Source organism: Ambystoma mexicanum (genome assembly GCF_040938575.1).
Source record: "Ambystoma mexicanum isolate Mex_15411 chromosome 12 unlocalized genomic scaffold, UKY_AmexF1_1 Mex_chr12_unloc.2, whole genome shotgun sequence".
Classification (NCBI taxonomy): domain Eukaryota; kingdom Metazoa; phylum Chordata; class Amphibia; order Caudata; family Ambystomatidae; genus Ambystoma; species Ambystoma mexicanum.
In genome coordinates this window covers 6,662,023-6,734,111 of record NW_027182323.1, presented here as the reverse complement: position 1 = coordinate 6,734,111, position 72,089 = coordinate 6,662,023, and positions in this window count along the sequence as shown.

Sequence of the window (72,089 nt, the reverse complement as noted above, 5' to 3'; positions counted from 1 at the left end):
AAGAAGTACCTATGAAGTGATTAGAAATAAGCATCTCAAGAACCATTGGGAATTTGTATAGTGAAGACGTTCTAACGCCCTGGTGAAGACCAGTGAGTAAGAGGTTGAAACACTCATTGACGATATTTTCCGGCTGAATGGACATTAAAGAATATCTATATGCATGACATAAAACTATTGTTGTTCGAATTCAACTTTTTTTTAGTGTTATAATTGTTCATGTAAAATAGATGAATAGGTACATGGCGCATAGGCCAGATACTGTGAACTTTAGTATTATGTCAGATGAAGCTTCAAAACTGCTAAATAATCTTAAACTGATCGCTACAAATGGATGCAAGTTGTCCCGACCCCTTACAGCTACCATATTCCGAAGGAACAGATAAATACAATTTTAAGGGAGCATTGGTAAAGTTCATAGAAATGTCCCTCTATTTGGACTAACAGTATACCACAAAAGAAAGGGACAAGACTTGATATGATTTATCAAGTGCAACAAGTCACCAGTGTGATCCCTCTAGAAGAAGTACGCTATGCCTATTTAAGCTTCACAAAGGTGGTTTAAAAAAGGCCAGCCCAGTGTGGGTCACATTGGTGCAGGCCTGTTTTGTAATTTTGTGTTTATTTTTTTTTGGTCAATTCACATAATTATCTATGGACTGTATGTAACTTTACTGTTTCTACCCCTTTTAGGTAGGTGGCACACCACCGCTATCTATGGACATGAGCCTTTATTAGGGATCGTGTAGTTCTTCCAGGGGTATACATAGGTCGTGAACATGATGCAGCAACTCTATATAGCAATCTACGTTTAAGGGTAGCCCAAACTCTGATATCTGGATCCTCCCAATCTATCTATGAGTGCAGCCACTCTGGTACTTAATGCATATTTCCAGTTTTGATTTGATCATCCCTTTTGCTGTATATTGTATAGGCGTTCATAAAACTGTCCCATACTTTGGTCTATAAAGTCTGGTACACCCCTAATTTCTATATGTGGCAGTGCAGAGTATGCACATGGCTAGTCAGAATGTGAGATTCCTTGCACAGCACTAACCATATGTTGCCGCTACCGACTTTTTTAGCATGTCATCCACAAATGTTTGCACGTATGTGCAGTTTTTAATTAACAGAGTTCTAATTCGGTATATGCCAGGAAAAAAACAAAAGTGTTTTCGATCTCGAACCGGAAACCTTTAGCGTGTTATGCGAACATGATAACCACTACACTACGGAAACTGCCATGTTGGCACCGAACAGTTTGACTTACTCTTCACACTCCTCCTTCTGTGATGTATGTTTTGGCCTGTTTTCAGCACTCAAAGCCTCCTTGTATTTGAGTTTCTCTTACTGTTGTTGGATAATTGTGTTGTAGCTTCACCAAAATCCTACCCCCATCAGGATAGTTTCTAAGAAGTTTGTGAAATATGGTGCCAAAGGAAAACTGTTACATGCACCCCTGCCCCAAATGTGTGCACGGCTCCCTTCCATGCCCCAAACTTCTCCCTATGCATAACCACCACATGGCACCACCCAATATCAATGGCCCCTCTTGCTTCAGGCACAAACATGACAGCATGTGCAGCTTCCACATCCACAGGCCCAAAGACGTAGGGTTTGCAAAATCCCCACCCAGATAAATACCTTGTCCCAGCCACATTTGCGTTTACCCACCATACCCTGCAGTATATTATCAACCTGACCCATACATCTCAACCTCTTCGAGTTGCCCTGGCAAATGAAATCAGATTTAGCCAGAGAGAGTCCACTGAAATCAATGGGCTGGTGGGCGGGCTAGCCATATTTATGAACTGACTCCATAGTAAGTGACACCCCACAAAATGTGTTAATTGAGTGGTAGGCCTCACTTTTCTGTTAGGAAAGGATGATGGCCCTCACGTTGATAGTTGGGTTCCCGGGGCACGGAGCGGGATAGGGTGGGGGGCGGCGGGAAAAGGGGAAGTGACGAGGCTAAGCACGGGCAAGGCAGTTGCAGGTAGGAGGTGTATGAATAACAACATGTTGCGTGTGACACCTGCCTCCTGTGTCTTTGTACTGCCCAGTGCTGGCCCCGGGGTAGAAGGTCCCTCACCCCGGGTCCACCACAGTGGCAACGAAGGAGAGACATCCTATGCTTGGGAGGCTACAGCGCCGGGAAGGCGAAGCGCATGGCAACGGAGGCCCAGGAGAGGGAGAACTACTGGTGGCCGCGGCAGTGAGGGCGTTGCCCTGCCCATGTATCGGAAGATGCAGGAGGATGGATTGTTCCCGGGGGTCCGCAGCAGTGATTGCCAGTAGCAGTGGTGAGTGAGGGAAGGGAGCAGGGAACCAACGGTGCTTGTGCCTCGCTGCGGCTGTTAGAAGAAGCCCCTCCCTCCCACATCTCATAACCCCACGGTGCTGGTACCTCACATAGCTTCCAACGGTGAAAGTGAGTGTGAGTTCTGTCCCGTCATCCGAGAAGCGAAGACCGACCGGAACCTTCTGTAGTGGATCACTACTTGTGATATCTAATTCAAGAAGCCATGCCCAAGGGCATCGACCCTGCTACCCTCGCACAGGAAACAAGAGATGGATCCAGCATGCCTCATCGTCAGTGAAGGACTCAGATCAGGGCGGTGGAGATGGGCCAAAGAAAGAGGGTGCTTTGAATCGGAAGACGTCCGTAGAGAAATAGACAGGCTTTTACTGGTGAAGGAGGAACTGGCCTCGTCTGAGGACAACCTACTACTAAAAGGACACAATATGGTGATCCCAGCTTCACTCCGGAGGAAAGTAGTGGAACTAGCACATGAGGCGCACCGAGGAATAGTGTCTACGAAACGCATGTTGAGACAGAAGGTCTGGTTCCCCCAACTAGTTGCGCTTTTGGGGGAGTTCTTGAAAGAGTGTCCGACCTGTTGCCTCATTACACCCAACAGACATTCAGAGCGTTATCGGATGTCTGCGTTACCGGAGGGGGTGTGGAAAGCAGTGGCGGCTGACTTCTTTGGTCTCATTGAAGGGAGAAAATACATCCTAGCCATAATGGACAAGTACCCCAGCTATTTAGAGGCGCAGAGAGTCTCCATGGCAGCTCACTATGTCATCCGAGTCCTGGACCACATTTTCACAGCATATGGCATTCCCCAAAAAGTGAAGACAGATAATGTATCTCCATACGCTGGCCAAGACTTTGAGCGCTTCAGTGAGTACATGGGGTTTCATCACCAGAAGATCATGCTGTTATGGCCTCAAGCAAACGGCATGATTGAGCGTTTCATGGCAAACCTCAAACAAGTGCTACAGGTGGCCCAGTAAACTGGACAACCCTACGAGCATGTCCTCCATCAACTGCTCAGGGACTATTGGAGCACTGCACACAGCTCCACAGGAAAAGCCCAGCAGAGGTCCTGTTTGGGAGAAATGTTCGGTCCCGGCTGCCACAGCATGGCCCCCAAAGACACCATGCGACCTGAGGATAGTGAAATGAGAGTTCACGACCAGAACGCCAAGCAGAGAATAAAGGACTATGCAGACATTCGCAGGAAAGCCAAGGACTGCATGCTAGAAGTTGAAGAGGTAGTGACGATGAAGCAGAAACAAACCCACAAACACATGGCAATGTTCAAGGATGATCTCCTAGTGATTACTGCACGAAAGGGTTCAATGGTTACGGCCCAGGGCGACCGTGGGTCCACCACCTGCAACTCCTCACATTTCAAACGGTTTCCACTAGCCACCCCACGGCGGGCAAGGGGAAGAGGGGACATGTCTGATGAACACCATGAGGACGATTCATATCATGGAGACCGAGAAGACTCTGACACCTCTGGTGTGGAATACACTGGGGAGCCGGCAGGAAGAATGGTGCGAGAGACAGAGAACTCGAGACCCCAAAGAGCAAGAAACAAACTGCAATGTCTCATTGAAGAAATGGGCTGAGGCGCACCATCCCAGGCACATGTTGCACCCCCGTTGGGGTAATTGTTTAATTTGCGGGGATGTCCCATTGACAGTTGGGTTCTGGGGCATGGGGCGGGGGTAACAGGGGAACTGATGAAGGCTAAGAATGGGCAAGGCAGTGGCATGTAGGAGGTGTATGAATAAAGATGTGTTGCGTTTGACACCTGCCTCCCGTGTCTTTGTACTGTGCAGTGCCGGCACCAGGGCAGGAGGTCCCTCACCCCGGGCCCAACACAATGGCCTGCATGTGATGATGCCATGAGCGAGGCAATGGACAAGTCAGCCTGCGCTGCACGACACACACCTGATCAGCATTATGTATGGAAAATGGTGCAGACCATAACAACGTGTAAGAACGGGTTATTTTGTATAGTGCAGAATTATGTATTGTCAGCTGGAAAATGTCCCGACAGTTTTCAGATATAAGCCAGCCACATGGTGGTTGGTATATGTGAATTTAGTATGTAATATGTTTTCAGGAACTGCTAAGAACCAGCCTAAATACCAATACCAGTAATTGTCACATAGAACAGACTTCAGACACTTACGTGGGCAACTACCACCAAGTAGGTAAGATACCACCTGTCCAGTGACAGATCCACCCTGGTGGATCCACACTGGTGCACAAGGCATCCAAGTCCGAGAGAAGTGTGAGAGAATTCCTAGACTTCACTGTGAATGATCCTATGGTTAAGAGACCAAAGTAACTACATTGAAAAATGTAATCTCCATAAAAGAAGCAGTTGACTTCTGTAGTGAATTAATTTTCAAAATCAATGACTCAGGCCATGTTCTTTCACTTTAAGTATGTACTTCCCTTATCTGCTCAAGGCTCACCCCCTTCACTCACCTGGTCTCTATCTCTTTCCCCTCCACCTGTCTTTCTAGTCTCTACTCATTGGCTCTCATTTCCTCACTACCGTAAATGCCTCTTTTTTGGAACTTTTCCAATACACCTCTAGCAACTCTGTCCTTGTCTCACCTCTAGCCCTTCCAATCTGCTGATTATCCCCTATTCCGCCCTATTGCATCTTTCCCTTTGAATTATCCCATTCACTCTCATTTTCATGGCTGTCCTACTCTCACTTTTATCTATCTCTATCTATGGTTCCACGCCACTCATAGCTCAGGGTCTTTCTCCCACTGCAACCTCCATCCTTGTTTTGTTATCAACTTTATCTTTACCAATTCCACTCTGGCACCAATGCCAGACTCGCTTCTATGTCCTTTCATCTAAATACGTTTCCCCATGTTAATTTTCATCAATAAAATTACATTGTGGCCTTTCATCGTTTTGTTAATATGTATTGGGGGTGTCACCCCATAGTCCACAATACCCCCAGCCCTATACTTCCCTTCTTAATACATATGCATGCCTTGTCATCACCACCATGTAATGATGTCAAAGTCAATTTCCACAAGATAATTTATTTTGATGAAAGATGGCATATGTCAGACTATCACCTACATTCCTCCCAGTATCACACCTCCAACTCTCCTTGTTTCATACCTTCTTCTATTCTCTCATTCTCTCATGATATTCTCTTAGTATCCCTATAACCTCCATCAGTTTGGTTTCCTCTCAACTACATCAAGTCTTCTTCCTCTTTTTTCTTCTACTATTTTCTCTCATCTGTCAACCCATCACTGCCTCCAACTCGTCTCTTGTTTTCCTTCAGAACCACCATGTGCTTTCCTTGCTGCACACATGTCCCTCGCTCCATCTTTCTCTGCTTTTCTGTGTCTACTGCTCATTCTTTCCTGATCTCATTCTTTTGTTTTTCCTTATTTTCAGCCAGCATTCTCTCTCTCTTACTCGCATCATATCCAGGGACGTCAATTGGGGTCTCCAGGGTCCGCAACTGAATCCCCTGGCAACTCCTGTGCAACACCTGGGTCTGCCTCTACAAGTCCTGGTTAGGGGTTGCCGAGGGAGAGACAAACCGAAACTAAAGAGGGTTCTCAAATGAGAGCCCTCTTTAAATTCATTTCTTTTTGAAGTTAGTCTGACTTCAAAAAGAACAATTTAAGAATGACTTCAAAAAGAACCCTGCTTCCCCACAGGACATGGAATGTTTGGTCTCCTCTGTTCTGCGCATGACAGGAACCAGAGCTGGTTCTTACATGCGAGGAGGATGGGAGACACAGAGGCCTGCCTGCAGAGGAGTTCCTCGGAGCAGCAATGGATTTGGAAAAAGGAAAGAAGGTGTCTTTTTTTGTAAGAGAGAGAGAGAAAGAGAGAGAGAGAGAGAGAGAGAGAGAGAGAGAGAGAGAGAGAGAGAGAGAGAGAGAGAGAGAGAGAGAGAGAGAGAGTGTGTGTGTGTGTGTGTGTGTGTGTGTGTGTGTGTGTGTGTGTGTGTGTGTGTGTGTGTGTGTGTGTGTGTGTGTGTGTGTGTGTGTGTGTGTGTGTGTGTGTGTGTGTGTGTGTGTGTGTGTGTGTGTGTGTGTGTGTGTGTGTGTGTGTGTGTGTGTGTGTGTGTGTGTGTGTGTGTGTGTGTGTGTGTGTGTGTGTGTGTGTGTGTGTGTGTGTGTGTGTGTGTGTGAGAATATTATGTAGTGTGTTTGGGTGAGTGCATGATGTATGGGTGGCTGGGTGTGTGAGTGAATGGTGGATCGGTGCAGTGTAAATGAGCATGTAAATGGTGTGATTGTTCTCAATACCTTGATTACTTACCGGTAATCTTCATTACTCCTAGTTCTACTCTTCTTCATCCTAGTATTTGCCTATGAAGCACCTTGCCTCATACGTAAGTGCGGGAACAAGGTGGAGGGATGTGGAGATAATGCTGGGCCGAAGGGCTGATCTTGTGGTTGGGAGAGTGGACGTGTCAGGAGGGTGGTGCGCTATCACGTATTTGACATCCATGATAAAGCAGGCATGGCATGTGTTATTAGTGGCTAGACTTGCATTTCGGTACAGCAAGTATAGTCATTTTTTTAATGTGCATGACATTTTTACAGGGTATCTAATAAAGTAAGCATGATACGTTTTATTACCTGTTTAGACTGGCATTTGGCTGCAGCCAGTCTAGTCATTTTTTAAGGCATCATGACATATTTATCTTGGCATCTATAATGAAGTAAGCATCGTAAGTGTAATTACATGTCCAGACTAGCATTTTACTGCACCTTCACTGGCCATTTCTTACTGTGCCTTGACCTGTGTATTGGGCATCTCTGATAATGCAATCATGATAGGTGTAATTACCTGGCTAGACTGGCATTTGGGTGCATCCAGTCCTTATTGTGGCATTGTATATTTTTCTGGGCAGCTATGATAAACTAATCATAATAAGTGTTATTACGTGGCTAGATTCGCCTTTTGGTGCTGCCAGTCCCATACTCCCATTTCACACTTTCGTTTGTGCACCCTAAGCCATCTACGGTTTTAATTTTTCATCTTTTTAATACATTCAGTGGTTTCACTTACAGAAAGCACATTTAGAGCAGGATAGATCACACTAGCTATATTTGACCTTAATTGTTTTTTATCCTTCTATCATAGTTCTTTCCTTTCTTATACACACCATTCCAGCGTTCATGGGGGCTTAAGTACTCTCGTCTTTGTTGTACCCCACTCCAATATCCTTAGTGATATTCATGAAATCTTGAACCAAAAGAGATCTATCGCTGCTACTCCCATGAGTGTATCACTGTATAAAGGTAGGTAAGTGTGCCTCTGTAACTTGCTTGGCTTTGTCCAGGTTAGCCACATTCCACAGTATGCAGTTAGATCCTTTGTTTACAAAGATGTCACCGTTTTGATCATAGATTTCAGAAGTGTCACTATTAAAAGCAGATTTAAGTAAGACACACAAAGGCATGTGGTCGTTCTCCTCACGAACTACCATTGCCATGTATGTCACCATGGCCAAAGCCCCCTATTCACAAACACATAATCGATAGTGGAGGCACTGTTTCCACACACTCTCGTAAAGTCACTATGTGCATCACCAGGACAGTATCCATTTAACTTTATTATTATGATCATTTTTTTGTTTTATTAAATGATATAGTTTAATTAATAAACTTTTCATTACATTTTTACACATTAGATTCTTTACAGTGTTCTCGACTATAATTCATTAATCTGTCTTGCATTTTTTAAAAGAAAGTTATTTCATTTTCTTTGTTCATCAACTTCTTTCATTATATGGAGCCAGATCTGAATTATGGTGAATATGAGTTTTTTGTCCTTTCCTAAGAGGATCTGATTCCATCTCTCTTGGGCATTCATTTGCTTAGTTGCAATCTTAAAATAGCCTCCAAAGAGTGAGCGTTTGTTATCCAATGCTTTTAACTTTATCATTTTACAGGAGTTCAAGAGAAGAGTCCATGCCTTTCCTTGTTTGTTAAATGCCAATGGATTAATGGGTGCGGATACTTCAAGATTCATCTGGTCTACACTTTCTAAGCATATCTTTGCATTGAAGTCTCCCATTATCCACACGGGGAAGTGAGGATCTATGGCAGCTAATGTTTTTCTCACCATAGCACATTTTTAATTTAGTGGCAAAGTTATTTGGAGGATCGTAAATGTTAAGTACTATCATTTCTGTCTTCTTAAATACAGTTTTTACCACTTGAACCATGGTAGTCGACTCAGTCATAGGACACAGACTCTGTGGATGGTGCACAGAGATCATAAGACCGCCCTTAGGTCGGCCAATAGGACCTTTGGTGGACAGTATTTGTTTTGTACTTCTACCATCAAATTCACATGTTTCGGTCATCCAAGTTTCCTGCAACGCAATAATGCTCTACAGGTCAATATATGTCAATAGACCATCCTCAGCTGACAGCCAAACCCTCTAGTGTTCCACGAACATATAATACTTTCATCATCGACTAATTGCTGAAAAGTGGGCCTTAAAGACCGTGGGCAACCACTGCCATTGACCATCGCCAGTCACACCTTCTACTCTGGAAGTCTCCTGAAGACTCATGTGACCAGCCATTTGCTGGTTATTCACTGAAATCTTATTGCCATCGTTCCCTATATTGGCACCCACGCCAATTATGGCTACACTTGTTTTCTGCTTGCTTGCTCCCTTGACCTCCACATCACGCTGCATTTTCTCAGTTGTTTTCCCAATAATTATATCAGCCGTGTTGTCTGATGGCTGCACATCCCGAATTCTCTGCAGAGACATTTTTACCACAAGTCAGTTAAATATGCATCCCCAAATGGGCAGTGTAAAAGGAGGAAAAATACCTTAGTATACTCCAAACTATAAAACTATATAGTGACCTTGTATGAAAAGTTTGAATACGTTTTATTCAAAAATTAGTCACTAAACATTTATTTTTAATTTTACAATTAAAAAAAAACATGTACACATACCAGATACCAAAAATACATTTGTTCATTCTTGTTATGAATTATCTTGAACCTTATATTGTCGCCCCACATGTTTCAATCCCTCCTTGTAGATGTGGGAATTTTCTTCAGGTGCCAGGGTCTTTTGGGTGGTGAAAGGGACCTTGCAAATTACCGATATACAAGGTTATGGGGATGTCATTAGATAAGTGCTTCACCTACAGTCGGTGTAGGGGTGCCTGCACTCTGTGGAGAGTACCTCAGGGCACCATCACAGGAGATACCAGGACCTCCCCCGCACTCTTTTGAGTTACAGAGTGCAGATGCTCGTACTCTGAAGAAAACCCTGAAGGAGGGTTTCAGTCTGATCCAGAGGAGGTTGGACTATGGGTGGTGTGTGGCCTAAAAAGCAGGAAAGGCTCCGAGGGAGACAGACAAGACCTGGAGGCAGGACCATCAAATAAGGGTCGCTCCGCTTGTGAAGGGGCAAAGGGGAAGAAAGAAAAGATCTGTGAGAGGTGTGCCTTTCAGACCCCCAATGATCATCAATACCATAGGAAGGTTTGCCTTCCAGAGGCTGAAGGATCGCTTAAACTATTAAATAACACTCACACTGGCAAAGCGCAAGGTGACTGGCTTCATGACCCCTGACCCAGGGGAGATGAATATTGGTTCAGAGGGCCAGCCAGCTCCATCTAAGAGAGCAGTGGATCTCGACTCCTCAACGTCAGAGAGCCGCACTTCCTCAGAAGAGGAATAACGAGATCCCAGGCACCAAAAGAAGGAGAAAAGGGCCTCATTACGAGTATGGAGGTAGCCATGGTGCTATTAGCGCCATGGCTACCCCCATACCGCATACCGGGTCTGGGTTCCCTGAATGGGAACTTACTGGGTCGTTCCAACCTTGGAGGACCCGGTATTTCCCCATTCAGGGAACCCATCCCCATTCCCATTCGAGCCCCCATAGGGCTCAATGGGAATGGGGAGGGAGCTAACAACGGGTCCGTTAATAACAGGCCCGTTGTTAGTTCCCTGGTCCTTCAGCGGCTCCCGCTAAGGGACCTCGTAATGCGGCGATAACGGGTTAACGGCACGGGCATCCTTACCGGCGCCATTAACCCCTTACCGCCGACCTCGTAATGAGGCCCACAGATGCAGATGTCTGAAGCTGATCGTATGTACGACCCGGATAGGATTACCCATCCGAGGGCAACAACATTGACATCTTCTCCAAGGGTAGCACCCTACATAAACGCTTGCATGAGAAGCTGCTGGACAAGGACGTGAGGCAGCAGTAGTTGCGCGTTGAATGCCCTAGACCGCTGTTGTCAGGGAAGGTTGCAGAAACTGCAGAATTAGAACGGAAACGTCTGGCTTTCGTGGTCATGAGACACAAAGATCTCAAGAAATTGATCAATCGGGCATGGAAAGTATGGCAGGACAAATTGCTAGATGTGGAGGGGCCTCTGACCAAAATGATGTACCTTGCAGAGAGGGCAAGCGATACAGGGAAGCCAGTGGATCCCACAGTACTGGCGAACTTGGTGCAAATAGCTGTGTGCCTGCTAGTAAACACAAATTGCATTATAGCAGGGGAAAGGAGGAAAGGCCTTCTGATTAAGATCGACCAGAAATTGGGAGACGTAGCTTCTTTTGAAGCGGGTGATGCCTCCCAGGGACTGTTATTCAGAGACTTCTTTTCCAAGTAGCTGAGTCGTTTATTCAACATATTTTCTGAATTGGATAAAACGCCCAGATTTCAATCATGAAGATCTTCCCCAGTTGGGTATTTGGAGAGACCGGTCGTGGTAGGAGACCTCAGGGTCAAGGAGCAGCCCAATACTGGGAGTCCACCAGACCAGATACTTTCTTCCTATCCAGGGAAAGAAGGGGCAAAGGCAGAAGGAGCAGACCGCACAGCTGCCGACCAGCGATCACTTCAGGTAAGGGCCTTGTGAGAGTATCCTCCCGTGGAAGGCAGGACAGCCTTGTTTCTAGAGAACTGACTAAAATTGTCAGGGGATGCATGGGTACTGCAAACAGTGCAGGAGTACCTCGAAGAGTTCTTGGAGCCCACACAGGTAAGGAGACCAAATCCAATATTTCTATTGGAACCAGACAGGCGACTATTAGCAGCGGAAGTCATAGACCTCCTGGGGAAGGACCCAAGCAACCTCTTTCTGGTCCACAGAAAAGGCAAAGTGAGACCGGTCATCTACCTCAGAGGACTGAACGAAAGGATCCTGTACCAGCATTTCAAGGTCGAGTGGATCCTCTGCTTAGGGCCATTCTCAGAGAGGGGCACTGGCTCGCAAGTCTAGACTTAAAGGATGCTTACCTGACCATTCCCGTGGAGCAGGGTTACAGAATATACATGCATTTCGTCTGGGAAGGAGAAGTATGGGAGTTTACCCATCCATCGTTCAGACTTTCATCAGCTACCTGGTGTTACACCAAGTTAATGAAGCCGGTAGTCATAGTCCTGCGAGATCAGGACCTGAGGATAATTGTATATCTAGACAACATGATCCTGATGTTCCAAGACATGGAGAGGTTCCCAGAGCAGACAGAGACAGCCACACAGCTGCTAGAATCTGTAGGGTTCCTGATCAACTGGGAAAAGCCCCGCCTGACTTTGACCTGCAGTTCCTGGGAATCATAGTGGACACTCAGAAGAGCATGCTCGATCTAGCAACAGCAAAAGTAAAAGGGATCAAAAAGGAGCTAAGGAACGCTTTGAGCAGGACACACATATCGCTAAGAGAGCTCGCAAGAATCGTAGGACTCCTGGTGGCCTCGATCTAGGCAATTTTCCCAGGACCACTACATTACAGAGCTCTGCAGAGGATGAAAGCATGGATCCTTCGGAGAGCACAGATGTATCGCCAACTAGTGGAGATAGATGAGAAATCCAAGATGGAGCTGCAGTGGTGGTTGGAACATATGGAGGCATGGACTGGCAGGGCCATCTTCAGTAGGAAACTGAATGCCATCCTGGAATCCGACGCCATCAGACTAGGCTGGGGGGCCAGATATGGCGAAGCAGAGAAGGGCGGTCGGTGGACCAAGCAAGAACCAAGCCTTCACATCAACTGCCTGGAGTTGCACACAGGTTCGTTCGCAACCCGCTCCCTGTTAAAAAGGGAGAATAGGATTCTGCTTACTTCTACGGATGGACAACATCTTGTTGGCGCATTACATAAATCACCCGGGGGACGCCAGATCAAGGATGCTGGCATAGAGGAAGATCTCAGTGGTAATGACATCTCCCAGGGCCAGACAACGAGGTAGCCAACTCAGTTCCTGATCGATTACAGCAACTGGAAGTTGGAGAAAACAATCTTCAGGGAGATCGAGAAGAAGTGGGGTCCACTTCAGCTAGACATGTTTGCGTCCAGGGTGAACAATCAATGTATGCAGTACTTCAGCTGGAAGCCAGATCCAGGGGCAGAAGCTACAGATGCTTTCCTGTGGACGTGGGACACGACGAGGGATATGCATTCCCTTCATTCGCAATGATAGGGAGAGTTCTAGCCAAGGCGAAGAGGGACAGGGTTTTACTTGATAGTGACACCATGGTGGAGTTCGCAGGCCTGGTTCCCGGTCCTGATGAAGTTCCTGGTGGATGCAACCATGATATTACCTTTGTTTCCAGGGTTGCTGAGAGCACTGAATGGTGCGGTACACCCGCTGGTGTCAGAGGGGACCCTGAAGTTACTGGCATGCAAGATTTCAAGTCGAGATGGAGACTCACAGGTCTTTCACAACAAGCTTCATAGCTCATTGAGGAATCCTGGGAGCCCACTACAGCGAATAGTTATAGAGCGGTATGGAACACATGGAGTAAATGGTATGGGAACTTTGTCCCGTTTCAGCAACTATAGTAGACATCCCGAATTTTATAGCAAGTTTGTGTGAGGAAGGTGAGCCGCTCCGGGCCGTAGCGGTCTATAGATCAGCGATTTCCACAGGGCATAACTTGTGCGATGGTAGCCCAGTGGGGGAGCACCGAGCGGTATGCAAATTGCTGAAGGGGGCGAAACAGAATAGGCCCCTGTAACCAATGTATTCATTTATGCGGGATGTTAATCTAGTTTTCACGAAATTGGAGGAATGCCAGAGAACGGGGATTAGAGATGAAACGCATTCAGCTAAACCGGCCATCCTACTGTGTCTAGTGTCATGCAAGAGGGTATCGGACGTGAGAGCGTTGGACTTGGCGAGGAAGACTTTCTCACCAGAGTGTATCACCTTCACAGTGAACAGGCACACTAAGACAAACTGTTGGACCAGTTCTTGCCCCTATCTCCCAGACAGGATGTTATGAATTTCATCTAAGAGGAGCTTGCTGTAAGGTCGAGAGTGAAGGTCAGCATGGATCGCAAAGAAAGAGGAAGGACTCCATAAGGAAGAGGCTTATGAGGCTTGGAGGAGCAGGTCTACAATTGCCTCAGAAGGACATTTTTCAGTTGGAACTAAAGAACTCAGTTAATGTTGGCACCATTGTTCTTTTCTTGTAGGTCTCAAAGTTTTACATTTGTTTGCTGCTGTGAGAGCAAGTAAAGGAAGTTGAAGCATAATGCTCGCCTCCAGGTCTTTAATAGAATCAAGACTCCCAGCGCTATTCTAGGCTGTGTAATCTTCATTCGCACCCGGAGAAGGGCGCTCAGCCAATCAGGTGGCTGGAACATCAGGCGAGAATGCATAATCCCCACCCGATGTGCCAGCCACCTGAGGTCCTTCCCCAGGTGGGTCCTTTTTTTTTTCTTTCAATGTGGGGAGGCAACAGGAAGCCTCTACCTGTGGCTCCCCACCCCCAAAATTACCTGATGATCCCCCCCCCCCAACCCCTTCACTTACCTGCGGGACCAGAGCATTGCACTTAGTCCCTTTTCCATATGGCGGCCATCTTTTTTTTTTCTTCATTTTTCATCGTGAGATTGGCTGCGCTGGCAGCGCGGATCTCTCAAAGAAAAACTGTGGAATGTTCCCAGATGTTCCCTGTGGTGCAAATGGCTTTCATGCCCTGCCAGGAGGGTGGACATGGCCTTTAACGGCCCACAGCCCATGCTGAGGCCCTCGTTTCACCTGGGCCTGCCTTAGAAGGGGCTGGTGGGCTGTTAAAGGCCATGTGCACCCCAAACGCAGGGCATGAAAGCCATATTGTTGCCTGAGAATTTTCAAGGAGATGGATTGTTCTCACTGTTACAAAATTCGAGTGGCTATGGCTACAATGAAAGTAATACATGTATAAAATACATATATATCGACACTCGTATGAAAGTGTAGAGCAATTATTAAACAGATACTTACTAAAGAAGTAAATACCTTCTAGATGCATGTCTTAAAACAGCTATTACATATAAATGACTGTTTGCCCTTTGCTATGATTTTGTTAATACAGGCACGTCTGTCAAGACAGGAAACCAAGAACATGACAAAGGAACAATAATGAAAAACACAAGTTGGACTAATAGCAAACCGGAATCGTTTGTATACATATTTTGTAAATTGCCTATGTGTACACAATCTCTTCATTGAACTCTATAACATGAGATTTAGTCAAATTGATCCGTCTCTGTTCCATACTAAAAAGGCGTTGTTCTACATTTTTGCCTTTGAGACTGGACACGGGAACTGTCCATTTAAAGTCAGTTTCAGAGGAACTGATGCCATCCGGGTCAAAGGTCAAGTGACATCACTTCCTGTGATGTCTCTTCCACTAGCTCTAACATTTTGGTGAATCAACGTCCCTGATCATTTCTGCAGAGTCTCCCTAAGGTTATATAGCATATTGGCCAATCTGGGGCACAGACTTTAGTACAACATTTAGCTCCAATCCACAAAGGGAAAGCGGTTAGGATGAACACCTATAGCGTCTGGCTGTTATACCTCAACCTGAAAAGGGACAACTATACCAAAAAAGTGTCAATGTGGTGGTGTCAGAGGGATCACGAGACAGAGTTTCACCTGGGTCTTGGTCAGTGTCAGCAGCAGAGATGGCGGTAGAGCATTGCTTCTTCTTCTTGGACTTTTTTCTGGTAGTGGAACGTGGAACTCTCATTGACGAGATATGGGCGATTCATTTCCAAAGCCACCGTGTCAGCCTAATGGAACAAGCTGATATGAGCAATCGCGGAAAGGACAGTCCAGATAGTTGGGGAAAAAGCGTCAGCTAAAACAAAAACAGATGTAGTAGTCCTTATCGTAGATGCGCTGGAATGCTGGAATATCAGGTAAGTAGTAGCGGAATCCTTGCAGGATCCGTCTCAGGCAGCAGATGGAGAAATCAGGGACAAAACCAACAGAGAGCAAGCAGAAAGTCGGTAGAATAAGGCAGGAGACAGGCTGAAACGGAATGGGTAAGCGGGATAGCAACGGCAAAGGCGGGGGTAACATAGAAAAGCAAAGCACTATCGTTGGTACCCGAAGCAGGAACCCTACTGTGTTGCAACGTGAAGAGCGCTGCTTCACAGGAAGTGAAATGCGGCAACCCGCCATCTTGAAGAAAGACTAGAACGTTGTTGGCAGTCGTGACCCATGCATGCCGGCACTGCTATGTGTAGCCATTTTCACTGCCTTCATAACGACCTGTGTGGCCCCATAACAGTATGACCCCTCCTCTGGGGTTCTGGACCTGGTTTCCCTGGAAACCACAGATGAAACTGTCAAAGTAAAAGAGGTGCAGATACATGAAAAGAAAGCTCCCAAGAAAGTTCTTCAACAGAGTATCCCTTCCAATGGATGAGGTACTGCAGCCTTCCCCAATAATAACGGGAGTCACATATCTTAGAGAAATCATACTCATCTGGTTCTTTTGGAGCTGCCTGGGTCTGATAGTGTAGCTGTCTAGAGAACGATCAAGACGGTAAGGTCGAAGAAGGGACAAATGGAATACAGGATGAATCCGGCCCTATGTCTTAGGTAATTGGAGTTTGTAAGCCACATGGTTTATCCTCTTTTAAATCTTAAATGGCCCCAAAAGGCGTAGCATCAACTTAGAGGGTCGGATCCGGGGGGGGGGGTATCCCTTGTGGCAAGCCAGACCTTGTCTTCCTGCGCCCATGTACAATCCTTGCTACGAAGTTGTCAGCGTACTCCTTATTCTCCTTCTTACACTTTTTCAGATTGAGGTAGGCCACGCAGTGATTGGCAACTATGCAGTCCAGATGGTGATTCAAAGAAGGGATATTGCACAAACGTAAACTGGTCTTTGGAAGAGTGTGGGAAGGAACTCCAGTAGAGGCATAAAAAGGACTAATTCCAGTGGCCGAGTGTACAGTGTTATTATATCCGAATTCGGCTGTTGGCAGTACGTCTGCCCAGTTATCTTGATTAGAGGGGGCAAAACAGCAGAGATATTGCTTTAGGGTGTAATTTACCCTCTCTGCCTGGCCATTTGTTTGGGGTTGGTAGCCTGAGGAGAGGGCTCGGTCAATCTCCAACTTTTTACACAAGGCGCTCCAAAAACGTGAGATGTATTGGGAACCCATGTCTGTGTTTATAGTCTGCGGTACCCCATGAAGCCTAAAGATCTCTTAGAGAAATACCCGTGCCATCTGTGAGGCCAAAGGTAATTTCCGCAAAGGAGTAAAACGTGCCATCTTGGTGAAGTTGTCTATGGTCACCATGATAGTGGTACAGAGGTTTGAGGAAGGTAAATCCACAAGGAAATCCATTGAAATATGGGTCCAAGGACTGGTAGGAGTTGGGCTTTGATGAAGAGTGCCCAAGGGTTTTGAGGTAGTATATGTTCCTCTTATGCATACAGGGCAGGAAGTCACGAAACTCCCAACATTCCTCTTCAGGGTAGACCACCAAAAGGAACGGGCAATTAGTTCAATGGAGGCCCTGATACCCTTATGACCGGCTGTCTAGACCTCATGACACCAAGTGAGTATCTTTCTCTGTAAGGAATCATTTTGCATGAGTAAACGAGAATCAACAAAAAGAAGGCCTTCTTGCATGCCACATGTTCCCCTCGCTAAGGGCCTGCATCAAAGAGAATCCTGCTGAAGCCTGACAGACCTCTTGGAGGAAGGTGTCAACCATAAGAAGAAACTTTTTTCAAGTGAGCATCCTTTCTCTTTCTGGGGATTCATCCTTCTCTTTCTGATGACACCTGGATAGTCCATCAGCAAGGGTGTTTTTCTCACCTGGCAGATACATGAGGCAGAAGTTGTATTGTAGGAAGAAATTAGCCCAGCGGGCCTGATGGCTGTTATTACATTCCATTTTCTGTAACACCCTCAAGTTCTTGCACACTTCAAAGGGGGAGGTAGGCCTTAACAACAGGTGTCTCCATTCGACATACGCCTGTCAAATAGCAAGCAGCTCCTTTTCCAAAACTGAATAGTTGCATTCACTAGGAGTTAACGTTCTAGAATAGTAGGCCACAGGATCTTCCAACCCATCAGAACCGACTTGTTTAAGAACCGCTCCGAAAGCAGAAAAAGAGGCGTCTGTTTCTACGATGAATTGTAGACTCTGGTCGGGCTGGCAGAGAATTGGAGCGGAACAGAACTTAGACTTTAGAAAGAGAGAGACCTGCTTCTTAGCATCATCCCATTGGAAACAAACGTTCTTCTTCAGTAGGGAGGTAATCAGAAGTACGTTCTTTGAAAATTCGGGAATGAAGAGTCGATAAAAATGTGCCATGCCCAGAAGTCGTTGAATCTCTTTTACGGATCTGGGAGAAGGCCACTCCATGATAGCCTTTACCTTGCGTGGATCCATTTCTATCCCAACCTTTCACGGGATAAAACCTAGATACGATACTGAGGGTGACTTGAAGGAACACTTCTCAGGTTTTACCAACAGGCTGTTCACCCTTAATATTTCCAGTACTACCGATAGGTAGAATGGATGGTCTTCCTTCTTCTTGGAATATACCAAAATGTCATCTAGATATACGATGACTGTGTGGAACAGGAGTCTTAGAACACACGGTCAATGAACCAGTTAAAGGCAGCTGGTGCGTACACGAGTCCAAAGGGCAGGATGCAGTGTTCAAAGTGGCCAAAAGGTGTTCTGAAGGCTGTCTTCCACTTGTCTCCCTTCCGGACTCTCAGCAGATGATAAGCCCCCTGAAAGTCTAGTTTGGAAAACACATGCGTCTCCTGCACAGCGAATAGGATATCCTTTATCAAAGGCATGGGATACTGGTCCCAAATTGTTATTCTGTTGAGTCCCCTATGGTCTATGCAGGGTCGGAGCTCCTTAGTATCCTTCTTGGGTATAAAAAACAAAGAAGCTCCGGAAGGAGACCAGGATTTTTGGATAAGTCCCTTGACCAAACTAGTGTACAGATTGGTCCGTAAGGCTTCCTTTTCCAGTAAGGAAAGAGTGTGCTTGTGCCAAAAAGGGAGGAATGAACCAGGAAGAAGGTCAATCACACAGTCCTCGCGGCAGTGTGGCGGTAGTTCTCCTGGGATCTTGCCCCTTAAAACATCAGAGTAATCCTGGTAAGAATATGGAATAAGAAGTATCCCATTAGAAGTGGCTGAGTGACCCCTGGTGGCAGCCTGATCTTCCTTCCGGGGTATTCATTGAAAACAGCTCCAAACAAAACGTAGAAGAGAACCAAACCGTATTGGATGATCAATCGATAGCCAGATTGTGTCGGCGAAGCCAAGGGATACCCAAGATCACAGAGAAATGGGCTGCTCGTATGAAATCAAATGCTAGGCTCTCAGAATGATCACAAATCTTCATCAGTAACCGTATGGAGCTTCGGTTGATGGGTACCGAACTCAAAGACCTGACATCCACTCCTTCAACAAGCAGGGAATCGAGTGTGGCTGTGTATGGTATCTTATGTTTGTCTGCCCATAAGGTGTCCATGAAATTTCCCACTACCCCACAATCCAACACTGCCAGCACTTCTAGGGGAGCCTTCTGGGGAACGTGGAGATGCACCAAAAGCACCATGAGGCGATTATCCATATTGTCAGCTGGCATCAATGATACTATAGCAGGACTATGCACATACCCAGAATCCTTGTCCCCTCTAGGCGCAGGGTTTGTAGTTTCCCTGCCTCTGAGGAGGCACCTCGGGCAGTCCTTTAACAGGTGACTCTTGGACCCGCAATAAAGGCACAAACCTTGGTCTCTTCACCTCTTTCATTCTGCCAGCGTTAAAGGCCCTCTGGTCATACCGATATTCATGGGATTGTCCTGAGAGCGTACCTCTGGTGTGGGAGCAGAGGGAGCAGAACGAGGTACAAAGGAAGATCCCTTAGATCTCTTCCTCACCTCCTTTCATTCTGTCCTCCTATAATCAATCTGGAGCACCATGGAGACTAATTCGGAGAAGGACATTGGACGAGGCCCCCTGGCCAATTCGTCCTTTTCTTCTCGGTAAATCCCCTAAAAAAAATTGTGTATTGCGCTGTCTCTGACCCACCAGCTTGAACAACCATCTTATTAAAGGTGTACACATAGTCCAGGATATTGGAGGAACCTTGGCGTAGGTCTTGGAGGGTTTCATAAGCAGAGTATACCGTTTCAGGTATTTCAAACATGTCTTTGAAGGCCTGAATGAAATTCCCATAATCGAACAAAAGAGGACTCGTCATAGTAACCAAAGGCCTATCATCATTGTAAATATCTGTAATGTAATCCCTGTACAAATGTATAATTGTATTGTTAATTAACTTGTATATATGTCTCATCCGTATTACTTTTTGCGTGTATGTAACCTTTGAACGCGCCCAGGTACCTACGGGTTTGGTGCGCGATATAAATAAATAAACAAACAAACACACACTGAAAAAACATTCCAGTTGGCTCAATTGCTGCCTTATGTGGTTGAGGTTCAAGTGCAAGAAGAGGTCACCATCCCAGGGCAGGTGCGCCAATTTACTCTCCCCCTCAAAATTAAACGAGGACAGAACCTCGAACATCAGGATGTCTATATAAATCTAAATTCCCATCTCCAACAACAAGGTTTGTAATTAAATCTGACACCTCTAGTAGACTGAAAACACGACACCATTCGAATATTGGTGGATAACAGTGATCCTCAAAGTATCTCTTTGGGCGCAGACACCTTTATTGGAATGGCAGTTGATGACCAACATTATTCTATTGATTTAGGTAATGAAATCATAGGACCAATCCCAAACAACTGTTTCCACCTCAGCAACGGTATTCATCCAGAAAAGATTTTTACAGGCATGGGGGAATTTCATGGTGTACTCTTCCTGCCCCTATGGTGTGTACGAGGTGACCTGTGACATTAGGAGGGAGGAGATGGTGTTCAGAGTCAAAGGACCACTACCTCGAATCCCCTGTCCGGGTCAACACCATTAAAAGAGATCTCTCCAAACAACTGCAGGATACCGCTCAAATTGCCAAGCCTGAGGTCTTTCCAGGTTTCAAGCAGATGGTTGAGGAAAGGATCAATCTTGCTGATTCCTGTGAGACCAAGGAGCAAAGACCAAAGCTAAAACAGGTCTTTCTGGAATTCCAAGATATCTTTTCAGTGGACTCATACGACTGTGGGTGCACATCCATTCATTCAACTGCCATTCCCATGTATCCCAAGATGGCTCCAGTATTTGTGAAACAATAGCGGTTACCTCTCTTGTCCATGGAGTCACTCGCAGAGATTAAGAATTTAGAATCCTGTGGTATAATTTGTCCAATCTACAGTACCTTCAACAACCCATTACTGGGGATTCTCAAGCCGAACAGCCAATGGAGACTATGTGCAGACCTGAGGGAGTTGAACAAACTAGTCAACATGTCAAGATGGCCCCTTCCCTACATTGATCAGGGACTGGTCCAGATCCAAGGGTCAAAGGGGTACACTGCCATTGACCTTGCAAACGGTTACTGGACAGTACCGTGAGTAGGGAAGACCAGTACAAGCTTGCCTTTCCCTTCGGGGGGCAGCAGTACACATGTACCCGAACCCCCTTTGGATACATAAACTCCGGCAATGAGTTAAACATCTTCTTACATAACGCAATGCCCGATTTGAGTGAAAGGGGAAACCTGGCCTATGTGGATGGTATTTCGATCAAGAACTCAACTGTGGAGGAACATATAGCCGAAATCCGCTACGTTGTAAACCTTTTGCAGAAAGCCGGAACAAAACTGTCCTTTCATAAGACACTCTGGTGTAAGACCCGAGTAAACTTCTTAGTGCAAGAGTTCACCCGTGAGGGTCTCAATCCCCAGACGAAGAAGGTGGAAGCCTTATTGAAATTAAAAGATCCTACCATTCTGCGAGAATTAGAAAGCCTTCTTGGACTCACTAATTATAGTCGTAAGTTCATTGAAGACTATGCAGCGGTCACTCGACCCCATGTCCATTTATTAAAGGCCGGAGTGAAATGGAAGTGAGGTCCAGAACAATCTGAGGCAGTTAAACAACTGAAAACAAGCCTTTTCGAGGCTCTTTGTTTGGCTTACCCCATAAAGATCAAGGAGTTCTTCTTGGAGACAGGTTCTCAGATACTTGCCTAACAGCGGTATTGTACCAAAAGCATGACAAAGTCAACAAAGTCATCTCATACGTGAGCAAGACTTTGTCCTCTGTGGAGGAGAAATTCAATTACTCTGAGAAGGTACTCCTGGCAACGGTGTGGGCGTTGGAAAAATTTCTGCCCATTCAAACAGCGGGAGCACATCATTGTCGAGACTCCTCACCAACCCTTGCAATATCTACAAGGTGACATAATCCGGGTGTGGAAAGTCAGTAATTCCAGACTTACTTACTGGATTCTGTCCATGCAAGGCTTTCCTGTGGAGGTCAGATATGGCCAAAACAAGAAGAGTGCTCTTAAGCAAGAGTTGGCGGACTTGCATGATTGTGCTCAAGACAACTGTCTCGAGAATGAAAGTCTAATGACCAACAACAACATGGAGGTGTACTGAACTTCCCCACACAAGGTGTATGAAGAAGACACGTGTCAGGGGATACCCACAGTTTATGTGGATGGATGCTCCTCCCATGTTGATAGCAACATGGAAAAGAACTGGTGGCTGGCATTGGGAATGCCTGGGTGAATGATACCCCGTAACCTTCTACTGGTTATACAATAGGGCCCTGAAGTAGTCAGGTTGCAGAGTTGATGGCTGTTTATCAAGCCATCCTCACTGCAGTGCACCACCAACTCAATGACCTAGTCATAATCACTGACTCTGATTATGTAAGGAAGGGGATTGTGGAACACCTGATTAACTGGAAGAATCAAGGCATGCTTTGTGCCAACAACAAACCCCTAAAGCATGCCAAACAGATCCAGTCAATTGACGATCTGGTGACCTTACATGAGATGACCATCTATTGGAAGAAAATAAGGGGTCATTCCAAAATAGAGGTGTCAGATAAGACTGGGAATTACTTGGCTGACTAGCTGGCTAAGACTGGAGGTCTGCAGGGGGATTTTATAGAAACAGAATCCCTGCTGGGTGAAATACAAGTTGCTGCTGTCACCAGGTCACAACCTCATGCAAACAGCAAACTCTCAACTGCCCAGTGGAGTAAAGATACCCCAGATGCATATTTGATCACTACACAGAAAGAGGACCCAATCATATGGAAATGTTATCGACACATCGAAGACCCCATGAGCTTTCATTTAACAGAGTCAGATTATACCGGTAAAGACGATCTCTGGGAGTTGATGAAGTTTTCCAAGATGTTCCAGATCCAAGACGATTTGTTTGTAAGGAGTGCTGTATCTGGCTGTGGCCAGTGGGTGGTATCTATCTAATTCTGAAACCTGATGTTGAATTACGCCCAGGACTCGGCCACTGTCGATCATAGGGAGTTCACACATTAGAAATCTTGCGCGAGGTTGCCTACTGGCCACACATGGGCCAGGACCTTGACGCTTACCTAAAGGGGTGTCTTGTGTGTGCTCAATTTCAACCCAGTTCACTCACACACAAAGCTCCCCTACAAAAAAGGTGAATGATACTGCCTTGGTGAGATTTGCAAGTCGATTTCATCGGGCCAGTGATTCGCTCCTCTAGAGGAAACAAGTACATGTTGACTGTGACATGCTTGTTCACAAAGTGGGTAGAATGTCTTCCAGCCCCGAATTGTAAGATGGAGACAGCTGCTGCACTAATGATCACCCACATCTTCTCTTGTTTTGGCCTCCCACAAAGGATAGAGCGAGACTGAGGAAGCCATTTTACCAGTGAGATGATGGCAAAGATGTGGGAGATTCTAGGGGTAAAACTCCACATTGCCTACCACCTGGCATCAAGCAGGGGCTAGAGCGAAACAACAAAACAATTGTGAGTATCTTAAAGAAGTTTGTTGCAGACTCTGGACCCAGTTGGGACATCTGATTACCACTTGTCCTGATGGCTATTAGGTCTATACCATTTTCTGCAACAAAGATGTCTCAATTTGAGCTCATGACCGGATGGAGAATGGTGTTACAGAAACATCTGCTCTATAGGACACAGGAGCAGACAATGATAAATGCGTCCACTACTCATGAGTACATTGAAAATTTAAGGAAGCACCTCCAGCATGCTTTTGCTTATGCTCAGCGCAATTTAGAAAGGTCAGCTGAAGGAATGAAGACCTATTATGACCTAAAGACCAGCAAGAAAGAATACGAGGTAGGGGACAAGGTTTACCTCTACAATTTTCAAAAAGGAATCAGGCCAAGGAGCGAAATTCTTGGCGTGGTGCCTTTGAAACTGTAGATAAAATATCACCTGTTGCCTACAATATCCGCATCCCAAAAGGAGAACAGACAAAAGAGAAATGGGTCCACATAAATCAGTTGAAAATCTTGTAGAGCCAAATGAAAGCTGAGCAGAGGAAATATATGAAGAATATTGGAAGAATAAGATGTTAACTCAGACGAACATATATAAATATATAAAGAAAACGCACAAGCCCCTGCACGGTTGTAACACTCCACAAAACCACCCAGCAGGCATATGCAAAAAGTATTCCAACACAAAAGACTTTAGCTATTCTAAAATGTCATTTTATTTAGGCATAATACAGCTCATTACAAAAACAGGGGTTAAATAGTTCACCCCTGTGACAGACGTAAGCTGTCACAAAGCACTCACCCCACAGGTGGATGAAAAGTCACGCGTTCCGCCTGAATGCTCAGGCTTCCTCAGACCTTTTAAAATCCAAATGCGGCTTGCACATCATGGAGTATAAAACCAAAAAGCAGTTACAGAGCGTCTCCGTGCGTTTCACATCACGTGCGTGTTGCGGTCATGTGACTGCTGCAAGTGCAAGAGATGAAATCTCTCCAACTCCATGACCTCCATATTGGAATGGTCAGGTATCTGTAAAATAGATATATGTAATAGCTCAATCGCAAAGACATAGCGTGTTGGAAAATCACTAAGACTATTTAGTGGTCACCGCAATGAAAACTGCACGGAGGAAAAGCTTGAAACTGCTTATTTTTAAAAAAAAATGTCATAATTATTTAATGTGTAACATCTGCACACAAGTGTGCTCATATATCATCAGAATGACTAACAGTGGCTCAAATGGCCACTACTAGGCATCTGCCACCCCACATGGGGTAAGTGCTCCTAAGCCAAAAGACTACAAGCTGAACAACAGCAAGCTAATTATAAGAGGGCAAAAGCCCTATTGTTCCAACTTAAATACATAAGAGAAGTGGATATCCACTCATATGGGCATGTAGAAAATAATCATAATCTTCCAGGCAAGTGCCCTTACTCAAATCAATGTAGGAACTAGAAAGCAGAGTATAAAAAGAAGAACAGCTACAAATTAATTAATCATATAATAGCTTCTTTCAATGTGCAAATAGCAAATAACATTTCCTATGTTAGTACCTCAGTGCAAATCAATAGCAGCTCAATCCTACATCCGTTCGATAAAGTGCAGTGCAAAGATGTTTAACCATTACTCTTCACAATGTGCCGATAGCAAATCCTGTGTTAGTGACACAATAATTCAGCAACAACACTGGACCCAACATGTTAAAATCTGGTATCGTTTTATAGATGATCTGTTTATTATATGGGATGGGACAGAATTGGAACTTTCTGAATATGTTAATATACTTAATACCAACACGCTAAATTTGGAATTGACTACAGTCATCAGCCAAAAGAATCTTGTATTTCTGGATGTAGAATTCCAGGTAGTTAATAACAAACTGATGTCTAAATTGTATAGAAAACCCACTAGTTCCAATTCCACTCTCCACGCCAAGAGTCATCACCCTAAAGCTTTGATTGACTCTATCCCCTATGGAGAATTTTTGCGAGCCAAAAGAGCCTGTAGCAATAACGATGACTATATGAGTGAAGCAAGAAACATTAGTCATAGATTTGTTAGACGTGGCTATGGTAAGAATGCCATCTCTAGGAGCTTTACTAAAGCAGCCTCATCCACGAGAGAATCCTTGTTGATTAGAAAAACTAAAATCAAAGACAGAAAAATCAGGCTTATTACAGGGTTTAACCATCATGCCAAAGAAATCAAAATGATTATGAAAACACTGGAAGGTGTTGCTCACTGATCCTCATCTTAGGTTAGTGTTGGATGACTATCCACAGGTTACTTATCGAAAGGCTCCCACTCTCAAAACCATGTTATCCCCTAGTATGGTCAATACTAGGCCAGTAGTAAATACAGGGATGATTCAAAAGAATAGATTTGGTTTTTATAAATGTGCCCTTTGTAAACTGTGCAAGCATGTATCTATGGTTCCTTTTAAGAGTGTAAATGGCCAGTGTTGGAAATATAAGCATAGAATTTCTTGCATCACTAAATATGTTGTGTATGCCATCACCTGCGCTTGTGGTCTCCACTATATAGGCTCGACAATTGGTCCCTTGAAGATGCGGATCCTTCAACATTATAGAGCCATAAAAATTGGGATTTAACATATCCTCTGACTAGTCATTTTCAGGATAAGCATAATGGTGATGTGCAATTCCTATCCTTCACAGGGTTGGCCCATATACCACCTAATAAAAGACTAGGTAACCGTGAATTGAAATTGAGACAGTTAGAAGCTACACTCATATGCAAATTTGATACCTTGAAACCAAAAGGCCTGAATATAGATGCTGAATTATATGTGTTTTTGCAATCATGAGCCGGCTAGGAATAAGATGATATTTTATATGTTTATATATTTTTACATCTTTGAGTCCTGTTACATTTGTTGCTGAATTATTGTGTCACTAACACAGGATTTGCTATCGGCACATTGTGAAGAGTAATGGTTAAACATCGTTGCACTGCACTTTATCGAACGGATGTAGGATTGAGCTGCTATTGATTTGCACTGAGGTACTAACATAGGAAATGTTATTTGCTATTTGCACATTGAAAGAAGCTATTATATGATTAATTAATTTGTAGCTGTTCTTCTTTTTATACTCTGCTTTCTAGTTCATACATTGATTTGAGTAAGGGCACTTGCCTGGAAGATTATGATTATTTTCCACATGCACATATGAGTGGCTATCCACTTCTCTTATGTATTTAAGTTGGGACAATAGGGCTTTTGCCCTCTTATAATTAGGTTGCTGTTGTTCAGCTCGTAGTCTTTTGGCTTAGGAGCAGTTACCCCATGTGGGGTGGCGGATGCCTAGTAGTGGCCATTTGAGCCACTGTTAGTCATTCTGATGATATATGAGCACACTTGTGCGCAGATGTTCCACATTAAATAATTATGACATTTTTTAAAAAAATAAGCAGTTTCGAGCTTTTCCTCTGTGCAGTTTTCATTGCGGTGGCCACTAAATAGTCTTAGTGATTTTCCAACACACTATGTCTTTGCGATTGAGCAATTACATATATCTATTTTACAGATACCTGACCATTCCAATATGGAGGTCATGGAGTTGGAGAGATTTGACCTCTTGCACTTGCAGCAGCCACATGACCGCAACACGCACGTGATGTGAAACGCACAGAGATGCTCTGTAACTGCTTTTTGGTTTTATACTCCATGATGTGCAAGCCGCATTTGGATTTTAAAGATCTGAGGAAGCCTGAGCATTCAGGCGGAACGCGTGACTTTTCATCCACCCGTGGGGTGAGTGCTTTGTGACACCTTACGTCTGTCACAGGGATGAACTATTTAACCCCTGTTTTTGTAATGAGCTGTATTATGCCTAAATAAAATGACATTTTAGAATAGCTAAAGTCTTGTGTGCTGGAATACTTTTTGCATATGCCTGCTGGGCGGTTTTTTGGAGTGTTACAACCGTGCAGGGGCTTGTGCGTTTTCTTTATATATACGAATTTGGCTAAATTCGTTTTTCCAGCACCAGCCACTAAATGAGGGAGAGCGCCATTTTGTGGCTAAATTGGTTTATATATATATATATATATATATATATATATATATATATATATATATATATATATATTAACAGGACGTTATGGTTAAATTGCACTACCAAAAACCTGTACACTTCACTAAAAAACTTTTCAAACGTGCCATTATGGTTCAAAGTAAAACCGAAAAACCCCTGAAATTCGCCAGTTATGGTTGGCTAAGCACCCACACCTGCCATCACCACTCTGCACTGCTAACACTAACATCCAGGACATGAAAGATGGCATCACAAATGTCATTGATGACATCACTGACGACATCACATGTTTAGCCCCTTTGTTTTTGTTCACTGCCATATATATATGTATATTCAGTAAAAAAACTTTGTTAAAGGGACGTTATCCTTCACAGTAAAACCGACAAACACTTGACATTCGCCAATTATGGTAAGATAAGCAACCATAACTCGCTCCACCTACGTGCATTGTTAAGACTAACACCCAGGACATTAAAGATGACATGACAAATGTCATTGAGGCCATCACTGATGACATCACCTGTGTAGCTCCCTCTTTTGTTGTTCACTGACATATCTAAGCCAGGTGCCTTTCTTCACTGTCACTCAGGAATAAAAAAAAAGTAAAAAGTGCTATATTTGTAGTCCTAACCCTTCTCATATGTTCTTACAACACTTTCCTTAGGGTACATTTACATCATATCATACATATAAATAGGCGAGGAAGGAATCGTGAAACATAAGAATCTTTTTTGTGCATGAAGTTAATTAGGTCGGTTATGAACACTTTCTGGTAGTACTGCAGGTTTTTTTGCTTACTTTACGTTCCCTGTATATGCTTTTATTTGATTGCATTGTAGTCTCTTTGTGTTTTGAGTGTAATAGTACAACGATGCAGTAAGGGAAGCATTCGTAGATGATTATGTTTCATAGTATGCAGAATTCTGTAATGGAAGCATACATCAATTTAGTATCTAACATGGGAAGATTTAGAATATTGCACCTCTATAGCGCATGCTGCAGACAATGCCTACGTTTGTTTATGAGGGTGTTCATGTACTGAAAGAACTCAGTATTGCAATGGAATGTTTTAGCAATACATTGCTTAATGAACTATTTGGCATATGATAGCTCTGCAATGATCTCTAACATTTCTCTGCCAATATTATAATGACAATCCCTTGTGGAGGCTCTACATGAAAATTAAATGCACATGTGAAGTCATCAGTGATAGCATCAATGACATTTGTCATGTCATCTTTGATGTCCTGGGTGTTAGTCTTAGCAATGCACGTAGGTGGAGCGAGTTATGGTTGCTTAGCTTACCATAATTAGTGAATGTCAAGTGTTTGTCGGTTTTACTGTGAAGTATAACGTTCCTTTAACAACATTTCTTTTACTGAATATATATATATATATATATATATATATATATATATATATATATATATATATATATATATATATATATATATATATAGCAGTGAACAAAAACAAAGGGGCTAAACATGTGATGTCGTCAGTGATGTGATCAATGACATTTGTGATGCCATCTTTCATGTCCTGGATGTTAGTGTTAGTAGTGCAGAGTGGGGATGGCAGTTGTGAGTGCTTAGCCAACCATAACTGGCGAATTTCATTTTTTTTTCATTTTACTTTGAACCATAGTGGCACGTTTGAAACGTTTTTTAGTGAAGTGTACAGGTTTTGGTAGTGCAACTTAACTATAACGTCCCGTTAACAAAGTTTTTTTTGAGTGAATTTTACAGGTTTTTAGTAGGTCAATGTAAGTATAACGTCTTGTTAATAAAAAACTATTGTACTGCATGCCATAGATTTTCAGTAGAGCAACGTAACCATAACGTTCCTTTAGCAAGGGTCTTTTGCTAAACAGTATAGACCTTGCGAAGAAGCCACATGACAATATGCGGGTGTACAGCATGGTAACATGTCCCAGAATCAGCACACACTTAACAGTAATATCTATGCCTCGTGGACAGTGTGGAAATACATTTGGTATTGATGTAGGAACGTCCACCTTCAACATTTCCCTTACACAACGTCAACACGTATTGGTATGCAGCAATGTTTCAGAATCAGTACACACTTAACAGTAAGATCTATGCCTTATGGACAGTGTGGAAATAGATTTTATATTGATGTAGGTACATGCACCTTCAAAATTTACCTTACAGAACGCCAACACGTATTGGTATGCAGCAATTTCCAATGCACTACACATTGTATATCTTTAGCTAAAGTTGTACTTATCTGAAAGTGACATCAGCTAAAGACATCCTTCCTCTCTAAGAAACAGTAGCATTGTTGTGATGAAGAAGCATGAGAAACAGTGCCGCTACCTTGTAAATAACAAACGCACAAAATATGTCACCGTACATGTACCGACCCATATTACCGTTTGTTGCCTCTTTGCTCATTGGCTTTTGCAAATTGCCTTATTACCTGCCGTACCCAAAAAATAAAGTCACCCGTAAACAAATTTAATAAAGCGTCAATAACGACCTTTCAGTGTAAAAAACATTTTTTTTTTAATTGCATACACTTCAAGTACTGCATATTTCTCAGTAAAATACATAGACATAATAATATTTGCCAGTAATAGTCTAAATTTGCAAAGCACTAACGTGTGCTACTAAAAAGGAGGATTACTTGTTATAATGCGGGGCAGCTTTGGTGGGTCGGATTACCAAAGAAAATCCTTTTTCCAGATTGCCACCATAGAAAGGGAAGGCGCTTATTTTATACATAGTCCCTCTTCCCTTTCCATGGCAGGCTGCAAAAAGCACAAGTACGTGACGTGACGCAGGACCTGTAAATAAACATATAGCGACGTACAACCTAATAACTTACATTTTGAAATAATTGACTGGACTGTAAAAGAAAACGTGAACATTTCAGAGTTCATAAAGTAGGTTTATTTAACAACAAACTGTCAGAGACCATCGGAGTAATCCCATTTTCAAAGCAATGATAACAATGGTTGTAACTGTGACATTGCAAATGTTGAAGAAGGGGAACACGTTGGTTGTTTCGCATAAAAAAATGTTCGGTTCTTGGTTAAAGCAGCCGCTTTGTGTACACAGTGATTTCCAAGAAGGTGCCACGACCTCGAGCCTACAGCACCATAAATGATGTAATGTTGCTCCGAATAGCGAGTTCAGCGTACGGACAGGGCGGGCTTAGGGTGCCATCCCACATAATTGTTATGGACAGGCAACTACTCACGAGCAGTTGTATTTGCCGGCCGAAAAAACCCTCACTCGGCATCTGGAAACCATGGCACGGACAATATGGCAATATGTACCTATGCGGGAAACGTAACAGAAAGTACGTGTCAGTAACCAATCTGTACCAAAAAATTTCAAAAATGACACAAAAAATGTGCAAAGTAATACAGAAATTTAAGTGGTCAAGCATGACATTTTACTGAAATATCAGTAATGATCAGGTGTAACTGTAGTAACAGGCTAGAAACGCCGAGATTCTGCATGCACCGTAAGAGAAAAAAAAATGCCAACTGCACAGGAAGAAGATAATGTAGTTATGAAAACAAAATGAATGGACAAATAAAAAAATATTACGTCTCGTGATTTCAAAGGAAACCGAAATAACGTGCAAAATGATACACAAAGCTATGTGGGCAAACATAACGTTTCAAACAAAAAGGTTAATGCTAAGAAAGGATGAGTGTAGTTAAACTCTACAAATGTGGAACCTGTGCACTCTGCAATTTTGCTGGAAAAATGTAACAGTGCGGAATGATAATACGTCAGTTATATTGGCACAATTAGATTTTCGGTAATGTAAAACTAAAGGGCGGATCGCTGCAGAGTGGGCAAAAGTAAACTTACATAATATTTACTGCCTCCATTCTTTTTCTGCAAGTCAGACACCAATGTGTTCGCATCGAAGAATCTTTGTGGACTGATATTGCGTGTCCCTTACAAACTTTTTAAAACATAACCTTATCAATTGCTATTTTTTCGACCCTTTCATTCCGTGAATTTCTTCAAAGGTTTCCCTTTCGCTCAAGGTCAAAAAACAATTGCCCCTTATACGTTCACTCGGATGCGTGGGCGTATTGAGCGTACAACCAAAAAAGCAACTCATGTGACCTTCACTTAGAAGACAAATACATTCTTACTTTGCATCAACATATTGAAATTCAATTATGAGAACCGCTACTCCCATACACCTCCAGAATCGCTGTTCCCAGCAAAGAGTGCAGATGGTGGCCTTAGTTTGAAAACTTAGGGCGCCAGTCTGAAGGCAATATTATTCCAAAAACATTTTAACCCGCACGCACTAATTTGTAATGGTACAGTGAGCATGAACTTAAAAGATAGGGGGAGCACCGAAGAAAGGTAACCTACTGAACGCTGATCCACAAGCAATCAGGGAAAGCGCCACATGTTCACGGGCACAAACATTTTCCCCCCTTCAGTCTAAGGGGAAAAGAGACGGTTTGAGAAACCCCCTGCCTTATAACTCCCCCCCTGCACTAAACATTACCAAACTGTCCAAAGAAATTCAGAGTGCCTGATATATTTATTTTGCAAACTTTGGTGAGGAAGAGTTCAAGTGGAGCACAGTTATAAAGCATCCAAAAAGTGCTCTTCCTATGCAAACAGCAACTTCACCATAACAACGCAGCCACTAACGTGCCTGTCTAATATGCTGCAGTGGTTGTGCACAGGACCTAGAGATGTGGATGTAGGTCCATACATATTTGAATGTATGGGTATACAGTGGCTTATAACTCCACTGCTTATAAGGTCGGTTCTGGGTGCATGGCCGAAGGCTGTACACACTCCCCACAACCATATAATCGATAATCAATACTACAGGTGTATCCATGGCTGTGAAATGCTGCGGTGGTTGTGGCCAGGGCCTACAGTCTTGGAAGTATGGCCTTCGGCCTACGGCCTATGGCCATGCATCCAAGACTCTAGGCCCTGGCCACAACCACCGCAGCATTTCACACCCATGGCGGCGTACTAATCAATAGCATACCATTAGGAAAAAAGAATGTAATAAAGACATGTACGAAATTGTAATGGTGGCTAACACCACGCGTGTCCTTACAACAGTTGCAAGGTACCTGTAGACAGCACGGACTGAAATACTACCCTTATTAGACCCCTCATTAGCTACATGTACAAACATCCCAAACAAGGTGGCCATTGAGAATACATCATTAACACCTGCCGCCCAAACAAGTACAGTATTTCACCCATGTCTTACTCTCTGAACCTCCCAAAGCACTGTAGGAGATCAAAATAGATTCCTAAACAACATTTCGCCTCTGGTGGCCACCGCGCTGTCTTCGGATCCAAGATGTCGGGCGCATCCTCACATTCTGACGCACATCATGGCTCGCTGCAGCCAATCGGTGAAGACGTTGCTTGTCCGCGGTCATGACGCCACCCCCTGGCCAATTGGTATCTTGTCGGAGGAGCGAACAGGGAAGTGTGACCACGGAGCGGACATAGATATCACTAATTATTTTAGACATATTTTTTGGTCGTTTTAAAGGAAACTACTGGACGGATTGTCACCAAATTTACAAAAGCACGCTTTCGGTACCAAGCCCCTGCCGCAAATTTGGTGTAAATCCATCCAACGGTTTGACCTGTAGACGTGCGCAAAGTTTTTCCCCCCATTCAGTCTATGGGAAAAAAGACGTTTTGGGACCCCCATAACTTTTGCCCCCCCTGTACCAAACATCACCAAACTTTGCAGAAATATTCAGAGTACCCCATATACTATTTCTGCAACGTTTGGTGAGGATTCGTCCAGGGGGAGCGGAGTTATAGGCCGCCCACAAAGTGCTCTTCCTATGAAAACAGCAACTTTTTATATATAAAACAGGGAGTCATTTATTTGGTGCTCATGTTATAAAAAGTTTTATTTTAATAGAAAATAAATAAAATGTATTTTGGGAAATGGTGAAAATGTCTTTTTATACTTGTATGTCGTTGTTGTTGCTGTCCATCCTATGTACATCTTCCAGGGAAATATGTGTGTAAAAAGTACTGACCTTCTTTTTCTTTCTATTATTGGAGAACTAACCTCCTTCATTTCTAGTCTGGAGGCAAGAGGGGACTCCGGTGAGCGCCCCAGGGACCCCAGAAAAGAAGAAAGAAAAGGGGGTACCGTGCCCCACCCTCCAACCCAAACACGGAAGGGGAGGCTGGAGTGTCCACTCTCTAAAGAAGGAAGAAAGGTGGTGCTGTGCCACACCCTCCTACCCAAAGATGGAAGGGGAGGCTGGAGTGCCCACTCCCCAATGAAGGAAATTGCGCCTAATGAAACCCCACACTGTCCTGTTCTTCCCCACCAAAAAGTCATGCAAGAACAGGGGGGGGGGATTTGGGGTGCATTCAAAGGCCCCAATCTGAATTCCCTTTCACATGAAAAGCAGGATTTGTCAACACTGACACAAAAACGCCTTTGCCGTTTAAATATGAAAATGTACCCCTGCTAAAAGAAAAATGTCAGGGAAAAGACATGGTGCGTGTTAACAAAAAGTAATGTATATTATGTTTTGCATGCAAAATACCAGCAGACATTTGCAAATGAAAAGCCACTTTGTTTTCATGAAAAAGGGGCTCTATGCCAGAGGCAAACCCTTTTGTTGGCTGTGGGACACTTCACAAAGAAATCCGCCACTACCAGTCTGGATTTGACATCCTCAGCTAATTACAAACAATAAAGTGTCCTGCTAAAGGTGTGGAAACCCCATTGTTCACCAGACTTGCTAGCTCTAAAGGCACTTACTGCGGGACAAGTCCCCCTTGGCTCGAGCATGACTAAAAGGTTTAAAGCCTGGGGGCTACAACTTCAAAAAAGCAACCAACTTCAAAAAGCAAGCTGCAAACACAAAGAGAATAATACAAACTCTGGTTACAGGCTCACCCAGTGAGACCATATGGCCTGAAGGCAGGGGAATTGCCATTTGTCCCACATGAAGAGTTATAATTTAAAAGGACTATTATAACGTAGGCTTTTTTCCCCAGCAACCATAAGGTGGATTATCTTCATTCATGTACCATTTGTTAGGTAATATCCAGGCGATTTTGGAGATATGAAATTCATCCACCTGTGACTCAGGGAACGGTAATGTCCATCTAAGATGTGTTTCTGGGTGATCTAAAACATTTCCAAATGTGAGAGTTGGTGAACAGGTGGAGACTACAATTGAGAATATGGGTAACATATTACATATTCATAACTGTTGGGCTTTTAACCGAAACAGCAGAAAATTTCCACATGGCTGTGCAACATGTTGCGGACCTGGCTGTTGTTTTAATTAATCCCCATGATTAGCTGAATCAGAAAATATTGAAGTTTTGCCACAAAACTAGTTTTTGCCAACAGTTTGACATGAGAACAACTGTGACATGTAAATAAAGCTGGCATATGTCTGCTCCAGACTCTTAAACGAATCCGTAGAGAGGGGCTGGAGTGGGGAGGAGAGAGAAGGGTAACTGTCCAATCCTATTGTGTGACCTCTTGCAGGGTACTTTCTCAAGATTGTAAAATTGGTAGTGCCACTGCTGCTATATAAAGGGGACTGCACTAGGAGGAGGGGACAGAGCTGTGTAAATTTACCATCAAAGAGCGCTTATGAAACTTAACATCTGACAGCTGCAAGGAAACACCAGAGGAGATTGCTGCGAGTGCATCTGGGTGGAGCTGTCTATTTCTAGGAAGGCCTAAGAGCTGACTCTGTCATATGGTGTAGAGCGGGAGGTCATCCTTGAGAGTGACCCCCATCCCTATCTTTCCAGAGGACCCTGACATGCAGCTGGCTGTTCTGGACTTTAAACAAAGGCTTTCTATGTAAGTAGAACTAAGCACTGGGAAACCAAAAGGTGGGGAGTCTGCTTGCCTTAAATCCTTTCCCTTTATAGTGGGCGGAGGGGGGGAGCAAAACTGTGTAGATCCTTAGCCTATTTAACTGAAAAGATTAATTTAATTAATTCCCCATTTGGTGGAACACTATGGGATGATTTTTGTTAAAATTCAAAATTAACAAAGCTCACTTCACAGTGTCTGCTGTAAAACTATAGCCTATAATTTAATTGGGTATTCCTTTTTCTTCTGTTGACACCAACTTCTTTAAGAAAGACGGGTGTCTTTCTTCTTAAATCGGTCCAATCTTTTTGTCCAACTTTCCCCTTACACAGGCCTTTCAATGGAAGGGGTCTGAAATCCAGAATTCCCCAAATAATTCCCATTGTTCTGTCCAACTTCCCAAACACAGGCCAAAATAGGGGGGTATGAAAAACAAAAGTGTGGGGGAAATCATAATTGTCATATGTATTTGTACCAATCTTGCAACCCTACTGCTAGCCCTTTAAGCCTGCAGGAAAACCAAAGTGCTCAACAATACATTTATACATGTTTTGGTTATTGAGTTTTGGTTGCAGGCAGTTAAAAGGCTTGAATGGGCCACATGCAAATGGCCCCATAAAGCCCTCAATGTTTGTTGCGACTTCTCCCACGATCAAAACACAAAAGTGGACTTGTCAGTTTGTTTAACTAGGTTACATCCTGGCTAAAGCCTTAATGGCAATGTGATCAACCTGGGAGGAACAGGAGCAGCACGAAGACGTTACAAGACCCCCTTGAAATTGCAGAAAAAACAAAAAATCTGGTTTTCCAAAGCATAATCAATTGAAATTATCCAACTTTATAACAGAGGAAACGACATCTGTCAATTGAGCCACCCCCACACACGATCAAACACTAAGGGAGCAGCATACTAGGTCGCAAATGCCTGTTTCCAAACCAAATAAAGGGACTCAGAAAAATAGCAGCGACTAGAATATTTCATTACCTTCGGGCACCACTAAATGCTTAAAAGTGCATCTTCCCCTTCTTTAATATAAAAACATAGGATAGCCTGCTACAAACACGAAGAAGCTCAATACCTCTCACCATAACGGAACCAACAGTTATGTCATTTGCTTGCACACAATAAAGAAATCCTACATGAAATCGCGAACACTCAATTTCTTCTCCTTTATCGGCACACACATACTCAAAATATCCACCCACACATCGCCTTAAAAAAACCTCTCCCCAAACTCCATACAACAAAACTCTACAGCTGTAACACCAGTTGGCACACCCAGGTCCTTGGTTGCTTGTAGATCCCTTGCAGCCAAATGTCCCTTCCTCCCATTCATGCTCCCCTGTTGTTAGCTCCCTGTTCCCTTGTATCTCTGCACCCCTCACAGTGTCCTTCGACCTATGACTTATAAAGTGCTCTGTTGCTTTCTGAAGCTATGTCCGTGCTCAATAAATGGCCTTATAATGACATATTACCGGGCCAGGTAACTGTCATGAGGGCTTTAACAATAGTGCAGTGCATTTCCTGCCCCAGCTATGCCGCCGCCAAGAGTTGTTTATTGCTATTAGTATCCTTGAAAGTTGTACCGGGATACTAATAGCATTTTTATTTTACATTGAGAAACTACGTGTTCGCCATATGTCACCTTTAAAAAAATGACAAATCAAGATGGCCGCCATGGATCGTGGAGAGTAGAACTACATGAATTCCCTTCTCCCTTTTCATGGCAGCCATTCACATGTCAGGAACACTACTGTTAACTGCTGCTGCCCTGTACCTCACCGGCACAGGGCAGCAGCAGTTAAGTGTGGCGGGGGAAGGCCTAAACATGTGGAAAAGTGGGGTGGGGTTTGGGGACATTGGGGCACAGGGAGCACTTACCTCAGACATGGGGGGTGGCGACCTCCAGCTTTGAAGAGGCTTGGAGCGGGGGTTTTACAATGCAGTAAACCCCGTTCGGAGCCTCCTCATCGGATCGCAGGCCGAAACCACTCCCCGGCCAGGCACTAATAATAATAACAAAATGCACCCCCACACTTCAGACACAACATTGCCTCTCTGGGCACAAAGGCCTCAATGTTCTGAAAACATCACACTTAATAAGTCTGTCCTGCACGCATAGCTCAGAACACCTCTGATTTGCACCACCAACACTTAATACTGCAGCAGTCTTTTTTTTTCCATCCCAACTGACCAAACCAACCCACTGTCCTCCAGATCCACTGAAGGGCCTGGAGGCAATCAAAATAGCAGCAGTCCATGGTACATATCCTAATAACATAACATAGCATTGGTCTTGAACGGTAACACTTGAAAGAATCCAATAGATCACCAACAGTGCACAGGACTATTTCAAACACATTTTCATGATGCCATTGCCCACAATATATGCTAGTATTCTGTCACTGTAAAAAAAACATTTTCAGGCTGGCTGTGACCATACAGGTCCAAGCTGGCTTTCACCAACATATGAAAGTATTCCCATATACGAACATACTCATATTTATTCATAATGCCAGTAATAATACTACAAATAGATGTCCATTCTGGCTCAGCGTGTATATGCAGGTATTCCCACACAAGGGCATACTCCTGTGGGCCTTGCTATAATGTCAGTAAAACTGCAATGACACTGTAAGAAAACGTTTCCATACTGGCTGCCCCAACGTAGGCCAGTTTGGCCACATAAAAACACTCTTGATTTTGGCTTTTCCCTCAATGCCTGTAAAATAAGCCATGCAATTGTAGGAAAACATGTCTGTATTGGCTGCATCAATGTAGATAAGGTATGACTATATATGAACACTCATCATGTTGGCTTTGCAAACACGTCCATACTGGCTGCAGCAATATAGGGCAGTGTGCCAAGTAAGAACAGTCATCCTTTTTATTTTTACCCATAATTATGTTGAAACATGCTCCCCTACTGTAAGAAAATATCTGTGCTGGGTGCCCCAATGTACCCCCCTACCTGCACCCATGTACAAAAAACAAATTAGGTTGATGTTTCCCACAATGACAGTAAAACATGGTAATCCTCTGCCCGAAATGCTGATACTGGATGTACCAGTGCAGGACGGTATTCCATATAAGAATATTAATCATGTCGACCAGGGGAGTTGCTAGGTCTGGAAAAGACCCGGGGCTAACCTGATGTCAGAACTGTTGGGACTGGGGGCTAGCTAGTCTTTTGGCTGTAGCTCCTGAGATTATATCTGGGGCTACAACCAAAAGATCAGAGGCTATAGCCCCCTTAGCCCCCACCCTAGCAACACCCCTGATGTCGACCTTGCCCAAAAATGCCAGTAAAACGTGCCATGCCACTCTAAGAAAATGCCCATCGATGCTGCACCAATGAAAGTTAGTAGTCCACGTAACATAATTCTAGTAAAACATTCCATTGCAAGAAAACATCAATGTTGGCTCCATCAGTGTAATGCCTCTTTCATATACGAATAATTACCAATTTGGCTTTGCTGATAATGCCAGTGAAACATGCCATGCCATTATTGTAACATGCTCATACCGGCTGCTCCAGTGTTCTGCCCCTGGAGCATCACATGCAGGCCCACACAGACACATTCCTACTCATTCACAGATGCTCCCACACAAAATACATGCTTCTCTCATTCACCTGGGCACTCACACACAACATTTACACTCTACTCTCATTTAAATTGTACTTCGCACCTCCTTCTCCCCTGCACTTGCGTGTTCTGCACGTCACAAGGCCTAGTAAGATCGTTGTTTTGTCCTCCCTCTGTTTCCCACTGGTTGTCTTGTCGCGCCTATATACAATTGTGTACAGGCGTGTTATAAATGACATATCATATCACTTACACAGACAGACAAAATCCCTCACATGCATGCATTCATAGATACTGACACACCATTGCATGCACGCATACTTAAATACAAACAAACACACATAAGAAAAAGCCTTTTTTTTAATCTGTTCCAGCTCTGGACTCAATGATGCCTCCTTTGCAAGCATGTGCAGGCCTTCTGGCTTCTGTGCACCATGCAGAAATGAATCAGGAAACAGGGGGAGGCCTTTCTGTGTCCAGATATGGCCAGTGGAGCCAGAATCCATCGGGTTAAGTGTGGAGTATGTGGATGTCCACATCTTCAGCAAGGCCTATGTCCACATACTAATGACACCAGATTTAATTTCGAGACTGCGCTCCTACTGAATTTTACAACACAATAAATTGGTTAAAATAGACCAGGCATACAGCGAGAGATGAAATCCAGGCTATACTGCATGTTTAATTTGGGCATTTCTCCCCACATCCCTCAACACCTTACTTGATCGACTGCTCTGTCCTCACTAGAATAGGTCACTCAACATATTTTATGAGGAGATCTCATCTCGCTGAGCATGCACAGGAGCATCAGGGCGAAATGGTGGACAGACCAAAATACAATCTGCACAAGGCAAACAGTGTAAATAGACATGCAAGCTGTGAGATTCACAACTTGGTCCTCCGACATGCAGTCCACTGAGTCCAGTAACTACACTACATCAGGGACGTCATTTGGGGGTCGCCAGAAGTCTCCCTTGCGAGCTCTGTGGTCACCCTTGTGACCTCAAGAAAAAAAAGAGAAAAAAAAAGCTTTTTTTTTTGTAATGTAAGCTCATGGGCTGTGGCCAGCACCATGTGGTTCTTTAGTTCTGGAGTGGCTGGCTTTCTTGTTAAAGCCCCTTAAAAAAAGAAGAAAAAGAAGAAAAGGAGTGACACAAATCTAACACTTTCAGCACTGACCCTAAATAAGAAAGATTAGGAATACCAAATAATGTGGCTTTCTGGAATTCTATACAATAATTGCTAGACACATTGAAGGTTTATTTCAGGCAGACTTCAGGGGTTGAGTCACTGATGAAGTCTGTTCTTAAACGCCTCAACTCAGCCTTTTATCCTTCTGAGGTCGATAAATGAGTACCAACACAGGTTGGGTGATATTGGGTGTATATTTTTTCTATATAAAGCGCTTAAGTGTAAGTGCTATATTATAACACATCATTATCATTTGGTCATGGACGTCTGCTTGCATTCACAGTAATTTGGTAATATGGGCCTATATACACTGATCTTAACGATACATATGGCGATCCTGTATGAAATGTACATCACATTATAGCGATATCGTGACCATATTTTTGTAGTGTACAATGCTATGTGATAGCACTTCCTGTTTTGTCAACGGGTGAAGGGTCGCGTTCCATCGCATCCCGCAATATCACTTCGGCGTGGGGTCAAATGACATCACTTCCTGTGATGTCACCAGGGGTCAAAGGTCGTGTGATCTCACTTCCGCTACCCCTGGCATTTTGGTGAAATGACGTCCCTGCACTGCATCCCTCTTCCAGACTCGATTAGTGAGGTCTGAAGTAATAGCATTATCATTGACTCAGTCAGAACATTGCATCTGTGTTTCCCTAGAAAATAGCTCGGCTCATCAGCTCATTATGTCTACATGCTGGCTCAAAGTCACAGCCCATGCAGCTTGCTGTGATCGTATAGTGGTTAATACTCTGCCTTGTGGCTGCAACCTCAGAGTCAGGCATTGTGGTGAGGCAATGTCACCGCAATTGGGTGTTCATTTTGTAAATGGATGTGTTGATAATTGATCATAAAGAAAAGCTATAGATTTTTCAATCGAAAGCCCTGGATTTCTGAAACATCTTTGCAGGTTCACATGCATCACGCTTTATTTGTACACGTGAATAAAATGTAGTTGTAAATCTAATTACAAAGCATGATTACATTTAATCACATATTTAAAGTAAAGATGCATGTGTGCTATCATCAAGTCGTACCGAAATGCATAAGTGCAACGAAAATGTCAGTCTCGCACCAGACGCTATGGCATGTGCTTGTTATCTGAAGATTAACGCAAGTGGAGACATCTGAATTAAAGTTGGCCGTATTGTGGAAATGCAGCACTTACGTTTAACCCCTTAAGTACCAGCTTGGAGAAGAGATGTTTCAAAATAAAAAGGTGACACCTTGCTTAAAAGATTCACAGTTGCTAATGAGGCGAATAAAACTATGCCAAATCAGCGAGGGTTGAAGCATAGCGGGGCTAACCCCTACTGAAGCCCCCACACATTAAAATACATCAAATCTTATAACATTTTCTACCCTCCGCCCCCAAATAACTTGGGCATACGCAATTTTTGTATTGGAAATACATGATCGCTTTATTGGCGTCATCCAAGGGGGCGGTCCTAGCCCTACTCAGGCCACAAGTGTTCCTGGCCTACAAATACTTTCCCGAGTGGCCCTTGCTATTCCTGTGTTTACTGAGTTTCATTTTAAAACCGGTGAGCCCTCCTTCTCCCCCAGAACAGAAAACGAGGTGAGAACAGCCCGCTTCTGGTATCTGACTGTCAGTTCAGTCACTGCCATAACCTTTCTATGGGGTGAATCACAAGCCACTGCATTCAGTTGTTGAGGAGTCCCAACTGTCCTAGTGGTGTCGGTGCCCGTAGCACCCTATCCTGACTCATGCAGCCAGCGAGTACAGCTCACGGCAGCAGTGGAGCGTACCTCCTTCTCTAGGACCGCCCTCGTAACTCTGCCACGCTTTAGGGGTGGCCCCCCACGACCTACAATGCCCGCACCTATTTCTGCTACCTACATTTCTGATAGCTGACACCAATACTCACCATGGCTGTCTATGTGCATCCTGCCTTTGTCATTGTCCGAACAAACTAATCAGAAACAGATCGGTGCCCTTGTCAGACAAGTGAACCCTGCCCGTAGCAAAACGCACTGGGTCATTAACATACAACAACCGGTGTCTGGTGAAACCCAGTCCTTCCCGGTGCGTAAACATCTCTGTGTTTTTTTTACTCTTTTCCTAGATTTTTCCATGGCCACATTGGGCCCTGCACCTCGTCAAACTCTTCTTGGCATTACCTCTCACCAAATAATGGCGGTCTTCGGGAGCATTTGCCCCAAAATCTTGATGTCCTCCTGCATGTTCTTTGGTAACCGACCTCTATCCAGGTCTGCAAGGTCATTCCCCCGAGGTGCACAATGAGCACCTTCAGTGCTTCCAACCTTTCCAGCTGCTTGCGCACACAGGGGAGCAATGCCTGTTATCACCTGCCTGGTGTGCCCAGCCAGACAACCTCAATGTTCTTTAACCCTAAACTGCCCCCTCTTTGTGGCCACTGATGCGCTCTCCCCTCTGCTCGCACGAAGAAGGAGTGGCCACTGATCGATACTGTCTTACCTGCTGGTGTAAAAGACATACAATACTTCTCCACTTAATGTGGAACAAGTAACAAAGGTGATTGCACACTCATGATATTCCATCATCCCATAACACTTCTTCTGCTACCTTCCCCCAGGTTGCACCCCCTTTCCTTCAGTGCACCTATGAACCAGCAACTTTTTCACTGATGCGTTGGCACCAGGCCTCTATGGTCTGATGTATATCTTGTACCGCTCAGATTCCCATCTTCCCACCTTCTTTATCGCTGATCAGGGCCTTCCTTAATGGAACGCTGTGGTGGCCCCTCTATTCTGAAACCATGCGAGAACCAACCACCCCTGTGGCAATCCACCTTACTTAATGCTGATGCCAACACCTTCCGAAACTTAAACAGAGTTAATGGGGAACCATCTTCATGAACTAGCAGGTATCCCCACCCTCCCCCCCGGCGGCCTAGCTGCCATGTACAGTGAAATAAATCTGGCAGGGCAACTCTCCTGGTCCCATTCACGGTACAAGTCTATCCACCTCCCTTTCCCTTCTTGGTCAGTTTCTGACCATCTTAATCGCATTCTCATGGCCGTCTTTGCAAAAGTCACGTCCCCGGTACCAAGGGCCCTGCCCTAATTGTCCCCTTAACCTGTAGCAACCCGTTCACTCACTTATACTGCCCCAAAAAATGCAACTGTAAACACGGGCCTGAAAAGTGCTACTTCAAATCCATTGGAACATACCCCTTGCAGTTCACCCAGTAGTCTTAACAAAAATCTGAAATCAATGGGATTGCAACAGTCCTTCCTTGGGCCTGTGAGAAACCTGAAGGTGTCTCACTCGCTAGTCCCCAGGGATCTGACGGTGTGCAGTCATTTTTTCGAATGCAATATTTTCGAAAGTCAGAATATTTATTCGAAAAAAATAATGTTGAAAGTACAAAATGTCGATTTTTTTTCTATATTTTTTCAAAAATATTAATACATGCAATGTATAAGGTAAGCATATGTGTATTTATTTTTTAAATGTTTAACTTTACAATGTATAGTACTAACTTTTAATAATTATATGATTTAATAGACTAATTTATTTAACTTTAAATAAATATTAAACATTAAATAAGTAGCATGCTATTTTCAAGTTGAACATCTAATATATATTTTGTCCATTAGATGGCGCTATTGCATTGCAAATGTTCATATAGCTTTTTTTGTGATATTTGTTTTTGTTTTTGTACGTATGTTACGTGTGCGTACGTATACGTAGGCGCCATTTTTAAAGTTCATTTCCAAACCGTTTCCTTAGCGTTTTTGTCTCTGTTGCTCCGTTCATGGATTTTGTAGATTTTATTTTTTTTTCCTGGATTTTTTTGGACCTAATGAATTTTTTTTCCATTGGATTACGTGGATTTTATGGGGTTTTTTTGGTTTTATGTCCGGTGCATCGTGGAGTCTGGATTTTTTTTCTGGTTTCTTTGGAGTTGCACTTATTCGCCCGTGCTGGATTTTACTGTTTGAATTCAATGTTTGGTTTTTTCTTGGCTTTTGTTTTGGTCATTTTTCCATGGATTGTTGCTTGCACATTTGGATTTATAGAGTTTCCGGTTGGCGTATTTGGATACTCTTCTCTTTTGCCAGATTGGATCATAGATGCCTCGGAAACATAAGTTTTTTTAACATTTTAAATTAAATGCAACTGAATTGAGGACGTTTTCTTTATTCTACTCGTCAAATTCGCATATTAGTTGTTCCAGTTTTTGTTTGTAATCTCTGTATTTTTTTCTTTTGGGTTCCTGGTTTGCCAATCAAATTGTTTGAGATAGGTGAAATTCTTGATGTTGTTCCTCATTCTGCAATTCTTTTAAAAAATTCCAAAAATTTGGGTTGTTGATATTGAAATGTTTATTTAATCTGCTATGCCAACCTTTTAATGCATTGTTGGTTTGTGGTTTACCTTCTAACGTTGCTTGGTAACAATTCCACAACGTTACAGGGAATTTTGGCCTGCGTCTTGTTCCACTACGTGTCAATTGTCCTATTCAAGTGTTCTCCATATAGTCTAATAAGTCTGAATTTTCCTCCTCATGATTCTTATAATATTCACTCTCAATCAAATGTTCGTAAAAATGTACAACATGATCCTCTTTTACAAAAGCCAAAGCAAAACGTTTTTTTATGTTGTATTGATAAGAACGGTCCTCCGTATATTTCGTGCTTAATCCTAGTTTTTGTAATTTTCTCCATATGGTCTGTATAAAATGAAAAAAACACCCTTGTACCCTTGTTTCGTTGTATACTGTAGAAAATGCCTTTATTTGTGCGATTCGTAGTCCATGATTATAGTATTTGGATGTGAATCAGGTGCAGTCTCTTTAATTTTGTTGAACACGATTTTATAAGTTTCCTCACTTTTCCTTGGGATCAAAACATATACAAGTGGTATGATTGTGTTATTAATTGATCCATGAACGGTGAAAAACTGTTGAAACGGTTGTGGGCACACTTTAAATGTGGCGTCACTTTGCCAATGTTGACTCTGACTGAGATGTTGAAAGTTGCTAGTTGAAAATATTATTATTTTTTCATTGTTTATTTCCAGTGTGGCATGGTGGAAACTCTCTTCTTTTGCGCCTGGTATCGTTATATCAGTATATACCATTGGTGCCGGTGGCAGATTCTCTTTTTGTTGTTTGGTACGGTTTATCGTACGTTGCATTAATTTTTCTCCTGGTAATTGTGCCGATATATGCAAGGGTAACTTGTCACAAACACTTGAAATCACTGACCCACTTGCTTCTCCTTGACTTTCCACAGCTTTTCGTTTCAGTTCATAAATTGTTTTTTTAATTATAATATTTGTTTGATCTGGTAGATGGTTGTGCTCATTTTTGGTCTTTACATTCGAAGCTTCAGTAATTGCTCTTGCGCTACATTTTGATTTCCCATATTCTGCGCACTTCCAATAAGTGCATTCCTTTTTTCGGCTTCTTTATAGAAAATATAACCATTCAAAACCATCTGTTTTCCTCCTTTTTGTGAGGTGATATACTCCACCTTGTTCTCCATTGTTTACTCCAAAATAATGGAGAAAATAAACTGGTTTTATCATTCCTGTCACATATTTTTATATAGTAAGATACTTTAATGTCAAGTTACATGTTAGTTATGCTAATATTACCTGTTTTAGTCTGAAGTAACTCTATTCAATTCCCTGCAGTCCGATCTCAAGTGTGGTTCTGTCAGGTAATGACGGTTTTCCACAACCGTTATTTGTTCCTTGGTACCTAGGCAAGGTTCTTTACTCATGGTTGTCATCTATTTGCTTAACCCTTTCTACCCTTTTGTGTTGTGTATGAGGGGTGAGAGGGGGGTGAGATGGGGGGCCGGGGACACGGGGGGTGGTGGGTGGCTGCGGGGTGTCGGCTGAGGAGGGGTTGGGGGGGAACCCCTCCCTATTAAATGGTACTATTGAAGACACTTTACATTGGCATATTACTATTGTTCGTCAACTTTTTTTTCGACATTTATTTTTCGAAAAATTTACTGTTTCATTTATATGTATATCTTTTCGATTTTTTTGTTTTCGACATTTTTTTGGACATTTTTGTAGTTCAACATTATTTTTTCTATATTATCACTATAAACCAGTCAGGACACGGCAATCAGCATTGGATCCAGTTCCTGGGGGTGGACCAGTGCGGGAGGATCATCTGGGTGAGGGGTCTTCGGGGAGTGGAAGTGGGACAACAAAGAGTGAGATGCGGTACCCCCTTCCTTATGACACCTTTTCACCATCCTACTCCGTAGGATATCCAGAAACTCAAAACCCCCCTTTCTTGACACAAACACTTTCTCACAGACCGATTACCATGAAAGACAACGGACTAACACGAGAGAAATATGCCTGACATGTCCCAACACAAGGGTCAGGCAGAGTCAGGCAATTGCCAATAATTACACAAACCTGATTTACCATCCGTTTCCAAATAGGGATAAAGGTGAAGCATGAAAGTACACTCTGAGCAAGGCCAAACACATGAGGAAGCAGCTATTCCAGGATGGCAGTTCAAACGGAGGAGAAAGGCGACGATACCTGAAAGGACGACAGGGATGGAATTGCCCTTGCCCTTTTCAACCTGAGACCCGCAGAGCCTCAGAGAAGGGAAAGGTAAGACCGGGAATAGCAGCTGTCGATTGGTGCAAAGGATGTAAGCGGTACATGGGACCCTCCCACACTGATAGCCAAGGTGGGGAGAAGCGGTTGGCCTCGTGGTACCGTCCTTGACTCCAGAGTCAAGAGAAGCCAACAGAGTTCGGCACAGCCGGTGAGTCGGAAAGAGCTAATAATAGACCAGACTGTGTTGGGCTCAAGGTTGTGAAGAGTAACATTGTATGAAGAAAGAAGACTAAAGTACAAAGGTCTTTTGTGAGTTAAATTGGTATCAGAGTTAGAGTAGTCTGGTGCCATGTGGGTGCTCATTCGAAGGACTCTGACTGGTGCCCCGCTCCTGGAGAAGAAGAATGTGTTGAATTGAGAAATCAAAGTGTTCCTGCAGCAGGTTATGTTAAATCCTGTGCATAGTTGAAAGTCTTTGTTGTTGTAGAAACTACAAGTACCAAGAGGCCTTGGGGGAGGCTGGCGCAAGGTGTGAAAGCGGTCATACGAGGGCCAAGCCAAACCCCTTGTACAGTCGAAAGTCTTTGGCACATTGTGGAGACAAATGTGAACCTGACTGAGGGATGCCTATGAATTAGGCTGAGCAGTAATACACCCGTGAACATTGTGACCGCAAGTATGAACCCGAATGAGGTATGTCCACAGTGAGTGGTTTGTCTGAGCCCAACTGAGGGAGGCTAACATTGAGAGAAGATCAGAGCCCGGCTGACAGGGATCCATGGGTGAAGAGTAATCACCCAACCTGAAGATTCACAGAAGGAATATTTGTTTTGTTGTTAATGGCAAATCAGGCCCTCTGAAGCAAGAGACTTTGCATGAAAGAGACATGGACACAGAAGGTCCTGGTATTGAGAAAAGGAACAGAAACCTTGTGCCGGAGAAGTCCAGGAGTGTGCTGTGCTCACAGTCCCGCCTTGTCCCATGCTAAAAACGTGGGGAAGAAAGATCCCGGCCATATCATCCTGATTTATCATTTTGTGAACACTTCTTTAATTTCTTGTGAACATTATCCCACACTCTTTTGTAGCATAGCGGTAAGGATTGGCAATAGTTATTTTTTTTAGTATAGGCCCCGTTTATTTGACCAGACTCCACCAGGACTGTATTATTATTATTTGATGGTCGTAGCTTGATCCCATCTTACATTTAGGTTAAGATTAGGTGTTTATCTCACCCATTTTTATAGTTTAATAAAACCCTTGAACTGTGATCACTTGTGTCTGTCTTACTTTGATACCATGCCTTCCTTTCAGTCCTTCCAATATCCCTCTACCTTTAAGAGTGGAGCGCCCTGTGAAGCCCTTGGTGTGGTCTCCGGCCCGTTCAGTTTGCTATAAACGGCTATTGCCACCAAGTGCCATGCAGACCAGCTCCTTGTGCACCCTCCATTATGCACCCACATGAGAAATTTCTCAACTTGCTATTCCAACCCCATTGTTGTGTAGCCCAGATCACAAAACACGCTCAGGAGCTTGAAATATACCTGCTGGTATCTGGACCTTACTACTGGTGTGAGCGAGCACTCCTCAAGGTTGCAGAGCCTCAGGTCCAAGAGACCAGCTGCTGCCATTCAGCTCTGAACTCCATCCCCTGTCGTTGTGCCTGTGGATGGACCTTCCAGAACTTCTCCCACTGAAAACGAGAGCATCAGCTGTGATATTAGCAATGCCTTGCACATTGCGTACCCCAAAATCGATATTTTGGTACAGGCAAACCTCAACCAACTTTCTTAACAATCCCAGGACCATGCGGGATGAGGCAGATTGCAAATTAATGTTCTGTACCACTGCCATGTTGTCTGACCAAAAGCACACCCTCCTGTTGCACAACTCACCTGACCACAGTAGGAGGGCTATTACAATTGGGAAGAGTTTGCGTGCCATGAGGTTACCCAATCTCCCCTTCTTACGCCATTGAGTAGGCCACTTCTGCGCGCACTATTCTGAGCCAAAGATTACCCCAAAGCCTTCCTTTCCTGATGCGTCACAGTACAACTGCAGCTCCCGACTGATCACCCACGATGTCTGCCAGATCCTAATGCCATTGAAGACCTGGAAGGAAATTGCGCCACATGCGCAGGTCTTCCTTGATGGGTGCGCTCAACCTGATGTGATGATGCGTCAAGCTGACAATGGCTGCTGCTCTTGCCAACCTCCTAGCAAACATCCTTCCTGCTGGAACTACTCTGACTGCCAAATTAAGCTTGCCAAGCAAATGCTGAACTTTCTCAATGGTTGCCGTGTCCTTTGCTAAGTTGCTGTTGATCTCAGCCATCAGGCCCTGCACCTGATCTCTGGGTAACCTGCAAGCACCCCTCACAGTATCTCTCTCTATGCTCAGAAATGTGAGTCTTTTTGCAGGCCAGTGGTATGCTCAACTCTCCCATCAATTTTCGGAATGATGCCAGTGTGGCAGTGCAATCTTCGCACCCTTCTTTCCCTACAAAAGAGAAAATTGTCCAAGTAGTGCATAATGACCTGTTGTGCTCCCTCCTACATGCAGCACACTCAAGGAACGAGCTGAATTGCTCAAACAATGCGCATAATACTGTGCAGCCCATGGCCATGCATCTGTTGAAATAGAAATGACACTGCCATTGTTTAAAAGCTGACTCAATGTCCACTTTTGTCAACAGTGCTCCTTTGCCTGCTGTGAGGGGTTAGATGTGCGAGGTGGACACATTCTGGATGATTTTTCAACATACGCCATTTTATTAAATCATAAATGTTATCAAATGCCTCACTATCCCTACTCTGACGAGGATTTGCCTGCCTATAAAAACTAAAGGAAACACTCTAACATAGGATATCTGTCCCTCAGACTTAAACATCAAATACATGAAGAAATATATGGCAGTTCACTGTAACATCATAATGATATTCAACGTCTCTCTTGGCAACCTGGGTAAACTCCCCAAGGTTTCTAGGAAACTTCCACTCCATTGTTCAACAACAAAAAAAGAAACAAGGAAATCTGTAAATACAGTCTTGGTTCGGTTCTTGGCACCTTCAATGTTAAAGTAAAGTTCTGTTAACCAAAGTTTCAACAACAGAAAAGCTTCTCTTCTTGGTGAAATAAAGACTTTCTACTTTTTCCCAAAAAGGCATCAATGTAATGTTTTGCCACAACTTCCAGTTGTCCAACAAACACCTCAGTTCCCTGTTAGATCAAAGTAAATACAGCTTCTGCAAATGTTACTGAAACACAGTTCTTGGTTAACCCTTAGTACGTCTTTCTTTACAATATTAGGAGTCAGGGTAAGTATTTTTGACAGGATAGCTTCACAGCACTTCTGCTTCCACTTCAACACCTCTCAACTTTGAGCAACTTCTACAAAGGTTCACCATGAGGGTCTACTCCTCGGCCTCATAGTAGTTCAACTTCATTTCTGCTACTGAAGTCTCATATCTACTGACAACCAAGTACACCCCCACAGCTTCAGTACTTTATGACTCTAAACATTTTTCAGTTATACCAGGATTCACTTTTTGGTACTTCAACACCTTCAATTATAAAATGCACTCTTCCTAACTATTCCTTCTCCAGAAGGGCAGCCCCTTTGCCTCTCTTGTCTGTCTGCAACACATAAAAACCTATAATTGCCTTTAGGACACTCTTCTGTCTTCTTCCCATTGGATTTGGCAATGTAGGCTGTATCAACTTCAAAGAACATTATAGGTAGCAGGTTTCCCTTTCCCAACCTTGCCTTTGTCCCACTCTCTACTGTTAGACAGAATAATTGCCCAGAAGCTTTGTTGCCACTTTTTTGGCTTCAAGTAATGCTTGCCATTCTTGTCTCAGGCAATGCTGATGTTCTACCTGGCTCACAGCAACATTCATACTGTTCTTTGGCTCTGGGAAAGGCTGAGTTCAGTCTTAATTGGGGTAATAAATTGTTCACTCTTGGCTTGGCCAATGCTTGCTCTTTCCGACTTGCAATAACAATGTTTAAACACTTGGTCTCTCTTGTTATAAATTGTAAACTGCTTTAATAAAAATTCAGAGGTCATTCTTCCTCCAAGAATCATTTATTAGGCACACGCGACCACTTCTTTATATTCTTTGCAAGGTTTTAAGTTCAACAATGCAGTTTCATTGCGTTTTCTCTTCGCGCAAATGAAAGAGAGAAAGCTTGGTCACATGCCAGTGCTACAATTCAAGTGTTCCATTGGCAAATACTTAACAATCAACTTTGCATCACTTCTGCTCATTCGCAAGTGATTATTGGGCTGGATACTGTTGCCGCCAGTGTTTGTGCAAGGAATTAGAAAGCCCGGTTCAACTCACCAGCTTCTCGCTTCATTTCTCCATGGGCTGCAGCACTTCTACAGATTCTGGCTTCCCTTGGGACCCACACCCTTCCTCGCTAAAGGCATCTCAGGTCCGGCCATATAATTAAGGAGCCTCTCCTGCTCCTGAAACTCTCGGCTGCACAATAACTTCTGGCTATGGTCTGTGACACACTTCCTGCAGCGCAATCTCTGTAATTAGGCTCACATGGTGAAAGGCAGTCTTCCGTCATGCCTTCCGCTGCGCAACCTCTGCACATCAGAGTTTGGGGGTAATAGGACCCTCACATGACAAGCAGGTGAAATCTGCTGCATCAGAGTTCGGCCTGGATTGCCAACACTGTGTCTTCTTCCTTCTGCTACTACGGCATGCACTCCAGCCACAGTTCCAGCTCCTTTCTATTGCCTGCACATGAGGGGACCTTCTTAAAAAAAATGTTTTTATTAGGTTTTGACAAGGTCATACATCATTAAGAAAACTAGACAACCTGAGGGAAATACCCTCCAACAATAGGATTGACAAATTGTCATGTTGCAGCCTTGTTCGCCCTCCTCCATCCCCCCATGTTACAAGTGAACTCTCTTTGTAGGCAGTTAACAGATTGAGCCGTGTTCTCATGTGTAAGTCCTTGGCCGAGTGGGCTGTAACAGTATTGTCCTTACCCCCGTGGGGTATGTGGCGCTCCTCTCTTGTTTCTTATAGTATCGATCCGGGTTGGTCCCTCCCGTCAAACCGCGTGTCCCCCCTCCCTTCATTGAAACATTTTGTGAAACTGTAACCATTCCATTTCCACGAGGAGCTACCTCAGTGGATCTCAGCAGAAATCTTCTCCGTGAAATATATGTCTTTGGCTGTGCTGGACCACTACTGCACTGTGGGGAGGTGCCCCCTTTCCAGTGTCTGGCCCGGCACGCCGCTAGTAGGAGAAAATGCACCAGGGGTGAGGGCGCGTCCCACCTATCCTCAGACCTCTCCAACCCAAACAGAACAAACAGGGGGCCCAGACTGTGTACTCCCCCCTCTCCATCCCTGATCCACCCCAGAACCTCAGTCCAAAACACCTGCACCCTGGGACAGCCCCACCACATGGGGCAGTAGTCTGCTCTGGCTCCACATCCATGCCAACAGTGGGGTCCACTGTTGGAAACATTCTAGACAGGCGCACTGGGTCATATTGCCACCGGTGAAGTAGCTTTATCGCGTGTTACTTATACTGGCATGAGATGGGGGTCTTGAAGGCAGGCCTGCACATTTGCTGCCAGAGGCTATCTCCCATTTCCATGCCCAGGTCTCTCCCCCAATGCCTTCAGAGTCCTCTAGTGACCCCCTCCCTGGATTCCAACAGCGCCCCATAGAGGCGTGAAATAAGGCCTTTCATATCTGCGTACCCATCTAGAACTTTCTCTACTGGGGTAAGATCCCTCTGAATACGCTCCTTCCACTTTTCAGACACAAATATCCCTTCAGCCTGAGGTATAACAGTAACGACAGTCTGCCAAGATCCAGTGCCTCTTCAAGATTTTGTATGCTTATAAATTCCCCTTTTTGTACTAGTTGACCCACCCTGGTGAGACCTGCCTCAAACCAGGACTGGTAGCGCTCGACCTCTGGTATGCCATCCCTAACTGGTGGTGCCCAAATATGGCTCTCTGGGGAGGGCCATGTGGTGATTCCCTCCCTCTTTCCCCCATAGCCATAACTTCCCAGAGTACCCCCAGGAATGGGTGGTCTCTAAAGCGTCTTGGCAGATGGCTCCTAGGGACCCAGAGCCATTCCCACACTGTTGCCGGGAGGAGGTGTTTATTTTCCAGGAATACCCATTGCTTAACCCGGGTCCTCCCTCAAGTGCGGGACCATCGCCCTGAGTTGAGCTGCCCAATAGTACGTCATCAGGTCTGGCAGGCCCACCCCTCCCCTTTCTTTTGGTAGAATGAGGGTCTCGTAACCCACCCTGTGCTTCTGACCCTGCCACAGAAATCTCGTTATGTGTCGCTTGGCCTTCAGGTGCTCCTCCGGTGCACTGATTGGGAGCTTCTGGAATAGATATAGTACCCTCGGGAGGAGGTTAATCTTTATCGTATTTAGTCTGTCCATCCACGACAGATGCCCCTTCCCCCACGCCTCCATTTCAGAGAATAACCTATTAAACAGGAGAGGGTAGTTGGCCTGTCCCAGATCCTGTCCTGGACGAACTATGTTGATCCCAAGATATTTCACCCCCTCCAACTGGATCTGCAACCCCAGGGGCTCTAGTTCGTGTATCTTCCTGGCTGAATCCGGGGCAAAGGAGAAGACTACTGATTTTCTAATGTTCACCTTGAACCCTGAAAACCTCCCAAATTCTCCAATAACCCTCATAGCTTCAGGGATAAACTGGGCAGGATGTCTCAGGTGGAGCATAACGTTGTCTGCATATAGCCCGAGCTTGAACTCTCTACCACCAATCGTGATGCCCTCTACCTGCGGGAATCTCCGAAGGTACTGTGCCAAAATGTCCATTGTCAGGGCAAAGAGCAAGGGTGACAGTGAACACCCCTGCCTCGTCCCCCTTTGTAGCGGGAAAGTCTGGGAAAAACCCCCGTTGACTATGACCGGGCCGATTGGCATTCGTATAAGGCCTGGATACCCTGTTGGATCCTGTAGGGGAGGACAGGCCTTAGGGCCCCCCTCTCTTACATTATTCTCCCCCCGGTGAGGACCATGGCTCGCCGGGCGATCCCCCATGCCGCCCGGGCCCAGGTGGAGGAGGGCTTGCCCGCCGATGACATTGCCCCCACGTATCCATCATACACACACACTAACGTTTAGACAGGCCTAGAAGCCTTTTTGCCCAGCAAAGATGGCGTGAGTTCAGCGCGCTGCGGGACGAGCCCCCACCTTTGGAGGGCTTTCCAAGTATCCCTGCCACAATAGCCCTGGTAGATCCGCTGCGAGCGCGTTCCCATGAGAAAGTCGGGTATGAGCTAAACCCGAGATGCCAACACTGTAACATTTCATCGTTCACAATGTAATATTGCACCCCGCATGACCTGGTCCGCGAGGCCGGGGTGACGGGGAAAAAGCTGAAGCATCACTATCTGAAGAAAGTAGAAAATAACTCAAGTATTGGTATTAACGAACTACCTCTGTTTAAACAGATCCTGTAAACTGTGAATAAACCATAAAGATGTAACGTTATATGATATCACCCAAGGTCTGGACTAGTGCTGCTATAACCACAGAGAAAGATGTCGACCAAATATATAGCCTTTATCTGTATAAGTGTTCTTTCAATTTTATGTAGAAACCTGAACTCGTATATGTTTTCTTAATCACCCAAAGCGGCGAGCATCAATCTCTGTAGGCCATAACCTAGAACTACCTCGTGTAACGTCTAATGTACATAAAATAATCACACAAAGTAGTTAATATAATGTTAGGTAACGACAAGATACTCAGACTGAATATATTAACGAACTGTTTAATGTACTCGAAGTATATATGTATGGTATAGTAGTCAAAATAAGACAACTGGTATAAAAGTTTTGTATTCAAAATCAGGCAACACACGAGGAAAATACCTTTTGTGAATATATGCAAGGCCATTCTCCCTCCTATCCTATGAAGCCTGCCAAGTAGAAAAAAGCTAAGGCCTGTGCCGTGCTCCCCCACCTCCCCCGACCAAGCTGGAACCGCTTCAGAGAGTCAGAGGCCCCAACGCAGCATCCAAGGCCACCGGCCGCCACCTGCGTTATTTACAGCACGGTAATAAACTCACGTTTGAATCCACTGATCTACCAGCCCCCTCTCGTAAATCCCACAATCCCCCCAGACCACCCCAAGGAGCCTGACCCCGCACAAAGGCTACCCCCGACAATGAGACAAGACACAGAACCCCCCTTTATAGTAGAAAACATGTACCACCCGCCACAAGCCCCCAGAGCCCAGCCCCTCGACCTGGAATACCAGACGTCAGAACACCGGTAAATCCCACAGACGACCACCAGACCCCTCACAAGGTGCATTCCTCCTGTGTTGTATTGATTGAAAGATTTACTGTAGAAGTTAGATACGGGGTTTTAAGTAACTGCAATGTGCATGATCTAGGGCACCTAAGTCAGGGAAGGCATTCATCTTGGTCACAGGCTGCCCCAGCGTACCAACACCGCCCGGATGACCTCAAGCCGGCCTGCCAGGCCCAACCCAACCCACGAGGCTGACCAGTGACGTCCTTTCACCCGGACCAACCACGCTGCAGCAACACCTATAGTTAGTCGACGCCACCCAATCCCAATTAACTTGTGCCCCCTATAGTGTGTAGGTTCTGATGACGTTTTTTGTATTAGAAATACGCCTGCCTTTGCGATTGTCAGGCAGAGCGCTCTCGGAGGTTGCAGAGTTCTTTGCATGCCATATTCTTTTGATAAACTCCCACTTACGCTCACCCGCACTCTGTCTTGGCTTTATTCCCATTGCGGGAGTGTCCATTATTGTCTCCCATTGCGGGGAGGATCGTGCTAACTTGGGGGCGCTTCCACTCAATCCCCTTGCTAAGGCCACATTTCTGGAGAACCCCGTTAAGGAAGCTCCAGTCCACCCGGTGGAAGGCATTCTCTGCTTCTATGGCCATAAGTATCGGGTTGCCCTCCTCCGACGTGGCTGTACCCATGAGGTGAAGTGTCTTACACAGGGTGTCTGCCCCGGACTGCCTTGGATGAAACCCACTTGGTCTGAGTGGATGTGTCTCGGCATAAGGCTCTCCATTCTTGTGGGCAGTATTCTCGTGAAAGTTTTCACATCCACGTTGAGTAGTGAGATGGGCCAGTAAGATCTGCAGTCTTCAGGGTCTTTGTCTGCCTTTGGGATGACAGTAATCAAAGCCCTCCCAAAGGATGGAGGGGCCCTCCCAGTGGCCACGATGTTAGAAAATAGGCCGGCCAAATGTTGTGCCAAGGGTCCCGCAAAGGTTTTATAGAACCCCGCCATGTAGCCATCCTCCCCCAGTGCTTTCCACAGATTTAGTCCTGCTATCGCTCTCAGCACTTCCTCTTGTGTAATAGGCTTATCTAGTTTGAGATCTCCCCGGCCCGGAGTTTCAGGAGTGGCACCCCTGCAAGGTATTCCCCAAGCATATTTTCATTGGAGGCCCCTTCTTTTCCATAAAGCTTTTCCTAGAATGCGGCAAAACCCCCTGCCACCGCCCCTGCTTTTGAGAGCCTCTTATCTTCCTCTCCCCAAATCATTGATACCCATCTTTCCGCTCTCTGGCCATGAAGTTTCACCGCCAGTAGAGCATCCGCTTTGTCTCCCTTTTCATAGTATCTTTCTTTCAAGTATTGCAGGCTGGAGAAGACTTTACCCATCTCTATGTTTATCAGCTCCCTCTCCCCCATCTGCGTGCCCTCAACCTTTCTAAGAGGCGAATCTCGCCCCAGAGGGTTCGGGACAACAGAATTCTGATCCTTTTCAAGGCAGCACCTTCCCTAATGAGGAGGCCTCTCCATGTTGCTTTCGCAGCATCCCATACCATGCCCCTTTCGACTTCCTCTGTGTCATTGAGTAGAAAAAATTCCTCAATGGCCTCCCTCATTTCTTTCACAAAAACAGTGTCCCTGAGAAGGAGATCATTACATCGCCAGAGGGATTCCATGGATTTCAACCCTGATCGGACTGCTTCCATCTCTACTAAGTCATGATCTGACCAACTGATCGGGAAATGTTCACAGGTGCCCACTCTATTAATGTACTGTTGTTCTATGAACAGGTAATCTATTCTTGTTCTGGAGCCATGGACCGATGAGTAGAAGGTGTAGCCCCTCACCGTTGGGTTCGAGTCCCGCCACACATTGATTAGTTCCTGGTCCCACATGTAGTCCGTGAATCCCCTATTCACGGATCAACCCCCCTGCTCCCTGAGGGGATTGGCTCACCACTGTGGTACAATTCCCTGTCTGCCCACATGTTACAGTCTCCGCCTATAACGAGAAGGCCCTCTGTTCTATCCAGGACATCCCCCATGGCTTCCCTCAAGAACTGCATTTGACCAACATTGGGGCAGTAAAATGACACTATGGTTACCCTAGTATGTTCTGTGGTCCCTGAGACCACCAGTACCCTCCCATCTGTTTGATCCCAGACCACTGGTTCTGATAGCCTAAGTCTCCGGTTTAGTATGATCCCCACTCCACCCTTTTAATAGGTCTTGAGCCCCAGAAGACTTGGCCAATATGTGCCCCTGGGATATGCCTCTCTTCCCCCAGCACTGTTCGGGTCTCTTGTACTAGGAGTACATCTAGATTGCAATTTTTCATTTCCTTTCCCAGTATGGAGCATTTCGTGGGGGGGTTGAGGCCCTTCATGTTCAGGGAGCCTATCTTGAAGACTTCTACCCGGCTTACAGTGTCAGGGAGCGCCATCAAAAGCTGTAATTTCCCTACTCCACCACTCGGCGCTGAATGGTACGATGTCTCTCTTCCGTACCTTGGTTCTGCCTTTCCATGGGTAGATTCCTAAGTTCACCCCGACCCCCTGCATTCCTCTCCCCATGAACATTACACTTTTTGAGACGCCCACCCTAAGGTGTACCACTAAGGAAGAAAACACCACTCCACTGCTGACCCCACTATCCGCACACCTCCCCGGTGGGGAATATGCACTTTTGATCACCCCCAGTCCATAAGTAGATGGCTTCTTATTCTTCATTTCTCTTTCCCTCTTTCCCTTCTCCTCGCGGGGGCAGGGGGCATTCGACTTCTTACATTTTTTGCCACCATGCACCTTATTCTTCATAGCCTGTGGGCATCTGGGCCCCCGCCGCTGTTCCTGAGAAGCTGCCAATGGTCCCTCCAGATCCCCTCTCCCCTCTTCACCTTTGATGACCTGGAGCACCTGAAGGGCCTCTTGTCCACTGGTCACTCGGTAGTCCACTTCTCCGCATTCAAATGTCAGAGCGAAGAGGAAGGACCACCGGTATCGGATGTCCTTGTCGGCGAGCCACTGCGTGGGTGGACGGCAGTCTCTGCAACGGGCCAACATCAATGCCGAGAGGTCTTGAAAGACTTTGATCATGTCACCTTCGTAAAGGAAGCTCCCCAGGTGCTTAGCTTTTTCGAGAACTTCCATCTTCTCCCTTTACCTAAGGAAGCGGACCACAATGGACCTCGGGCCCTTGCCCCCTCCGGCTCTATGGGCCCTTTCCAGCTGCAAATATTTGCCTCCTTCGAGAGCGAACAGTTGCTTTATCAGGGCCTGCACCTTCCATCCAACTTCAATTGCTGCCTCTCCTTTCTGCTCACTCACTCCAAAGATTCACATGTTATTGCGTCTCTCTCTGTATTCCAAGTCATCTAGCTTCAGCAGTGTTTCTTCCTCCCTGATTTCTAGATCCGCTAGAAGCGCTTCATATTTCATGTCGAGGATGTCCACTTGCAGGTGTCTATTCTCCATTCCCTCCGTTTTGTCCTCCAGTTTATCCACCATGCCTTTGAGATCACAGATAGAGGCTTGTATGTCTGTTCTTATTGCTTTGATCTCATGAAATATATCCTTCAAGTCTTCTCTGGTCAGGACGGGGGCGGGAGCGTCTTCCCCTGTCACCATTCGGTGGGAGGTGGACGGGGACACCCCTGGGGTGGTCCGTGAAGGTCTCCGAAAGCGTTGCAGGGATAGAATTCCCGTGGAGACCCTCTTTGTGATAGCGGCCTGTCTTCGTGTGTCCTCCAAGGCAACTCACTGGTGCTCCGTCTGGGCGCAGCTCCCCATCTTTTTGGGGTTGGAAGCAACCAAGCATGGAAGGCACAGTCCTTGGCTCTCCGTGTCTCTGCAAGGGCTAGGCGTTCTGACCTGGTATTGTGCGTGTGTCTCCTAGTGGTTCAGAGGTCAGGGGCCAGTGGGGGGGGGCTTGTCTGGGCTCGTTCTGGAGCTTGGGCAGAGCTGCCCGTGTCACCTCAATTGCGTAGAAAGTACTTAGGTTGCATGCATGAGGTGGGGCCTCTCCCTAATTGAACTTGTTCCTGCACTGTAGGTTGGCCATTGCGAGAGACGCTTCTCCCCCACGGCCGACCACGGCCCAGATTCCACGCTATCCTCAGAGTCTAGGTGGTGGTGGCTCCTGATTGCAACTTGGTGAAGTCCTATTCCACTCCCTGGGTGGCCCAACGTCCCTTTCTGCCACAGGGGAACTCATAGGTCTTGCGCTTAACCTCTGGTTCTGGGTTGCAGGGGGCCTCGGTGCCGGGAATCGCTCGACTTCTTGCCCGTACTCTGCAGTGTTAATGTCTTGTCCCCTGGGGCCGCTCCCTTGGTCTGTGTTGGTTGGGCCCGAGCTGGAGCCTCACACTCGGACGTCCTCTGGGAGATGTTCTGGTTCTCCTCCTTGTGGGGACACTATTTCCTTTCTCCCAGTCGGGCAGCCCCCCAAACACTGCTCCCAATCCCCTGCTGTGCCCTCCAAATCAAAGCAGAGGCCTCTGGGGTTCTCTCTAGTTAGACCTTCCTTTGTGGTCTCCCTCCCCACCACACCACGGGGTACGTGCCTCCTTGTTGTTTGGTATTTCGTCTCTCTTCTTATATTTTCTTTTCATTTACATTTTTCATATTTCCCCCTCTCCTCTGCCCTGGGGAGCGTTCAGGTGCAGACCTCACTGCACTTTCCTGGATTCAGTCCGAGGCCTCCGTCACAGGAGCGTATCTCTTATCCTTCCTTGTCCGATAGAGGATGGGGCCTCCCGCCAAGTCCTGCTCCCAGTGGCGTGGGCCCCTGCAGTGTAGTCTCTCGCCAACACCTCTGCGTGGCAATCTGTCCTCTCCTCCAGTGGCTCTTTCCGTATCCATCACTGGAAACTGCTCTGCTGTGGGTCTGAAGTCCGCTCCAGTTCCCCGCTCTCGCTATGGGCCCTCGGCTAGGAGCCTGTCCTCCCGCTCCCCAAGGGTGGAGCGAAGTAATGGTTTCATGCGTCCATGTTGGTACGTGCCCCCTAGCGGTCTCCATAAGGGGGCCTTTTAAGCCTCTCAGCTTCCCTCGGGTGTGGGCTATCAGGTGTAATTGCCTGACTACTACTGCAACATGACTCTTCAGCCCTATTCCTCGTCCCAGTACGGATAGAATTATGTTATTTTTAGTCTCTACCAACAAAATAAGACTTTCAGACTTCTTCTGTTTGGCAAATCGCCATAAAATGTGTGGGGTTACAGGGAAAGTTGAACAGGCAGTTTTCACAGTCTTCCTGGCCTGTTTCCCCCCCACCCATGTGATCCTCCCGCAGAACACCACCCCCAGGGTAGGGATCAGGAAGCGTATGCCCTTCCCTGTCCACATGAGAAGGATCCCAGGCCAGGTATCTTGGGGGAATCATTACTGATTCATCATACTGCCTCCATCTCAAGATCCATTGCCTGGTCAAAGGAGGCATAAATCACCAAGCAGTAGTAGGGGTCTAACCAATCATTCATTGGGCCTCATTACCGGACCGGCCCATCACGACCGGCAATGCCAGTCCTACTGGCATCAACAGGGACCCGCTGTGACCGTGCACCACTGTACCGGCATGCGCGTGGGTGCCGTGCCAGTAACACCGGCATGCCACAAGGAAGAGGACATTACGGGTCGCTCGGACATGCACATACCGGCATCCAGATGCCGGCAAGAAGGGTCACTATGATGCCAGTAACACCGCCATCACAGATCACCCGTTAATAGCAAACTGCTGTGTTCCCAACTGCCACAGGTGCACACAATCAGCACAGGTGGAGGCAATGGAGCCTGGCCCTGCACAAAAGGAGCACACCAACACACCCCTTCCAAAACCAAAATGATTCCACTTACAGTTGCGATACTGGACCTGGAGGACATGCCTGCACTGCTACTACTTGAGCAGGCAGTACACCAGGGATTACAGAGGAGATGCAGGAGGAGGAGGAGGGTGAGACTGGCCCAGCAAATTCCACCAGTGCAGGCAGTGGTTCCCCTCAGGCAGTCACCAATCCCTCTCATAAGGGCTAGTCCATTCAACTTAACCCCAGCACAGAGCCACACCCTGTACCGCCTGGACAGGGACACCATCACCACCATTGTGGATATAATACATGATGAATTAGTCAGGCTGATCAACATCCGCACCGCCATCACACCTCTGCTGAAGGTGGTGTCTGTGCTCCACTTCCTGGCCACAGGCGCCTACCAGCACACAGTGGGGCAGCTGCATGGCATCTTGCAACCATGTTTTTCCGGTGTGGTAAACCAAGTGCTGGATGCACTCCTAAAGCATGCAAGGGCCTACATATCCCTACTACGGACGAAACAGGAGGTGAATGACACCAAAATTGCATTTCATGCACTGGCAGGCATGCCCAATGTCATTGGTGCCCTGGACTGCACACTTGTGGAGTTGGTAGTCCCGCATGCCATGGAGGTGGTGTACCACAATTGGAAGCTATACCACTCCATCAATGTGCAGATGGTGTGTGATGCAAGCAAGATGATAACACATTGCTGTGCCAGATTCCCAGGATCCACAAATTATGCAATGGTGCTGCGGAACTCCCCGCTTCCCCGCTACATGGAACGACATGCTGCATGACATGTCTGGCTGCTGGGTAAGTCTGATCACAGGGCCATAGGTGTGTTTTGGGGAGGGGGTTGACATGCATATGCAGCCTGTCTGCTTTCCTGGCAATGGGGGGGTTTGTGGGGTGACATGCATATGCTGCCATGTCTGCTTTCCTGGCAATGTTTTTTTTGTTGGGTATCTGGACATGTGCATCCCAACATGATGCATGACACTGACAATGGATGCAGACGTACCATGGCTGTACCTCATTGTGCAAAGGCCAGATACAAATCTGCGCCCACCTCAAATCTGCGCCCACCCCTGCACATGTCCACTGGACATCATCAGAACGCAGCCACGGGTACCACAATGCACCACCCTGCAGTCACAAAGCCAAATACACATGAGCGTATCAAAGGACTTCACAGGTGATGCATCCATGACTGGTCAAGACAAAATGCCACACATGGAAACCCCTATCACTGCCCCTCACTGACAGAAACACTGCATAATACCATGCCAACATGTGCACATGAAGGCAAACTCAAAAATACCATGCCAAAAGGTATTGAAAATGGAATCCATCACGTAGTCAACATCACCAACCTGAGTGCCATTTCAGCAGTAACAATCCACAGCACTTCAGTACCAGCATGCCAGTCGACACCAAGCCTCATCCAAGGAACGTATCCCTACATTGGCGGACCATACCAACAACCATATTGTGCCATTGTCACATGTGTGAAGATGCTGAGGGACATGTGCATGGCGTCACCAATCATCAGAAAACATGATTGCCAAAAACACCTGTAACATGATGGACGTCAGCCTAATGCATTGGTAAAATCCCAACATGCATATGGTAACATCCTCTCCCACACATCCCTCACATGTGAGCACATCATGGAACTTCACACCCCATCTAGGTGAGTGGTGAATCTGATGTCAATGCACATTAGTTGTGTACGTCAGCCAGGCCCCCCATCATTGCCAAGTAGTACACATACCTGATATTGGCGCAGATGCTTTGTCAATAGCTGCCGTTGAAAACCCACTGCACATGAACATGAACAATATACATGATGTGCACAAATGGAAAGGAATAAATGCTCACACACATACAGCATTGTGCTCCTATGCAGGTGATGCTGGATATCCCCTGAACCCGTGGCTCCTCACCCCTGTCCGGAATGCGCAGAACAGGCACGAGGAGGACTACAATCATGCTCATACATGCACTCATGTGGTGATAGAGCAGACCTTTGGCCTGTTGAAGGCATGCTTTCGCTGCCTCAGCAGGTCGGGTGGCACACTCATCTACGGGCCTGAGAAGGTGGGCAAGATCATAATGGTATGTGCCATGCTGCACAACATGTGCATCGAGCATCCACCCGGCAAGGATGAGGATGATGATGAAGATGATGCTGCACATCGGCCAGGCCGCGATGCACATGACCGACGTGCTGTCTGCCAATCATTGATTGGGCAATATTTCTGATGCACTGGGATGCAGAAGGTGCTTGAAATGTGGAACTCTGGCTACTGGGATTGGGGGACTCTGGGCACTGGGAATAGGGGACTCTGGGCACCGGACACTGTTGTACAATAAATTGACACACCCTCAAGAAGCAATGTCCAGTCATGTGTTTTCTTGACACAACAGGTGTATTGATCTGGTGAAACTATTTACATGTATGTACCTCCCACCCGCAGTACGTCAAAGTCTACCCACCCCACCACCGAACAGCCCCACACACCCATGCCCCCACACTCCAACAGCCCCACACACCCATGTCCCCCACCCCAAACAGCCCCACACACCCACCCCCCACCCCCAACAGCCCCACACACCCATGCCCCCCACCGCCCCAACAGCCCCACACACCCATGGCCACCACCCCCTAATAGCCCCACACACCCTCAGCTCAATGTGACTTTGAATGGACTGGAAACCAACACTTCCAAGGGCCCCCTGCTATGGCCTGCCCACTTTGCGATGGAGGTGTTTGCATTTCTGGAGGGCACATGCTGCGCACCGACCTGCGCACAGGGCTCGTTTGTGTCGAGCCTGCAGGCCTGGTGCTCGTTGATGCAGTTTGTTGTGGTTCAGGTGCAGCAGGACAGCGTTGTTCCATGTAGCTGGCCATGCGGTCAAGGGTCTGTGCAACAGATGTGAAGCCCTCATGAACCCACTTTGCAACGTGCTTGACAGCAGGGATGATGGCCAGAGCGTTGTCTCTGTTGGCCTTGCGCGTTTCCTCCCCATCACCAGATCCTGCTTCACCATTTTGTGCATCGATTCCTGTCTCCCCTCCATGCGGGACAACCGTCCCTCTATAGGTGCCTGATAGAAGTGCTTTGGGATGGTTGCATTGTTGGTGGTGACCTGCTCAACACAAGGCTGTGTAATTGTGGAGTCGACTCCCCCTCACTGAAGTGGCCTTCGGGCACATGCTCAGGGGTGCCCTGTGGTGTGTCCTGCGGGCTGGGCGTGTGACCCGCCATCCCCCAACATGCTAACTCCTGCATTAGGATCCCCCGCGCCCACATAACTGGTGGCTGCTGAGTGTGTGCTGTCCATGTCGCTTGTCACTGATGTAGGGTCATCCTCGGGAAGGGGTGTCTCCTGGGGGGCTGATTGTTGCATGTGGCCTGCCTTCCTGGCCGCAGCATCTCTCAGCAGGTGTGCCTTGCAGGCAGGGCTTCATCCACCATGGTGCTCCAGGGTGACAGGGGCAGGTGGCTGCTCAGCCTGTGGTAGGGGCTGTGTACCCTGTTGGGCACTGGTGTGTGCTCTGGCTCTCTCTTTGGTTGCTGCTGCACCCCTGGATGTTGATGGCCTCGTGGCACCGTCCTTGCCCCTGGACTTTCTTGCAGGTGTTTTTGATAGTGCTGCGGCATCATCGCCGTTGCCATCTGAATTTGTGCCTTTGGGGGCTAGAGAGGCAGGGCACCATTAATGGGAGTACTTGCATCCTGCATGCATCGGTGTGGGTGCAGTTTGGGGCCTGTGCTTCATTGTGTGCTGGTTGGAGTGGCGGGCATGGTGCTTGCTAGTTGGGGGGGGATCCCCGCAACTAGCATCCCTCAGGTGCAGCCATAATGTCCATGGTGTCTGTTGTGAGGCCTACTGGTGTGTTGTGGCTTGCAGGCTGTGTGCCATGTGCTGTTGGGTTGGGTCTCGGGGTGGCTTCGGTATTGGAGAGGCATTCAGCATGCATTTTGATGTGACAGTGGTGAGGCCAGCATCTCGGCAGGAATGTGTGTGTGTGTGTGTGTGTGTGTGTGTGTGCGTGCATGCATTTGTTGCTTGTGTGTTTTAGTTGAAGGGATGCAGCGTTAGGGTTAGGAATGTTTGTAGGTGTGGATATTGGGCCATCCATTTGCTCTCATCGACTTTACATTTGGTGTACAACTTTGTACTTGGGATGTCAGGGGTGTGTGGGGTCTCCTGTGGTGCACATAGGGTCACTCACCGTCATCATCCGATGTTGGAACTCCATACTCCGCTTGTCCGACTCCTTCAATCGCCTCCATGTCAACGATGGATCTACACATCTTCTCCCACCTGGCCAACTTGATGGGGGAGTTTGGACAGCCGCCTGTCACCTGCCCCTGGCTGCGGTTGGCAGAAAGTATATTCCTGACTCGCAGGCGCAGGTCGGGCCATCTCTTCCTGCAATCCTTGACAGTGCGTGGTGTGGTTCCCACCGGACCGACCTTCCTTGCCACCTCCTCCCATATTTGTTTTTTACACAATTGCGCTGCACGACTCAGGTCCGCACAGAATACCATGTCCGCCTGTTCCACAAGCATGTTTAGTTCATCATCACAGAAGCGCGGTTTACGCAGGTGAGCTATTCCTTTCCTTGTAGCCTTCGACATGGTCTTCCAGCAGGGTTAGGGATATTCAGTGCACAGGTCCTGTCAGCCGAGGATTGCAATGGATTGTATTTTTCAAGGTGGCTGCCGGTGCATTTCCCGTTCCAGCGCGATGACGTTGCTTCAGGTGGCGGTAATAACGGACCCCATAGTAGCAGTGTTGTTAGTAACAGTGCCGTTATTTAGGGGTACAAAGATGGCAGAGGTGGTTTCAGTGCATTTCTTGAAGCCGCTATAGGGGGGGTTTAGGGACATTACCGGCATAGCGGTCCATCCGTTACCGGCATGCCAGTACCCGCGTGCATGCTGACTCGTAATCAGACGCTGATTACGGTGCCAGTGCTACACGGACACATTCGTACCGGCATGCCGGTAATTGCCATTTCATACCGCCAACCTCGTAATGAGGCCCATTGACTCCCCTTTTGGGTAAGACAAATAGTGGATTAGCCTGTACTTCCCTTGTTCGTTTTTGGCAATCACTCCTATTGGGGACATTCTAAAGTTAGCAACAATGGGGTGTTGCAAAAGGGCCCATAATTCTACACAGCTCTCTCTGCTTCTTTATATTTTCAGCTACAATGTCCAGTAGTCTGTCAGCAGATGCCAGGTTCTTTGTTAATCTTGCTGTTAGGGGCCCCTCGCATGGAATTCGGAAACCATACCTAAATCCCCTGTACAACAAGACCTGATCTTTCTCCCTGGGGTAATCGTTTAACAATCTCTGTAATTCCGTCTTGTTCCCCACTGAAGGGCCCTTTATCAGGCTCTCCCAAGTGTGAGCCTCTATTTTGACCTCTTCCATTCTGTGACCCTTGGGCCCTGTGGCACGCTGTGGATGCATGTCTGCCCCTAGATTTTGTATATTTGTGTGCAAACCTGCAATTCGGGCCCCAGTGACAGTGACCCTAATAAAAAGCCTGCACAAGCCATTCCCTGTACCCTATCCATGCTCCCCCTAATCGTGCCCTGCGCTCCATTCCTGCGTGGCCACTCTTTGCCCCTAGCGGACTGCTTGCCCTGACGAAAGGGCTGCCAAGTGTATCTTTTCACCTCATCAAACTTACCATTCCAAGCCCGCCAGGGAACCTTCCCCTCGTCCCCGCTCTGTTGCATGGACCTCTCTCTGCCCCCATGTATGCTACCCAACCTTCCATGTCCATTTGATCCCATATCATGTAGGGTACCTGAGCGATCATGTACCTGAAATCCCTGTCATAGTGCACCCAGTCCATTAAACCATACCTCCTATGTTCATCCACAATTGCTTCCCTGTATTTTCACAATGCCGCCCCCAGCACTGGGAACATCTCCATTATTACAGCTGCTAATAAAGAAAAAGCCTTGGTCCAGTTACCAATTGTCTCTTTGGCTCTATACCTTTTCTGTCTTTTTTTATCATCCTCCTTTGTTATTGTAATGTCTGGACCTGTTGTTTCCAGCAGCAATAATGAAAACAGATCAAAATGGTCCCTTACCCAAATGCGCTCCTTTGCCTGCTCCGGGATGTGCCAGGCTAATGACGATCTCCCTGACAATAATGGTGCAATTGCTATCACAGGACCTTCTCCCCATGTGCCTACGGTTTTCCGGACCCTGGGTCAGTCCATTTCTCCACCCTGCCCCCTGTTGTTCCAGTTTTCGGGACACCTCCCACTGCGAGAGCCGCTGTTCCAACATTGGAAGGCAGCACTACCTTTACCTGGCCCCCCGTCCCTGCTGGGGCCTGTTGCTCATCTCTACCCAGCCTGTCTGCTGTGCCTGTGCCGTTCCCTCCCCCAACTACAGTGCCCGCAAGATCGGCAGACCCAGTGGGCCTTTCTCAAACATCTATAGGGCTTGCCGGTGCCCTGGCCCCACTCTCCTCTTGCAGTCCATTCCTAGTCACTCTAAACATTTGCTCCATAAACATGGCCATGTCACCCATACCCCATTCTGGACCCCTGTTGCTGCCCGGCCCCTATGGCGTTACCTCACTGCTAGCAGCCCTGGTGGGTGGGCCAGACACAAATGTCTTCAGGCGGCACGTTACTCTGAACAGCAATAACCTTACCCTTGGGCGGCCTCTGGCCCTCTTCCTTTTTGCTGGCATGGCCAACGCAATCTCCGGCATCGGACGGGGGTGTCCAACGTGGCTGGAGGGGTATCATGGATATGTCCCTCACCAGTCTGCTCCAGCAATCTCTTTGCCCAGCCAATCCCCATGCTGCAAACCCTCTCTTGTAAGAGAGGCACTAGATCAGCAGCTTCTCTGCTGTCCATGCCCAACCGCAGCAGGAGCTGCTTTCCCCACTATCAAACATGCTCGGTAATCCCTGGCTCGACATTGCCACCAAATACCTAAAATGCAGACACACTTGCTGCTTGAAAACTTACATTATTTGAACTCTTCCTTATTACCCCCACTTAGCTCCTTTCACTTCTCTTTTTAAAATAAATCCTCTTACCACCTTCGTGTCCGAGATCTTTTTAATCCGCACTTTACCGCTTGAACAGATCTGGTGCAAGCAGCCCTTTTGTGCTTGAAGTGGAGGGGGGAGTTTACCAATGCCCCCTATATACAGGCAGGAGGAAACGGTTCTGGGTAAGTCCCCACACTCAAGACCAGAAGAGTCCAAAAATGTGACAAAACCCACTCTTTATTAAGAGCTCTCATAACGGATAAAACATGGACATTTCTGGATTTCCACTGCTCTCGCGATTGGTTACAGGCTTGTCATGGAGTTTTGTCACAAACCAATGATACTTTGCACAAACCTAACGTGGGAAGGGATTAGTTAGTGAAACCATATAGAAATCCTATAGGGGTAATACTTCCCATGGCTCAAGCTATCTGGTGGCTCCACCTGTGACCACCTGCCAGATGTTGCAAACACAAGCATGCCAGGTTAGTGCGTTGCAATTGGACCGTACAACAAAGTGTGAACTAGCACGGAAAGTGAATAGGGATTGGTCAATGAGGGTCTTCTCAGCCTTGGCCCTTTGGATGGTTACCAACCCATGAGCAACAATTCAAGGTGATGGGAACAGTCCCAAAGGTACTGTTTGCACAAATATGGTTACCATATCCGATCCTCTATGCCTTGAGACTGAGTATTTAGGTTTCAACCTAGTATTACTTTTGTATTGTCTATCTTGAGCTGGATGGGAACAGCGGTCTGTCTGGTTCAAATTAATAGGCTTTGTCCTATCTCTTCTGCAACTGTGAAACTCTCCCTCCCTTAGTGTCCTTGACTGGAACATACTCACTGGCCACACGAACAGTTTGGTCTGTGTTTTCCTGCTGGATAAGCGAGCCAGGCCTCACCCTGTATTTGTGAGCCTTTCCAGTGCCTTCCATTCACCTCGATGTGGCTGCAGCTTCCATTTTGATTTACATAGCCTCTCACGTTAGTTGCATTCAGCGTCAGCAAGCGGTTTATGTGTGTTCTTGTGCAAAAGTGTATATGTCCTCTATCTAAAAGAGTCATAAGCATGTTCTTCATGTCTAACGCTTCTATGTCATTAGGTCGTGACTTTATCGGCTCTTGCACTGTCATAGTCAGTCTGCTTGCCCCATCCAGTTTGCAAACTTATCTCCTCTACAAAGTCATCAGGATAGGGTCTAAACGATTGTCTAAGTGAGTAGCGTTTCTCGCATCTGCGATACAACAGTGATGGGGACGAGGGGGACAGGAACAATGTACATCTTTCATTTCTATGACGTCGAGACGAGGGAGGGACTGGTGCAACGAGGGCCATGTTCGTATCTCTCTTCAAGCTGATACCTCCTTGACCTGTGATAGCATAACAGACAAAACAGTGTTACTTGCTGCACTTTAACCTGTCTGTATGCAATACTGCACATCTTTAAGTACCTGTGTTTATTCACTCTATGCGTCTTCCTAGCACTTTATGCCTCCCTTTGCGCCCTTTTAAATTCAACAGTTTTCCAACATTCTAATCTGAGTTATTGTCCTGCCCAGGGAAACATTCCGAGGCTGCTTGCTCTTCTGGATCCTTACTCTAGCTCTTTCTCCCTCCTGGCCCTTTCTGCGCCCCGTGCACACCCAGTCTGCTCATCCTCTCAGGCAGCTTGAAGCCCCCAACTTCTTCAATACTCTTTGCCTGTGCAGTCCGCCATGTGAACCTAATACCTTCTTCCCGCTCAAAATAACTCACAAGTGGGGTGAAGTGCACCCGCAAGCATGCCCTGTTCACAGTAGTACATGCCTGTCCCTAGCAAAACAATGCACACCCCTTTCTACTTTAAAACATTGCATTCCCCCGAAGCACAGCTTCAGGTGTTACTCTTATGCTGATGATACGCAAATCATTGTGCTGTTGTATTCTACCCAACCAGGCCTCGCATCTCAGCTTAGGAGTTGCCTGTTGGTCGTAAGTGGATGGGCAGCAATTGGCTGAAATTGAATGGGGACAAGACAGAGGTCCTGGTAGTGTATCCCCCACACGGCCCTCGTGCGGTTGCTTCTGCGTGTGCTTCGACCTGGTCTCCGGCCGTCTGGCTCGCGGAATTTGGCCCATGTCCCTTCCCGGTTTTGGAGGTAAAACTTGGGAGTCATTTTCTCTGCTTGTTTGTCGATGGATGGCCAAGTTGGGGCCATCTGTAAAACTGGATTCTTTCAACTTTGTGTGCTTCGCAAGGTTCTGCTGTTCCTCTGTGTCCGAGTTAGGCCTTTAGTTACAGCCTCCTTAGTTCTAAATTGGCTGGATTATTGCAACTCTCTTTTCCTGGTCCAACCTCTGTATCTCCTCCATCGTTTGCAGCTCCTTCAAAACTATGCTACTCGTATTTGCACTGGTACCCCATATGGTGCCCATATCTCCCCTGCTCTTTGATCACTGCACTGGCTCCCGGTTCTTCAGCAGGTTCAATTTAAATCACTGGTGATCGTGCATCAGGCTTTTTATGGCTCTGGTGCTGAATATCTCGAGGAAAAATGCTGTCACTATGTGCACTCTCGTGAACTGCGGTCTAAGGGCTCCTGTCTTCTTGTGATTCCTCACAACCAGCTTGAGCGGGTGGGGGTCCGCTCCACCTCTGTGGCGGCCACCAAATTGTGGAACTCCCTGCCTGTCTCATTAAGGACTCTTTTCATCGGCTGTTAAAAACCTATCTGTTCTAAATATTCTTTTTTCTGTCAGCTAGTTCTTAAATCCTCCCGGTTATCTTAGTGCCAAGATGCTTCGGCGTGCGTGCGCTTTACAAAATGAATTAGCATAACATAACAGCATGAACTGGTGGCGGGCGGTTGTCATAAAGCACTCAAAGGACATCCTTACAGATACCTATTGTTTTATTAAAGGCACCTTCCCCAATGCCTGACCCCCAACGCGATACTAATGTTCTTAACACCTAAAAATCAACTAAACTTGTGGCACAGAGCAGTACTGCAAATACTGTTGTGCACCCGGAACACGATACCTAAATGCAGATCCAATTTCTGCATGCGGCCACCATCTAAACGCACTTGGCACGCCATTTTCGTTTGCGGTATCAAAGCCAACAATGGGCCATGCGTGTGAGACCCATACACAAATATAAAGTTTCAATGGCATATTATTTCCTATTTGCTTTATGGCAAGGCAGCAGTTGCTATACAGGCCAAAGAAACCGCCACCATGCCAGCTATAACACGTCCAACACAGGCGTGATCCTAAGATCACAATCTCCCTTGCGGCAGTGCAGTCACTAGTGAGCCCTGCTGGTGAATCTCATAAACAATTCTAACAAGGCATAATTCCCTATTAAATCCCTTCTCCCTCGTGGCACGGCAGCAGCTGCTATAAACACAAAGCCACCGCCGCTATGCCGCTCATCACATGGTAAACAAAGGCACGGCTCTGCCGGCTGCACCTAGAGCCGTTCTGACGGCATGTAATCCTTAAACGCAGCAAACATCATAGCTAGTGGTCAATTCTATGGTAGCAAAACAAATGTCTGCACCATAACACAGTCACCTAGAACCCACATAAACATCTGAAACGGCGCACAAATAACTTCCCCAACGTCTGCCCGTCTATCACTGCTCCCCGGGGAGCTCAGACGGCCGCAAAACCTTCCCAAAGCACATAGCTTGCAACCATTTCTTTCGCAAAGGTGGGTGAAAACATCCCATTTTATTTTTGGCGGGTGAGAGGCCCATTGAAATGAATGGGCGTGCTGGAGACTTGGCAGGTGGGTCCGCTGTTTACAAGGTGGGTGACACCAGCCAAAATCGTGTGAGTTGAGAGCTATGAAAGCAATCGCAGTAATTCATTTATATCCAGCCTGCAGTACAAATCACCAGTTCCTCGTAGGAAGTGTTAGTCGCCATGAAGGCCTCCCGGCAAGGGCAGGCATTGGCGAGACAACCATAGCTCTCAACCATTTGTGTCACAAAGGAGGGTGAAAACACACAATTTTGTTTTTGGCGGGTGAGAGCCCATTGAAGCGAATGGGCGTGCAGGAGGCTTTGCAGATGAGTCAGCTGTTTACAAGGCGGGTGACACCCACCAAAAGCGTGTAAATTGAGAGCTATGGCTCAATTCCACTCCTATCTTCTTACACCTGCAC